We start from the raw sequence: 72,089 nt of genomic DNA on the forward strand, positions 1-72,089 counted from the left end.
CCTCGCGACAGGGCTTCCTTACTAGTAATGGGCTGGTCCGTCGCATTCGCCGGACCTCTGCCTTTCCCTGTCACAGCCCCATAAGGGCCTGCATTGGGTGTCGGTTTTGACACCCCTCCACTACCCGAACTACCCGCACCTACGGGGTTTGAAACCAAACCCCTGCGCTGGTCCGTATGATCAGCACTCTCCGCACCTGTCGCGTCCCTCGCACCATGACGACCTTCGCCGTCACTCCTACCCTCCTTTTTGTTCGTTTTTGTGTCGCCCTTCAACGGTCCCGTGGTTATCTATGCTGCGCAGGGAGGCCACGCTAGGGTTGAGGCATTACCTTATGGGTAATGCGTTCAGAGCCAGACCGGACGCAAAGCGGGAAAATCTTCAACCGCACCTACACCACCAACTTAACGGCGACGGAGCCGGAACGTACCTTGAGGCCCGCCACGGTTTTAACGGGACGTGGGCAGGTGCAGCATTAGCCTACCAGCCATTTCGATAGGGTTTCACCCCGACATACTAAGGTGGCAGAATACTGCACCTACCAGCCCAAAGTCATCAATTCCTATCCATAGTCAAAATCAAGTCCCTAACAATCCAGTTCGTCACCGTTGAGTACCGATCTTGACCCTTAACAGGGTCCTCCCTCCCCTGAGCTCGGCACAATGACTCAGGGGTGCGGGCTTTATCGAGTTGTCCTCTCTAGATCAGCCATTATCAGTAGAAGCAGGGGCACATCGTGCAGGACGTGACAACCAATCACGTGTGACAATTCGTCACTATGGCCGGTCTAAGACTGATACCAGTCCCAGATCCAGAGCCTGGAACCACGTATGATATCCAAGCCAAGTATCTTAACCCCCGCAGGCTTTAACTAAGTAATATTTAAAAATATTTGCACAACTGAAAAATATTTCGCCTACTTAATTTTTCCACAAAAAAAAAAACAACAACGACCCACCCTAATATAAACACAGTACCGGCACATAATTAATTACATATAAATAAGATCCAGCTATTTGCACATTTTCTCATATCGCTGTAAATTCCCGTTCCTGTGTACAAGCATTAGACTGTGTCACAAAATTTATAAGCCGGAAAATAGTTAAGACCAAAATTATATTTCAAACATAGTAGAATTAAAGTGTCCTATCAATTAATATACTACTACCCCACTCAGCACTGTTTTAAATTTAACCAAGCAATACATTTGGAACCCTTCTCATTTGGTATCCCATATTATAATATTATAATTAACACCTGTTTACTCTGAACAAAACCAATATCAGCAAAAAAGCAAAGTCTTGATACTTTCATTTTCGAAAGCAATAGACTAGAGGCCTTTTACTCAAAGTGGTCAGCAACCCTGATAGCTGACCAAACTGAGTCACTTCTTAAGGTAAAAACACAACAGCTCGAAAGATTGTGGGAATCACTCCTAGATTCCTACAGAAATGTATCTCTTTCTCCATCCCATTAGGAGTCCACCGATTCAATAGAGCAAAAATATCAAAAGTGCTCTGAAAGCTATGAAATTTGCATGTCACAAATTATGGACGCCATACAACTATTGCGACCCTCGCCTCAAATATCTCAGCCCTTAAATCCCCCAAATACTTCTAACTCATCACAAGTATACCTCAAAGTACCACCCTGCGATACTGAAATATTCCACGGCGGATACGAATACTGGCCGGCATTCAGGGATATGTTTACGGCAGTCTACGGCAATCATCCCAAACTCACTCAAGCTCAAAAACTATATCACCTACGGCAGAAAACGAGAGGCCAAGCAGGTCAGTTAGTGAAGCAATACCCTCTCACAGACAACAGTTTTCAGTTAGCAGGGGACGCCCTCAAAGCTCGGTACGAAAACCGAAGAATATTGGTTGATAACCAACTGAAGACCCTCTTTAGTCTTCAGCAAATTTTCTCAGAAAATGGCGAGCAAATTCAAAAGCTGCAAACCACCATAAATAATTGTTTGTGTACCCTGGAAGCACAAGGTATCCCAACCTCTAATTGGGACCTCATTCTTGTGTATATTTGCTCCTCAAAGCTGCCCAGTGAAACCCTGTCCCTATGGGAGCAATCTCTTCTCGGAAAGAGTTGCCACTGTGGTCAGATATGGACAAATTTTTGATTTCCAGATACGAAGTAGTAGAGAGACTCCACAATTACCGACCAGGTTAGCCTAAAAATCCTGTACCAAACTTCACACCCAGGTCCACAAACCAAAACTCGATCCACAACTCCACGTTCTCAAATAAAAACAGAACAAATAATTTTCACTCTAATAATCATCACTCAAAACCACAGCAAGTCTCTTGCAAGCTGTGTAACTCAAACCACTCAATGATGTTTTGCGTGAAATTCAAAGAGCTTACGGTAGCAGACCGCTTCAAATTTGTAAAAGAAAACAATTATTGCGGGAATTGTTTGTCATACTCACATCTCAATCGTGATTGTCAGAGCAAGTTTTCATGCGTTTATTGCCAAAGACGGCATCACTCTCTCCTCCATTGTCAAAAACATCAGAACGTATCTCGGGCAACAGGCCTCAGACCCCAAAATACACTAGCCCAAACCACAATCCCATATCAAATAAATGATGAACAAGCATCGACATCAAGGCAAGCAGCGATTGAAGCAGCGGCGCAGAAACACCAGGACTCAACCACCCACACGGTCTCGTCACATTTCTCCAGTAGCTGTGAAACAACACTACTCCCAGCGGCACTAGTCCCCATTCACCACGCCGGGGAGTACCATAAAATTCGAGCACTTATTGACCAAGGCTCTCAGAAAACATTTTTGGCAACCCGAATCTAAAAAATGTTAGGCCTCCCAACAAAAAATGCAAGATATGAAATCTCAGGAATGGGAGGCACAGTGGTGCAAAAAGCAAACAAAATCTGCGAGGTAACTCTTTGCTCCTCAGACTTAAGCAAAGAGATTAGCACCAATGCAATTTTGCTCCCACAACACACTCATTTTCTTCCCAATAAGAAAATCTCAAAAGTCAGCTTAGAGGCATTCCACTCTCTCCAGCTCGCAGATCCTAACTGTCTCCATCCCTCAAAAATAGACATGGTTATAGGAAGCGATATAATTCCCCAAATACTGCTCGATGGTCTGCAACGAAATCCGCAAGAAACCCTTATAGCTCAAAACACAATATTTGGATGGGTTCTCAGCGGACTAGTAAAGGAACTAGTCTCCACCTACTCTACACAAGCCAGTGAATCAACAGAACCGGACTTCAGCACTCTACTCAAACGGTTCTGGGAACACGAAGAGATCCAAACAACTCTATCCAGATCACCGTAGGACCAATTTTGTGAGGCCCTCTACACATCTACAACTACAAGAAAAAAAGATGGACGTTACTTCGTAAAACTTCCCTTTAAACCCAATTTCCCCCACTCATTGGCACTAGGGCACTCCCGCCCAGCAGCGCAGCAACAATACATCAGTGTAGAAAGGAGTCTGGAAAAAAAGCCCGAATTATGTGAAAAGTACTCAGAAGTACTCACAGAGTACCTCCAAATGGAACACATGCAGCCCGCTCCAAACACAGAAGTAATCAGAAATGGTAAATATTTCTCATTTTACCTCCCTCATCACGCTGTTCTCAAACCCGACAGCAAAACCACAAAGGTTCGCGTCGTATTTAATGCACCAAAGACATCGCACTCAGGAAACTCTCTGAACGATGTACTATACACAGGCCCGATTCTCCAAAATGACTTGACGTCAATAATTCTCAATTGGCGCCTCTACAAGTTCGTTTTCAATGGCGACATCGAAAAAATGTATCGCCAAATTTTAGTCAAGGAAGAAGATCAAGACTTTCAAAGAATGCTCTTTAGAAAAGCCCCTCAAAAGCCGATTGAAGATTTTAAATTAAAAACCGTAACTTTCGGTGTTAACTGCGCTCCATACCTCGCAATCCGCACACTCCATCAACTCGCTCAGGATTGCGCAGAAAAATACCCACTCGCCAAAAACAACATACTACGAAAAACCTATGTAGATGATGTCCTCTCTGGCGGGCATGACATACAGTCCACACTTAGCTCTATGACTCAAACCATCGAAGCTCTAAAATCGGCGGGCTTTCCATTGAAAAAAATTACAGCAAACAGAACAGAAATTCTAGAATCAATCCCAAACTCGATGTCTTAGATGCGGAATTTCTCAAATTTCGCGACACGAGTTCCACGAAAACTCTGGAAATAAGATGGAACGCATTAACTGACTCGTTTTCATACTCATACGACCCAATTTCCGATTCTAAATCAAATACAAAACGGCAAATACTCTCAGCCGTAGCGAAACTTTTTGACCCGGCAGGATGGCTATCGCCAATAATGATCTTAGCCAAAATCCTGCTCCAACATCTCTGGTTAGAGGGAACAGGCTGGGATGAAGAAGTCAAACCGGAATCATTTTACAAGTGGAACAGCTTCCGTGAAAGTCTCCCAGCCATAAGCAATATAACCATTCCCCGATGGGTACAATTCTCCCCCGATAAATGCATCCAAATCCACGGTTTCTCTGATGCCTCCGAAAAGCATTTGCCGCATGTGTCTACATTAGAGTGCAGCACGATGAGAACTCAGTCTCAACCCACCTATTTGTGGCAAAACCTAAAGTCGCACCCCTGCAAGCAGTTAGCTTGCCACGACTTGAACTCTGCGGAGCCGTTTTACTATCAAAATTAATAGCTCAAACTCAATCTCAATTGAAGTTGCCACCCCACGAGCTGACACTCTGGTCAGATTCCTCCATCGTGTTGGCCTGGCTAGAAAAACCCCCACATACATGGAAAACCTATGTGGCAAACAGAATCACCCAGATTCTTCAAAACGTCAGCAACGCCACTTGGCGCCACGTACCCAGTGGTGATAATCCCGCAGACTTAGGAACCCGAGGATGCAAGCCGCAAGATTTAGTTGACTGCTCGTTATGGTGGAATGGACGCCAATGGCTCTCTAAACCGTGCTCATTCTGGCCAAAATATGTTTCTTCTACCTCAACCCCTCCGGAGAAGAAACTCGTCGAAGCCTGGTATGCTGTCGATTATGCCGATATACTGGAACGATTCTCATCATATCCGCGCGCGTTAAGAGTTGTGGCCTTCATGTACAGGTATATCCGCCAAACCTAGAAACAACTAATTTCCAGTTCCCTAGTTCTCACGCAAGAAGAACTATATTTCGCAAAAATTAAACTCATCATGTTAACGCAACGCCATCATTTCCCAGCAGAATTCGCGCAATTAGAAGCCTCAAACCACATCAGCAAGAAACGTTCATTGTTGACCCTCAATCCCGTGCTAGATAACGCTGGCATCCTGCGAGTTAAGGGTCATTTAGTTAATGCCGACATCAGCGAGAATGAACGGTACCCGATAATTATCCCAGATAACTCCAAGTTCTGCTCACTGCTATTAGACTTTCTCCACAAAGTATTGCTTCATGCTGAGGTGCAACTGATGATTCGCATGATACAAGCGGAATACTATATTCCCCGCATCAAGCAGAAAGTAAAGAAATTCATATTCCAATGCAAGACGTGCACGATATACAAACAACAAATGCGTTCACAAATAATGGCCCCTCTACCCCCCGAACGTGCCACTTGCTCAGTGCCATTTCACGTAACATGAGTTGATTTCGCTGGCCCATTTATGGTGAAAACGTTCCTCTTACGACGAGCTTCTCACACGAAAGCGTACGTTTGCATATTCGTCTGCTTCTCCACTAAAGCAGTCCACCTCGAATCATGCACAAATTTGACAACTGAAGCCTTCAGAACCTCCTTCACTCGCTTCGTAGGGCGACGCGGATTACCCTACAAAATAATGTCTGACAACGGAAAGACGTTTGTTGGCGCAAAACGAGCGATCCAGAGGGAGATAGCTCTATTCCTCAAAGAAGCAGCTGTTGATATTGCACAAAGGTATGCGGTACAGGGCCTCTCTTGGCAATTCATACCGCGGTATGCCCCACACATGGGCGGCCTATGGGAAGCCGCAGTAAAAAGCTTCAAAACCCATTTCACAAAAGTAGCTGGAAATCAAAGGATTACATTTGAGGAATTTACCACTCTCCTCATTCGAATCGAAGCAGTGCTTAATTCTCGCCCTCTCTCTCCCATGTCACAGGATCCAAGCGACTTATCAGCCCTAACTCCTGGACATTTTCTTCGAGGAGCCCCCTTAACCTCCTTACCCGAACCGAATGCCGAAAACGTATCCCCTACTACGAAATGGCAAAGATTAAAGGTTCTGCATCACCAGTTCAGCTCACGTTGGAAGAGCGAGTACCTACAAACCTTGCATAAAAGATATAAATGGAAACATCCCCAACAAAATATTCGCGAAGGAGATATGGTCGTTATCAAAGACGACCTTCACCCCCCCCCCAATGAATGGCGCTTGGGTCGAGTTATCAAACTCCATGCGGGCGCCGATTAACGGGTTCGTGTGGTAGATGTCCGCACCCAAGCAGCTATAGTCACGCGAAACATTACTAAACTCTGCCTCCTTCCATCTCAGGAACTGCCGCCATAGCAACTCTCTACATCAGCGACCAATCTTCAACAAAGTCGACGGAACCTCAGAGGATCTCGAAGAGCGCCTACAGGCCGGCCGCCATGTTGAAGACATGAATCAATTTCCATCAAGTACCCGGATCAACATATATAATATTAATATACATATACAATACTTACATTAAAATACTTACCTTTTTGAAATACTTACATTGTATAAAGTCTTTACATACTCATACTAATACTTTACATTCACCCTGTATAAATTTATTAAGTTACCGTTTGCATAAAATATGCATATTTAAGAAATGCATACATACTTACCTATTCATATACTTACCGTTTCCTCACTCTTCAAGTTAAGAAGCAAGCGGTACAATGGAATGCAATGTACCGCTTTTAAGTTAGTTAATCGTCATCCGCCTAACTATACACGCCTTTAAATTAAAGAACTTAAAATCGCCTCAAACCAAATATACATACACACTAAATAAATAAAAGTGTTAAATCCACACTTGTGAAAACAAATACTTAAATCATAAACATTAATATTGTTAAAGTTTATATTTATATATACATAGATAAAACGAAAGTTGTCGCGCGTTTTATTTCCTTGGCTGTGAAGTGCTTTGAAGTGAAGAAGCTTTCCCCTTAACTCCCTTGTGCACATACCATACACAGGTGTTAATTAAAATTTTATAATATGGAACCCTTCTCATTTGGTATTCCATATTATAAAATTTTAATTAACACTTGTTTACCCTAAACAAAACCAATATGAGCAAAAAAGCAAATGATACTCTTGACGCAGGTCAACCCGACACAAGTCTGGATACTTTCATTTTCGAAAGCAATAGACTAGAGGCCTTTTACTCAAAGTGGTCAGCAACCCTGATAGCTGACCAAACTGAGTCACTTCTTAAGGTAAAAACACAACAGCTCGAAAGATTGTGGGAATCACTCCTAGATTCCTACAGAAATGTATCTCTTTCTACATCCCATCAGGAGTCCACCGATTCAATAGAGCAAAAATACCAAAAGTGCTTTGAAAGCTATGAAATTTGCATGTCACAAATTATGGACGCCATACAACTACTGCGACCCTCGCCTCAAATATCTCAGCCCTTAAATCCCCCAAATACTTCTAACTCATCACAAGTATACCTCAAAGTACCACCCTGCGATACTGAAATATTCCACGGCGGATACGAAGACTGGCCGGCATTCAGGGATATGTTTACGGCAGTCTACGGCAATCATCCCAAACTCACTCAAGCTCAAAAACTATATCACCTACGGCAGAAAACGAGAGGCCAAGGAGGTCAGTTAGTGAAGCAATACCCTCTCACAGACAACAGTTTTCAGTTAGCAGGGGACGCCCTCAAAGCTCGGTACGAAAACCGAAGAATATTGGTTGATAACCAACTGAAGACCCTCTTTAGTCTTCAGCAAATTTTCTCAGAAAATGGCGAGCAAATTCAAAAGCTGCAAACCACCATAAATAATTGTTTGTGTACCCTGGAAGCACAAGGTATCCCAACCTCTAATTGGGACCTCATTCTTGTGTATATTTGCTCCTCAAAGCTGCCCAGTGAAACCCTGTCCCTATGGGAGCAATCTCTTACTTCTCGGAAAGAGTTTCCACTGTGGTCAGATATGGACAAATTTTTGACTTCCAGATACGAAGTAGTAGAGAGACTCCACAATTACCGACCAGGTAAGCCTAAAGATCCTGTACCAAACTTCACACCCAGGTCCACAAACCAAAACTCAATCCACAACTCCACGTTCTCAAAGAAAAACAGAACAAATAATTTTCACTCTAATAATCATCACTCAAAACCACAGCAAGTCTCTTGCAAGCTGTGTAACTCAAACCACTCAATGATGTTTTGCGTGAAATTCAAAGAGCTTACGGTAGCAGACCGCTCCAAATTTGTAAAAGAAAACAATTATTGCGAGAATTGTTTGTCATACTCACATCTCTAGCGTGATTGTCAGAGCAAGTTTTCATGCGTTTATTGCCAAAAACGACATCACTCTCTCCTCCATTGTCAACAACATCAGAACGTATCTCGGGCAACAGGCATCAGACCCCAAAATACACTAGCCCAAACCACAATCCCATATCAAATAAATGATGAACAAGCATCGACATCAAGGCAAGCAGCGATTGAAGCAGCGGCGCAGAAACACCAGGACTCAACCACCCACAAGGTCTCGTCACATTTCTCCAGTAGCTGTGAAACAACACTACTCCCAACGGCACTAGTCCCCATTCACCACGCCGGGGAGTACCATAAAATTCGCGCACTTATTGACCAAGGCTCTCAGAAAACATTTTTGGCAACCCGAATCCTGGACATTTTCTTCGAGGAGCCCCCTTAACCTCCTTACCCGAACCGAATGCCGAAAACGTATCCCCTACTACGAAATGGCAAAGATTAAAGGTTCTGCATCACCAGTTCAGCTCACGTTGGAAGAGCGAGTACCTACAAACCTTGCATAAAAGATATAAATGGAAACATCCCCAACAAAATATTCGCGAAGGAGATATGGTCGTCATCAAAAACGACCTTCACCCCCCCAATGAATGGCGCTTGGGCCGAGTTATCAAACTCCATGCGGGCGCCGATCAACGGGTTCGTGTGGTAGGTGTCCGCACCCAAGCAGGTATAGTCACGCGAAATATTACTAAACTCTGCCTCCTCCCATCTCAGGAACTGCCGCCATAGCAACTCTCTACATCAGCGAATAATCTTCAACAAAGTCGACGGAACTTCAGAGGATCTCGAAGAGCGTCTACATCCCTCAGCTCCGCAGACCGGTCGCCATGTTGAAGACATGAGTCAAATATACATATGCATACACGTACAATATTAATATATATAATCCTTACATCTTAATACTTACCTTAAATTTGTAATATATACCTACCCTTTTTAATTATGTATAGACATTTCAGATATACTTACCCTTACTTGAAATACTTACCATTCAGAAATATTTACATTGTATAAAATCACATACTCATACTCATATTTTACATTCACCCTGTATCGATTTAGTAAGCTACCGTTTGCCTAAAATATGCAGATTTAAGAAATGCATACATATTTTCCTATTTACCTATTTATATACTTACCGTTTTTCTCTCTCCTTAAGTTAAAAAGTAAGCGGTCCAACTGAATGCATTGGACCGCTTTTAAGTGAGTTAATCGTCATACGCCTAACTATTCGCGCCGCTAATATAATTGATTGAACGTGTCAACCCGTAAACCAAATAATTAAAAGTAATAAAGTTTATATTTGGATATTAAAACGAAAGTTGTCGCGTTCTTGATTTATTTTGCAGTGAAGTGCTTTCCCCCTAAATCTCTCAGTGCACCATTACCTCATACAGTGCATTTTTTATACAAGAACTAAGACCCACTCCCTTTTAAAACCCTCATTACCACCTTTCATTTGATACCCATATCGTACAAACACATTCTAGAGCCACCCCTGGTCCACCTTTATGGCGATATCTTGAAAAGGCGTCCACCTATAGAACTAAGACCCACTCCCTTTTAAAATACTCATTAGCACCTTTCGTTTGATACCCATATTGTACAAACGCATTCTAGAGTCACCCCTGGTCCACGTTTATGGCGATATCTCGAAAAGGCGTCCACCTATAGAACAAAGCCCCACGCCCTATTGAAATACTCATTAACACCTTTCATTTGATACCCATATCGTACAAACACATTCTAGAGTCACCCCTGGTCCACCTTTATGGCGATATCTCGAAAAGGCGTCCACCTATAGAACTAAGGTCCACTCCCTTTTAAAATGTTCATTAACCGCTTTCATTTCATACCCATATCGTACAAACAAATTCTAGGGTCACCCCTGGTCCACCTTTATGGCGATATCCCTAAATGGCGTCCACCTATAGAACTATGGCCCACTCCCTCATAAAATACTCTTTAATACCTTTCATTTGATACACATGTCATACAAACACATTCCAGGGTTGCCTTCGGTTCATTTTCCTACATGTTTATTTTCCCTTATGTTGTCACCATAGCTCTCAACTGAGTATGTAATGTTCGGTTACACCCGAACTTAACCTTCCTTACTTGTTTAAAATACAAGTGCAATAAATTTAATTAACCCGTATTAAATTAGCATTAAATATTGTGCAATTTAGTACGGTCTCGTTTTTTGATTGGGCTGAAAAGGTTTGGCTAGCTTAAGAGACATCCTGTGACCCTCCGGATACAATCATGGCGTAGAAAGTTCTTCTAATAAAGGTTATATCCAGATTTATATATTTTTAATTCGAAATTCTTGTCTCTTAAATCGGTGTAAGTTCTTTTAAGAATCACAAATATGAGCCCTAAAAAGGACGCAAAAAAGATTAAAAAATTATTCCAAAATAGCTCCAAAATTAATGTAGAAACAGCTACAAAACGTTCAAATTGAAATCGGAGTAATTATGGACTCTTATGACATTTTTGGTCCCGTGAAATTTGACTATGTTGGCTTGGTCACCACTGATTTAGACATCGCCATTCCTGCCGGGGCATGCACACAAGTGCCCACAGTCTACGTTACATGTATACCACTTGCGTGTATATCATATAAACATTTTTTATTAATTGAATTTATCATCAACCTTACCAATTAATTTGTACCCAACACAATTATTATTCAGTTAAATTTTGTTTTATTTTTAGAAATACATGTACTACTTATACATACATGACGTTCATTCCTATCTATTTAAGGATTCGATGAACTGCTGTTGATTGATTATGTAAGTTTATATGTATGTATGTCATGTTTTTTACAGTTAATATATACCACTATCTATTTTTTGAATTAACTGAATTGATTTGATAATTGAAAAATGGTTTAAAATTTATTATAGTATGACCATTATTTGGTATTGATTCGGATTATTTAATGATAGGGGTTGTAATAGGCAAATGTTCAAAATTATAATTGTGGGTTTGAACCTAATTTTAATTGCCAATTTTAAGTTTTAAGCATGTTATTATACCGAGCTGTACAGGGACTAGAACTTCGTCCACATAGCAGAAGATTTTCACGGTGAAAAGGATTTAAGAAAGCCATAGAGCTCCACATATACAAATTCTGAGGAAGAATAGAGAAATCGATTGAGTAACCTTAGTTCAACTATCCTACAATCCATTTTATCACATGATATCATGATTATTGAGATATTTAAGTAACGGGAGACCTCCATTGAACTGATAGAGAACTCGGTCTCCATTGGTGCTCCCAATTGGTGTCAGTTTTCGCGATAGATGGCTGGCTTGCTTCGAAACGGAAAAAATCGCGTAGGTGGTTAAGCGCTAATTAATGATGATGAGGTATAAAATGAAAATAAAATAGATAAGGTCAAACAGCGTAATACCAGTACGGATAAGGCTAAAGCTCTTTAGATTACAGCTGTGAGTGGGATTCGAACCTGCAATCTTGTGATGATCGATCAGCTGATATATATAGTTTAACTGCTTCCTCGACATCTGGCAACTCTGCCGTGCTCAACCGTTCTTCCTGCAGCGCGCACCTCCTAAATCTGCTGTTTCTGACTAGGCCTAACTTATAAGCATTTGAGGCCAGCATTGTCCAATTGATATCGCGAGTCTTAAGTCTTGTCTCTTTGGAGATATGAGCAAATTTGTGAGTTCAACGTCGTAGAATTTGCACATGATCTTAGAAATTTTGCAGCCCTGCGCTTCTATTCACGCCCTTCCTATTTGGTACATCATATGCAACTCCTGTCTACTTTTGATTTCTCCCCAAACAAGTTGCCATCCTTTGCCAACTCATCGGCCTTTTTTTTACCTTCTATCACTTTATGACTGGGAACCTTGTATATGGTCCGGCCTGAGCGAAGTGTGTCTTCTTTGCATTCCAGGCAACTTCCTGAGTACGTACTGTTTGAATGCCAGCTACTTTATTCATACGGAAATTTATTGAAATGATTTAACACTTTTTTGTTGAAAGTTAAGGAAAGTGAAGAAAGGCACGTTTTATGGGGCTCTAACGTCAAGGTATAAATGTTTTTAACATCGCGCTAGCTTAATATTAAATCATTTATCGATAAAGATAAATTTTCAACTCCTTTTGAGATTCATAAAACTCACAAACGCCACAAGGAGTGATTGCCCTAAATGCAACAACGTGTTGTCAGACACGTTCCAACCCCTAACTCACTGACTATAAGTCCAATTTACCGTTAAAACCTGAATAGGTTACTAAGTCTGAATACGTTACGAACCTGAATACGTTATGAAGTCTGTTCCTATCAGTGAACCCGACTCAGTTGACGTATTTTTAATATCCTTGTTGGGTCGAGCGTAATGCAAAAATACGGCGGCGATTGAAGCTTAACTTGTGACGAAATGTGAGGAGTTCTGAAGGATAAACATTCCACGTTTGCATCACCAATCCCCCAACTGCTGGTAGTGCATGAACCCAATAGATTACTGGTTGATATGCCTCGCTTTATTTACCTTAATAAGTGTAGAGAGCGATGAAAATAGTCATTTAGAATACCACTACAAATATCAGAATGCCTAAGTTAGACGAAAGTCTCAAGAAACTTTTGTATATAATGCACGGTTGACGTACAGATGCGGACTGTGTTGGAAGAAGCGATGGATCTTGGAGTATTCGAGAGAAAGTTTCTTGTGAAGATTTATGGTCATATCTATAAAAACTTACGTAGGCTGCCGGAAGTCTACATTTGTGATTTATGATGTTTGAGAAAATATAATATCCATCTTTTCTGCATGCATGCCTGAAGCCCAATAACAGGTGTATACAGCAATATCTTTGTCGGTGTCGGCCCTAGATCTACCCAGTAGACTCCTTGTCCACCTTGCAGAGTAGTCTTGCCATGTAGCTCTTGAAATTGCACAGCCCGTGGTACTCTTCCACTTTTGCCAGTCTTTGTTCATGCGAAAATTCCGGATTTTCCCCTTTGGGTATGCTTGCAAGAAGCGTATTGGAATGATTTTCCGCAATCTCTTGTCAAATTTGGTTTGTAAGCCACTACTAGCTTTGAGCTAGTGTAAAGTGCAGGTAGCGCCTTTACTGCTGCTTGTCTGTATGAAAAGATAGATATGTACATTGCCAGTTATGTTCCGAAACTCGAGTGATTTGCAGGCCTGCCAAATCGCTAGGACTTCTGCTTGAAACATACTACATTATGACGGTAGTTTGAATGATGTAACAAGCCCCAGGGAATGCGAATAGATACCAGCCCGCACACCTGTGCCCATTTTGGAACAGATTAGTACCAGAATAGCACCAAATTATTCAAAGAATAGATACGGCCTAAAATCTCTTCGGAGGTTATCGCGCCTTACATTTATTTATTTATTTTTTTTTTTAGATACGGTTCCATCTCATTTAAAATTTGATCGTAGTCCGTCAATCCGTTACGAATGATCCCATTAGCTCCATATCAGTCCAGATGCGCACGCATGTATATGTCAAAGCACACAGCTGGGTATACATTGCTCGGTTTTAATACAATTTGGACTTTTTAACAGGATTCTCCCTTAGTTTAGGTTAGATTTGGTGGTAGCTACTCTGATAGGGGAAGCTCACTTGGACAACATGAAGGTCCGTTGTGATACCACATACAATAAAATAAAATAAAGTAACCGTGATGTAGATAAACCTACTTAGAGAATCGCTGGGTAGCAACGATAAAGTTACGAATGATACCGATCTCAACCTTGGATAAATTCTCGGGAGATCCAAATGAGTCGCGACTAAATTACCTTCGCCTTGTTCTTGAAAAAGCTGGGCAATTAAGCATAAAGTGATGTGATGATTCCACCTCATCATCCTCCATACAGCTGCAGCATGATGGAATTTGCAGTATATTTAGACGTATCGCATGGATACCCATGAGACAGTGCCCTGTCAGAACCCCAATCGCCATTAATAGGTGAGCCTTAGTGAACCCAATTATTTAAGCAGTCCTCCTGCCATCCACTTTCGGCCAGAGAGATCTTGCTACTCTGCAATATGTGGTGTCCGCCCAACGCTTGCTGAGCTGACGCGGAGGCCCAGCTATAGAGAAGCAATCCACAGGTGGCAAGCGGAATCCCGAAATCCCTACAGCCATCTTCATCCGCATCAATTGTACCGATGCGGGCTAAGAGATCCGCTTGACAGTTACCCGGGATATCACTATGGCCCGGGACCCAGATAATCTTAATTTTAAAATAATTCGATGCAATCGCAAGCGAGGTCAGGCACTCCCAGACCACCCTCGATCGCAATGTAGTTGAGCTAAAGGCATTGATAACCGCTTGGCTATCAGAGTAGATATTAGATTCCCTAACCGTAGTAGCACTGGATAGCATTTCATCCACCGCATCCTTAATCGCAGCAACTTCCGCTTGGAATACACTGCAGTGATCAGCCAAATTAAACTTGCGGCTTACATTTAGCTCTTGACAAAAGACCCCCGTCCAACTTCGACCCATCCGTGAACAAGTTAACCGGTCCCATGCCCCAGATAATTTCTCTTTCCCACTCCTCTCTCGGTGGAATAACTGTGGTGAAGGTTGTATAGGGATTATCCCTTAGTTGTTTTCTTTTTTTGTGCATTCAATTATATTTGTATGTGCTATGAATTTATGTAGAGTACATGTTTAAATGCAAATAGTACAAACATGAAATATGTATTACTAACTATTGTACGTTAAATGTAGCGCTAAATATATACTTATGTGTAATACTGATTTAATGCGCTCCTAATTAATAGTATCTAAATAGTTTTTAATACAAATCCTACAATGACACTAAACTTTCACGATTATTTTGCTCTTTTGTATTATTGTGCTTTTCCTAAGAACTTTCGCTCTATTTTTACTTATCAAATTCAAATCCATTGATTTCTGGTCTACTTACTATTCTACATAAGTCTTATCTTATTCGTGCAATATCGCATTTAATCTTTCTTCTACAGCAACTTTTCGCGATTTCCACACAAATTCACATACAGCAATTACACACGCCACACCCATACCACCCATCAACACTACAAATACACCACCCACATTCGCCAAGCCCAATTCATTAGCGGCTGATGATGATTTGGATGTTTCAACACGACAACTGCCACCGCCACGTTTCTCCTTCCACCATTTCGTTTTCAAAATATATAATTTTCCTTCCTCTTGTAATTTAAGTATAACTCCATTTATGGCTGTGCGATAAGGTGAATCTGTAATGTAATACAATAATTAATTGGTTGCAAGTACAAATATTTATATGTGCATACGTATATGTGCATACATATGTATGTAAATATATTGAATTACTAAAAAGTTTGCACTTACTTGGTGGTGCCGCTATTCCATATCCTTTGGTATCCAACATACCGCCGACTTGTGTTAGCTCACAATTACGTTCCGTTACATACTCAATTGATGTTGATTCCATTAGAAATGCATAAGTACCTGTAATAATGTTGATATTTGAAAAAAGTTATATTTATACTCTTATACTTAGGTGCTGTGATGGAATCACTGTGCTTTTAGCTATACTCACCTTTACCCTTTGCAACGCGTTCCACCCCCTCGGCATTGGTTGAAGTAAATACAGATGGTCGTGCAGACTCCATGAACGACCACATACGTTGATAAGTAGAAATTTTTGATTCCTAATAAAATACATCAAATTCGGTCAAATGTTATACTGGCAGTTATCTTTTGAGCTCAAGTTGGAAATAAAAACAATTCTTGTAAACCGATTTCTTAAAATATTTTCTAAATTCATCTAGAAATTCTAGACGTGGAAGCTCAACGTAAAGGAGACCTTAAACAGGAACTCGACGGCATTTTATGCACGTACAAGTGTTTAAGTGACTTAAACTATGAACATTTTTCGTTCGCTTGTTCCATTAGCCAATGAGTGTGCTAGTAATTCTCAACTGGTTAATGAAATATTCTAAAGACATAGTTTAAATTTTTTATCTCAAAGCGGTGGTTTTTCAAAGCAAAATAAGGTGGCTGAACCCGCAGCCAATACGTTAGAGCCCCCAGTGCTCGCCCCCAATAAATACATAAAAGGTGTAACGGGTACATAGCGACCTCTCTCTAAAAATAATAAAATAATATACACTGAAAGAAAGAGACTGCTAAAATTAACCGAAATACGGGTCAATTCAACCAAAATTTCTGTCAATTTTTATCCATCGCAACAAGATGTTGAATCAACGGCGCACAAATCGTTGATTCGTAATTGACCGTTTTAGTAGTCAAATGAACAAAAAGTTGTTGTGACGGCCTTGTACGAAAGTACCTATGTTGCCATATAAATAAATAAATGTAAGGCGCGATAACCTCCGAAGAGATTTTAGGCCGAGCTTCTCTTCCAATTTGCGTCGTGCTCCTTTTTAATTTTTTCTACAACCGAAATTTCTGTAAATTTTTATCCATCGCAACAAGATGTTGAATCCACTGCGCACAAATCGTTGATTCGTAATTGACCGTTTTAGTAGTCAAATGAACAAAAAAGTTGTTGCGACAGCTTTGTACGAAAGTACCTACATATGTTGCCATATAAATAAATAAATGTAAGGCGCGATAATCTCCGAAGAGATTTTAGACCGAGCTTCTCTTCCAATTTGCGTAGTGCTACTTTTTAATTTTTCCTATAAATTGGCCGGACGGGACCTACTTGTTTTATGTCGACTCCGAATGGCATCTGCGAGGCAGATGAGTTTTCACTGAGAGCTTTTCATGGCATAAATACACTCGGAGTGCTTGCCAAACACTGCCGAGGGCGACCCCGCTTAGAAAAATGTTCTTCTAATTGAAAAACCTTATTTCTAAAATTTTGATATCGCTTTGCCCGGGCCCAGAGCATTCGGTGTGGTAGGCGGAGCACGCTACCATCACACTATGGCGGCCGCCAATATACATACGTAAATATGTGAATAAATAAATACGCATGCTTGCTCAACGGCAGTACAATTAGAATATCGATTGAGAGAAAGGTTTAAACTATATTTCACATTGGGTCCTGAGGTAAATATGGCATTAGCGGCAGCTGTATTGACACCAAATATGAAAACGAAATGGTTGCGAGTTATCCAAAAAACTTTGCCTGACTGTACTGAGGAGCAGATCAGTAAAAGAGTGATTAAAGTAATAAGCACTTTCTTCCAAAATTATTCCACATGTTTTGAAACGGCCGTGCCTCAGTTGGACTATGAAAGCTCTTTTTATGATTTCAATGATGAAGGTAGTTTCATCTATATTATATGATTTTTCAAACTAAATATTATTTTGGTTCCAGAACATGATGAGAAGGCGTTAGTTCCCAGGATACCAATTTCACCAAACGAGTCAAACGGTTTCAAAGAAGTGGTTAGGAATCAGCTATATGCGTATTTGAATGACCCGGCACCAGGTCTTTAAATTTGGAATAAATATGGTGCACTGAAGGAAGCGTGTCTAGCGTTCAATACCCCGCTTATGTCATCAGCGCCCGTCGAAAGCTGTTTTCATTTGTTGGAATAGTCAATACCCCAAGACGGAATTCATTGTATAAATTTTCTTTTGAAAAGTTGGTTGTAATGATGTCGAATATAAACTTTTTGTGATACATATGTAATATAAATCAGCATACATTTAAAGCGTCGAGAATCTCATGTGTTTTTTTTCAGAACGTGCCTTTAATTTTTATACTACAACTAGTATGAGAAAAAGTGGATAGACCCACCAATAAGTGTACGGAAATGACCAGGGCTATGATCCGAAAACAATCCCGTTCTTACTTGTTTAATAAGATTTATGTTTTGAATAAAAGTTCTTCAAAGTTTGTTACTTTATGAATTAAACGAAAAAAATAACAAAAATATTTCAGAATAGTTGATCTAATCAAAATTAATCGAGAAATCTAATCGAATTTTTTTTGATTAGTTTTGATTGGATATGCTAATCGTCGCTAATCGCCATTCGATTTTTGATTATTTCCTATCTAATCAATTAGTAATCTAAAATATTAAAGAATCAAAAAAACCAATGATGAAATTATTTTATTTTGTAATCGTAATGATTTCTATTTCTAATCGAAGTTCCCCAGCTCTGATATACATACATATGTGCGCACTTGGTTCGGTTAGAACTTCAATTGTGCGCACATCAAGTATGCTGGCACATATCAAACATTATACAATGTATTATTTTGTTTTATTAAACGCACTTTCACCAAATTTTATATTTTATAATTTATTATACTCAGTTGAGCAGAGCTCACAGAGTATATTAAGTTTGATTGGATAACGGTTGGTTGTACATATATAAAGGAATCGAGATAGATATAGACTTCCATATATCAAAATAATCAGGATCGAAAAAAAATTTGATTGAGCCATGTCCGTCCGTCCGTCCGTTAACACGATAACTTGAGTAAATTTTGAGGTATCTTGATGAAATTTGGTATGTAGGTTCCTAAGCACTCATCTCAGATCGCTATTTAAAATGAACGATATCGGACTATAACCACGCCCACTTTTTCGATATCGAAAATTTCGAAAAACCGAAAAAGTGTGATAATTCATTACAAAAGACAGCTAAAGCGACGAAACTTGGTAGGTGAGTTGAACTTATGACGCAGAATAGAAAATTAGTAAAATTTTGGACAATGGGCGTGGCACCGCCCACTTTTAAAAGAAGGTAATTTAAAACTTTTGCAAGCTGTAATTTGGCAATCGTTGAAGATATCATGATGAAATTTGGCAGAAACGTTACTCCTGTTACTATATGTACGCTTAATAAAAATTAGCAAAATCGGAGAAGGACCTCGCCCACTTTAAAAAAAAAAATTTTAAAGTAAAATTTTAACAAAAAATTTAATATCTTTACAGTATATAAGTAAATTATGTCAAGATTCAACTCCAGTAATGATATGGTGCAACAAAATACAAAAATAACAGAAAATTTCAAAATGGGCGGTGCTCCGCCCTTTTTCATTTAATTTGTCTAGGATACTTTTAACGCCATAAGTCGAACAAAAATTAACCAATCCTTTTGAAATTTGGTAGAGGCATAGATTTTATGACGTTAACTGTTTTCTGTGAAAATGGGCGAAATCGGTTAATGCCACGCCCAGTTTTTATACACAGTCGTCCGTCTGTCCTTCCGCATGGCCTTTAACACGATAACTTGAGCAAAAATCGACATATTTTTACTGAACTTAGTTCACGTGCTTACTTGAACTCACTTTATCTTGGTAAGAAAAATGAACGAAATCTGACTATGACCACGCCCACTTTTTCGATATCGAAAATTACGAAAAATGAAAAAATGCCATAATTCTATACCAAATACGAAAAAAAGGATGAAACATGGTAAGGATTGTTTTATTGACGCGAAATATAACTTTAGAAAAAACTTTATAAAATGGTTGTGACACGTACCATATTAAGTAGAAGAAAATGAAAAAGCTCTGCAGGCCAAATAAAAAACCCTTAAAATCTTGGCAGGTATTACATATATAAATAAAGTAGCGGTATCCAACAGATGATGTTCTGGGTCACCCTGGCCCACATTTTGGTCGATATCTGGAAAACGCCTTCACACCACTCCCTTTTAAAACTCTCATTAATACCTTTAATTTGATACCCATATCGTTCAAACACATTCTAGAGTCACCCCTGGTCCACCTTTATTGCGATACCTCGAAAAGGCGTTCACCTATAGAACTAAGGCCCCCTCCCCTTTAAAATACTCACTAACACCTTTCTTTTGATACCCATATTGCACAAACGAATTGTAGAGTCACCCCTGGTCCACCTTTATGGCGGTATCTCGAAACGGCGTCCACCTATGGAACTAAGGATTACTCCCTTTTAAAATACTCATTAACACGTTTATTTTGATACCCATATTGTACAAACAAATTCTAGGGTCACCCCTGGTCCACCTTTATGGCGATATCTCGAAAATGCGACCACCTATAAAACTACCACCACTCCCTTTTAAAACCCTAATTAATACCTTTAATTTGATACCCATATCATACAAACACATTCTAGAGTCACCCCTGGTCCACCTTTATGGCGATATTTCGAAACGGCGTTCACCTATAGAACTAAGGCCCACTCACTTTTAAAATACTCATTAACACCATTCGTTTGATGCCCATATTGCACAAGCAAATTCTAGGGTCACCCCTGGTCCACCTTTGTGGCGATATCTCGAAACGGCGACCACCTATACAACAACCACCACTCCCTTTTAAAACCCTCATTAATACCTTTAATTTGATACCCATATCGTACAAACACATTCTAGAGTCAACCCTGTTCCACCTTTATGGCGATATTTCGAAACGGCATCCACCTATAGAACTAAGGCCCACTCCCTTTTAAAATACTCATTAACACCATTCGTTTGATGCCCATATTGCACAAGCAAATTCTAGGGTCACCCCTGGTCCACCTTTGTGGCGATATCTCGAAACGGCGTCCACCTGTGGAACTAAGGATTACTCCCTATTAAAATACTCATTAACACCTTTCTTTTGATACCCATATTGTACAAACAAATTCCAGGGTCACCCCTGGTCCACCTTTATGGCGATATCTCGAAACGGCGTCCACCTATGGAACTAAGAATTACTCCCTTTTAAAATACTCATTAACACCTTTCATTTGATACTCATATCGTACAAACGCATTCTAGAGTCACCCGTGGTCCACCTTTATGGCGATATCTCAAAAAGGCGACCACCTATACAACTACCACCACTCCCTTTTAAAACCCTCATTAATACCTTTAATTTGATACCCATATCGTACAAACAAATTCTAGGGTCACACCTGGTCCACCTTTATGGCGATATCTCGAAACGGCGTCCACCTGTGGCACTAATCATCACTTCCTTTTAAAATACTCATTAACACCTTTCTTTTGATACCCATATTGTACAAACAAATTCTAGAGTCACCCCTGGTCCACCTTTATGGCGATATCTCGAAAAGGCGACCACCTATACAACAACCACCACTCCCTTTTAAAACCCTCATTAATACCTTTAATTTGATACCCATATCGTACAAACACATTCTAGAGTCAACCCTGTTCCACCTTTATGGCGATATTTCGAAACGGCATCCACCTATAGAACTAAGGCCCACTCCCTTTTAAAATACTCATTAACACCATTCGTTTGATGCCCATATTGCACAAGCAAATTCTAGGGTCACCCCTGGTCCACCTTTGTGGTGATATTTCGAAACGGCGTCCACCTATGGAACTAAGGATTACTCCCTATTAAAATACTCATTAACACCTTTCTTTTTATACCCATATTGTACAAACAAATTCTAGGGTCACCCCTGGTCCACCTTTATGGCGATATCTCGAAACGGCGTCCACCTATGGAACTAAGAATTACTCCCTTTTAAAATACTCATTAACACCTTTCATTTGATACTCATATCGTACAAACGCATTCTAGAGTCACCCGTGGTCCACCTTTATGGCGATATCTCAAAAAGGCGACCACCTATACAACTACCACCACTCCCTTTTAAAACCCTCATTAATACCTTTAATTTGATACCCATATCGTACAAACAAATTCTAGGGTCACACCTGGTCCACCTTTATGGCGATATCTCGAAACGGCGTCCACCTGTGGCACTAATCATCACTTCCTTTTAAAATACTCATTAACACCTTTCTTTTGATACCCATATTGTACAAACAAATTCTAGGGTCACCCCTGGTCCACCTTTATGGCGATATTTCGAAACGGCGTCCACCTATGGAACTAAGGATTACTCCCTTTTAAAATACTCATTAACACCTTTCATTTTTTCATTTGATACCCATATCGTACAAACGCATTCTAGAGTCAACCCTGATCCACCTTTATGGCTATATCCCTAAATGGCGTCCTCCTATAGAACTATGACCCACTCCCTCATAAAATACTCTTTAATACCTTTCATTTGATACACATGTCATACAAACACATTCCAGGGTTTCCCTCGGTTCATTTTCCCACATGGTTATTTTCCCGTTTGTTGTCACCATAGCTCTCAACTGAGTATGTAATGTTCGGTTACACCCGAACTTAACCTTCCTTACTTGTTTAATTTATAGTTTTGAATTTCGCTTTTCAAATAGAAATGAAAATAATAGTCACAAAACTGATTCTCAATTCTTGCAGTTGCAGCTCAGCTCATTCTCAATATCTTTTCTCGCATGTAGGTGCCACACTTGATTGTTTCGAACATTTGTAGTATAAATATTTGACATAACATTTTAAGTAAAGAACTTGTAAGTTTTAGAAAAGTAAGGATTCAAATCGCAGGAAGGTAATTCACCACTGGAGTAACTTTACATGTAATTCGGCAAGTTTAATTTTCGTAACACTTTAATTTGAAACGATTCCAAAACAACGCAAACCTTTATGTTGTCGGAAACATCAACATTAAAAAAGGATGTTTTTTATTATGTTATTAGATTCGTTCGCGTGAGTGAAAATTCGTAAAAACTTGAACAAAATGTTACTAACTTTGGGAAAATCCTGTTCGTTCAAACAAAACTTTTGCAACAAGAGGGCGCAATTTTGCATTTCGCTTGGAAAGGAAGTTGCAAAATTGTACCCGATAAATAGATGTCCCGGTATCTCATAATTTTTTGCACAGTAAATTCAAAAAAGGATTTTTTCGTTTTGTATTGATAACTGAAAAACTAGTTTTTTGTTGTTTTCCCACTTTGTGTGTTTTTTCGGTTTGGTGGTTTTCTTATTTTGATTTTTGTTTTTAACAAGTGGCACCATCGTCATAAGTACAAATTAGGGAGCGCAGTGAGCGTAAAATTCTCTTTGAAATTTGCTCGAGACGCAATCCCTTGGCGAGCTTGAGTGCAGACCATAAGGCCATAATAGCATCATCAAATATTGGACGAATGAACTACCTATTCCTCTATCTGCGTTTCAATGGGGAGTCTCTAAAAACCACAATAGAGTTGGAAGTGTTTTGAGTGTAAGCAATCACTAGAAGGAATCGGGATAGGGAAAAGTTGATCCCTATGGGTATAGATGGAAATAAAAAAGCGGGCGAGCTAGTTAAAAACAGCGCATTCCTTGAAGCTTGTACCGTTTGCGTTTCAATCAAATTGGGTGGGATAAAAAAAGAAGACGAGAGTTGCACCTGATCGACCAAGCAGGGAAGGCGTGGAACAAAAGCGAGAAAGCAATGTGGCGAAATTATGATCAGGTCTTACGACCTTAGAATATTAAAGTAATTTTTATAAGTCCTTAAAGAGACGTGTAGGCTCATGATGGGTATTCTGACTGACAAATCCTTTTGGTCTCGCATGTTATTAAAGTAGTCGTAGTCAGTCATAGTAGGTTTAGCAAGAGTGCGCTCGATAACAAGTCTCGATACTGGCACAGCTATTAGATCTAGAAGCAGCAAGGTACATAGGTCCTAGAAATCTTCTAGTTTTTGTCAAGAGAATGTAGTTTTTCGATAACATAGGTTATGGTTTCTGATAGTTTTCAGTTTGCTCTTTGAATAAAGTTCCGGCAACATTATGGACTTATTCAGTTTATGTGAGGTTCTCACGGACCGGCCAACCTCCGGTTCAACCTAATCTAACTTTTTAAGTCTTTCATTGCACCAAATCCGAGTACACTAAGTATTTTTTTTTAAATGTCTTGAAATAGTTACTGTCTGGAACAGTTCATCAACTAGATTGGGGAAAGTGTGCATTTCAGAAAATATTTTCTGTCTTCTTTTCAACTGTGAGCTATACATATTTTCAAGACACTGTAACGTAGCGTTACAGTAGCACGACCCATCCTGTTACTTCAGCTGCGCCTAAAACTACACTACAACATATACAGTAGCACAACAATCATAACCAGCTGAAATAAGCGTCAGCTGCGGACCAACAGCCAACGGCAATGAACTGCTAAATAAACACCCGCTTCTCAATCGCGTCATGATGAAGGGCATATAAAAATCGCAACTTAGTTTTCAGGTTACCAGATCACAACAGCATTTTGCAAGTAGGATGTAACAGCCATTGAGGATGCGCTGGATATCAGCTATTTAACCATGCTACGTTATCAGAACTTTATGTAATCTCGAATATTCAAACTGTAATAAAAGGTCTAAACTCGAACGGGGAGGTGCATTCGAAAGTTGTCTGTGAATGCCCGGTAAAGCTCTACATTGCCTCGAAAAATTTGCAGTCTTAAATCTGCTGTGCCCTAGATTATCATGAAATCCTAGGTAACTCGGCGCTTTTAGCATAAATTTAAAAATGTGAAACGGGCGCGGCAACAATTGCTGTCCACTTGCAGTCTGTTCTTGAGCAGACACGCCTCTGGTAAGCTAATATACTACTACGCGTATGCTTAGAAGAGAAGTACACCCATGTGTGTACCTTACTCAGATATGAATCTGGCCTGCTCCGGCACTCATGGCAGGGACAGTTTTTCACGTTTACCTCCCGTGAGTCGTCCTACTTTTTGCAGTGCTCTCCCAATTATGTTTAGAGTAGCACCTAACAGAAGGAAAACTACAGGCAAAAAGAGTCATATATGTAGAGCAGCCATAGGGTTGCACATCATTTCGTATTCTGTCGCAGCCGATGCCTCCCCTTGCAAGATAGCAAGATTATTCTAGGTTCAATACATGAACATGTAGCGTTACGATTGGAGTTTTGTACTGTTAAGTGACAGCGGTGTCACACCTAAAGCTAAAGTGTACCACGAAAATAAGTAATGAAGCTTGACCTTAATCATCTTGGAGAAATGTCGCGCCGTGTATTGAAACATTTTTTTTTAATTCAGTTGATCCACATAAATCCCCTCTAAATTGTGTCGCAGATAGGAGAATGGATACATAAAATACTGTCTGTTAGTCCAGGAAAGTGTTGGGGAATGTTATCGATGTCATTGGCAGCATTTAAGTAGACCTGATATGTTGCGAAAATAGCAATTGAGGTTATAGCTCGACTACCTCGAGAACTATTTGATAAGACGTTGAATTTCCTGGGCCATTCCATCTGTCACTTTCTCCTTCCGTTAGGAGCCATATGTAGACAAATTGGTTGACACTTGACAGGACGTACATACCTCAACTATGGACAAAAATTTCGGCTACGTACCCTAAAAAATGCAGCCGTGCTGCCACCTTTCAAGGCCCCATATTTAATACGAGTCTGTTTTGCTAAATCCTCAGCGCTATCGATAGGTGAGTCCATGCGTTCGACTGTTAAGAAAGCAGCTAAATTAGCAGTGTATGAAGAGATCATGATCAAAGTGAAGAACCACCAAATACCAGCGACCATACGTGTAGACAACGCCCTAAAAAGTTAAAACAGAAGAAAAGTACATTTCTTCTGGAAGCTTAATTAAAAGAGTTTAACTTACTTGGGTAAAAAGTCACATCCCTGCTGCATTAACGAACCAATTGCAAACCACATACAATTCATGAGCGTAAATTGATTTTCGACTTTCTCACCATGACCGTCGTCATATGCAGGCCATTCATAAGGAGTGAAACTAGATGAGTAAAAAAAAAAGAAGCGACATAATAAACTTAGTACTGAACAGCTGTGCGATATTAACAAACCGCGCTAAAATGAAGAGCAACACAGAAACGCCCAAATACGCTGTGGCCATATAAATCCAGACGTCAAGCGACAGCGGCGACAGAAATGAGAATAAATTTGGTGGCTGTTTAACTGGTTTGCGATAGAGTACCGATACGCCTAAGTTCATAAAAGGCATCGTAAAATCGACCGCCTGCTCACGCTCAAAGGTTATAGTGAGATCAGCAACGGCAAGATCGGCACGTTGTTCCAATAGTTCACGTATCATGCCATTCCATTCACTAAACAGATTATATAATTTAAGATTAAACAAGTAAAAGTTTGATATAGTTCTAATATTAACCCGGTTTGTTTGTTGAGACTGCCATAATTGCCATCAGGAACTAATTGTATTCTGTAGCTGAAACCCAATGCCTTTGAAATTTCATGTATGAGATCAACAACATAACCTTCGAACTGATCGTTACCCGTGAGCGGCATAGTCGATTCCTTACGCATACAATATGGATTGCTCTGTGAGAAGAAATGCGAAATTAATAAATATCTCTAAGCACATAACAAAACTTTTTTTTTTTTTTTCAAAACTTACCAAAATAGTTGTGATCGTCAACGTTTTGTTCTTCAAGTTCGCTTCAATTTCGCGCTGTTTTTGGCTGTAGGTACGCGTAAAGTTGATACCTTCTGGCAGCGTTGAATTCCATGTGCCAATTTTGCGTATACCCGACGGCCCTAATTCTACAATATCCAACACGAAATCGGTGCGAAAGCCTTGATGATCAAATTTGATCACATTCGTCAATCCTTTCATTTCAACAATTTTCATGTAATTAATCAAACTAAAACCATGTTGCCACGTATTTTGTCCATCACAACTAATCGGGTGTATGTCGATTTGTTGTGATGTATCTAAGTCATGTAACGCTTTTGCGAATAAATGCACCGCATCGTACATGAGCGCCGTTTCGGCGCGTACCGTTGTCAAGTTGGCCGAACGCTGTACGCCTTTCTCTTCAACACTCCAATGACGTACCACATCCGTAACAACTTTTTCGTTAATTAGACGGAAAGCTGTAATATTTGTGCCACCATAACGAAATTCATCCAAGTTGATAGTGTGCAAGTCGAGTGATGTGATTAAATAGCTGTGATAGTCGCTCATCATACCAATTTGTTGTGCTTGTTTGAGTACTTCGTAGATTTTATCCGATGAACAATCGAGCACGATGTGCGCTTCGGCTGAGTTTTTGATTTGTTTGAGTAATGGTCTAACAAGAAAAAAATTAACGCATTTATTTGGCATTTGAATAAAAGAAGATACATTTTTGATTATATTGGAACCATATATGTAATACTTCTATAACGCTACCATTGTGAATGATAACTAAGTGTGATATCTTCTGTACAGAGTACTCGTCTACAAGAATTGATTTGCTATTCAGTAACAATGATAAAGTTAAAGCAGTGAATATAGGTGAACATCGCATTTCTGACCATGAGACAATCCACTTCGAAGTGCCAACAACAAAGCTTTGTAAAATGAGAAGGTATGCTACTGTTACATGTTGGAAATACTATAGCGCTGAAAATCTTTTAACTTCGCTACGAACATGCGATTTCAGTTTTATGTCAATTTCCGGAGTAGAAACTATGCAAGCACTGACTTATATAAAGAGGACCCAAATACAGATAAGAAATAAGTGGTACGACCGAGAATTAACAAACCTGCATAAAAGAAAAATATAATCTTATAAAACTGCTCGAAATACTGGATTTTGGGACGAATATAACGTCATTAAGAAAATATATAAAAGAACCATAATTTATAAAAAAAATAAATACATGGAAGATAGAGTAAATAATAACAATGGCGATATGAAACGTATGTGGAAGTGTCTAAAAGACCTCGTCGAGCTTAATGATGTTAAAAAACATATCACTAAAATTGTAATTAACGGTGAATGCCTGGAAAATGAATATGATGTAGCTAATGCCCTAAATAACTTTTTTATACAAAGTATTGTTGAAATTAATGATAGTATCGAAGAAATTGTAAATGGGGATGAAATAAGCGCAAATCATAGTAATCCATTTGAAACATTTAAATTTACTGACATTGTAGTGGACGATATTATTATTATCACAAAATCACTTAAAAACAAATATGGCGGCGACAAGCTTTTATCGGAGGGTGTCGTTAAAGATGCCATGACATATACTGCTAATTTCTACAAAGATATAATTAGCGAATACTTAAACAGCGGTATTGTACCTAGTTACTAGAAAATTTCAACAATAATACCTGTGGAAAAAGTAAAAAATATAATGAAACCTGAGGAACTACGTCCAATTAACACGTTACCTACAGATGAAAAAATTATGGAGACAGTGGTGAAGGATCAACTTGTGGCATACTTAGATAAGCACAATGTGATTATCCCAGAACAATTGGGATTCAGGAAGAGCCATTCTTGTGAAACAGCGCTGAATATGGTAATTGCAGATTGGAAAGAAGACATGGCGGACAAAAAATTTACGGTGTCTGTCTTCTTGGATTTAAAACGGGCTTTTGAAACTGTCGATAGATCTGAGCTATTGGACGTTATGTTTAAAATTGGTATAAGAGGAAAGGTGTTGGAATGGTTCCACAGTTATTTGGGTGACAGAAAACAGAGAACGATAATTGGAAAGGAGGTTTCATCAGTGGTGGATATTAACATTGGTTTACCACAAGGCTCGGTCTTGGCGCCAATATTGTTTACATTGTATATCAATGATATCAAAAGATGTTTAAAATATTGTAAAATACGTCTATTTGCGGATGATGCATTGCTTATCATAAGTGAAAAATATGCAAAATGTGCCATGCTGAAAGTACAAGAAGACCTGGACTCGCTATACAAATGGTTATGCCTTAGAAAACTGAAATTAAATGTCGAAAAAACTAAGTTCATGATATTTTGTAAAAACACTAATATCTTAGGTAACAATATTTTAAAAAATATTACGCTGAAGGTAAAAAATATGGAAATCCAAAGAGTAGACAACATTAAGTATTTAGGAGTTTTGATTGATGATAATCTAAATTTTGGAGAGCATGTAACTTATCTGGAAAGGAAAATTGCACAGAAAATAGGCTTCATGTATAGAACATGTAAACATATCAGTCAAAGTCATAAAATATTGGTATATCGTTGAATTATTGAATCACAATTTATTTATTGTCCTACTATTCTGCTTTTAAGTAATGATATATATATTAAGAAACTTCAAATACAGCAAAACAAGGCAATGCGATTTATTTTAAAATGTCCTCCAAGAACGCCAAAAATTGTAGTGCTCAATAGATTAAACTGGCTTAGTATTAAACAGTCAGTTAGTTATTTCACATTGAAATTTATACACCAACTTAGGTTAGGAATGTTACCGAATTACCTGAGTAGTAAAATACATTATAATCATGAAATCCACAATTATGGAACTAGAAATTGCAATAATATAGAACTGCCTAGAATAAGAACTGAGTTCGCCAAAAGGTCTCTTGAATATTTAGGGTATAAAATGTACAATGAGTTACCTTCTGATTTGAAAGACTGTGAAAATATTAGTAAGTTCAAAGAGAAATTGTTTTTATATTGTACGTCACTAAATGTGACATGAGTATTTATGTTAATCTCTTATTTTAACCTAAACTAGGTCTTAAAGACCGTAATAATAAATAAATAAAAATAAATAAATATACGTCAAAATTTCAAATTGATTGGATCACCTGATTTGTATTTGACTATCGCTGTCTCATTCTGTATCTCTTTCTATCACCCGCTGAAGATGGGCGCCGCCATATTGAACACCCTGTCAAAACGCTAAAAAGTAGCCATATTGAACATCCTGTCAGGCAGTTTAGAGAAAAGATATCACACTTAGTCATCATTCACAATGATCCCTACTACTGAACTGTCCAGCCTGTAAAACATTACAGTACAGATATACAACGAGAGAAGGAGACAAAATCTCAAGGCTGTCGTTTAATTTTTTGTAAAAAAGGGGCTTAAATATATGTATATTTCAACAAGCCGTATTGCTTCTTTAAATATTGTACTTTAGGCTATTTTGTTCTCCAAATGAAAAAGTAAGCTTTTGTTTTCCATTAGTATTATACATTTTTTATTGTTTTAAGAACTCCGCAGAATAGCATTACAGATTTGTGCTGAGTGTGCAGATATACGTATGTAAGCCTAGTATGTTTTTTGAAACGAAAAAGAGTATGTTAGAAAAAAATTTACAAAATTAATATTATTTCAACACCAATAGCAGCCAGCCGAGTACCTAGTCTTATCTTGTTTACTTCATCAAAAATTTACTTCATTAGAAAACTCAAAATAAGTAAAATTTTGAAAATGTTTATATATCGTTTCTTCAAGCTAATTCACCTTAAATTATTTTTAAGAACGTTCAAAGAAATGCTTGGTTGGATGCATGTAAATTTTTATACATGTATATTTGAATTTTTTTCATTTCAAAAATATGAATTCTTCGCCTAGTTTTTTTATTTACTATTTATGTAAATAATGTACTTTGCATGGCTACAGCCCATGTTCAAATAATAAATACATCAAGCCTTGTATTGTAGTTGTTGACATTTTCATTGTTTAATCGATTAAACTGAGATTTTATAACAATTAGTATGCAGAAGTTGGGTAAAGGGGATAGTGACCCGGTGAACCCCTTTAATCCTTTTTTTACACACGCTACTACAATTCACTAACACTAACAAAGTCTGCGCATGCGAAAAACATACATTTGCACAGTTTCAGCAAACAATGATTGACAGAAAATTTGCACATTAAGAAGATAGGAAGGTATTGATATAGAAATGTTATATATATGATTGGAACAGATCTCGCTGAAGAAGGCTCGGAGGCTTCGAAAGGCGTAGGAGGATAGAAAAAAATGTTAATATTATGCCTTATAGGCATCGGCTGAAAAGCTTCAAGCTCGAGTGAAGGCTAAACTTTTTAGTTGGCTGATGCTATAGAGAGTACCAGCTAGATATATTTTGCTTTTCAGAAATCATAATTACCTTAAAGTAATTAGAATTGAATAAATGCGATATCGTATGGCGGTGTCGAGCCTCGATGGTATTCATATATAACATCTCAAAGCCTCCATTGGCTGGCTATACGGACACAGAATTATTGTAGGAAACGAATTTGCTGATGCGATATACGGGACATTGTCCGAAATGGATCTAATTGTATGCGGCCGGGACGCGATGGGGTTATATCTAGGGAATAAATAGGGGAACACTGGTGGGGTAAATGAACTTGCAGCAGACTAACCAAGTTGACTGTGGGGTCTAACGGTTCTTATGTCGGTTGGTAGATATTTTCATGCGGTTAAGGTTTCCGCGCTGACTTTGAGGCTTACGATGCTTCCTTTTCTAAAAAAAAAAAAAATAGGCTGAACACGAGGGGAACGTGGATCATTCGCTTCCACTTAAGTTCATGTGTAAAAGCAAGTCATTTGTTAAATACTAATTAGGAAGTATTTGTTGCACGAATAGGTATTCCCAACGAACAAGAAGCCGTCTCCGAGTGCAAGTCTGGGAAGCTCACATGTAGAGCTTCTCAACCCAACCGTACCAAACCTACGTGCTCGCTTAACATACCGAAGTTTCTAGGGAAAACCAAGGTTTTTTCGACAGTGGTTTTGCTTTCCCTCCGAGTGTTTTTCTGCCACGAAAAGCATCTCAGGAAACAATTCTATCGGTTGATATCGACGTGTAGATCCCGCCAATGTGTAAGAAAACATTAAAAGTGGCACTCAAAAAATAGTACGAAAAGCTGGAAGCTGTTATTGTAATTCCAATCCCCATCCCATTTTCAAATTTTGCGCATATGTCGACTAAAGTGCAACCCCAAGCGAACTAACGCTGCCCGAAACAGCTCTACTTTTTTGAAAGTTTATTTGTTGACTCTATTAAGTCGGTGGTCCCCTCATACGCCTGCCTCGCGAATCTTAAAGTTTCAATGACTCTTTCTTATTTGATGGTATATTTGTAGATCTCGTTAAATGGTTCGGCTGTTTGTTTAACTTCAGCACATCTTTTGCCTTTCTATCTACTTTATTCTCTTGCCCCGCTAATTTCAGGTTTTTGTGGTCTTTTCCCACTCCCTTGCTGTTGGCTCGTTATTGTCCTTGGACTTACACTCCTGAGTCTCAGATAAATAATGCCCATTCCCCAGTAGATAATATTCTCCGGTGCCCGGGATATGCGAATCATCTTCCAATCCAGTGTGTCTACACTCAGCACAGTTCATCAACTTCACCACAGTCGTCACCCTGTCCGTGGCGTTCGGTATCGTGGGGATGAGCTCTCTCCCATACCTGCTACTGTTGTTGTTTTACCCGCATCGCGTAAAAAGATGGCAACGGGCAGTTCTCGCCGTCTCGCATCATCCTCATCATGTCATTGAGCATCTTCATCTACTAGCTTTCCAATGGCTCCACATTATTTTCTTTTTTTGGGTTTGGTGTATTTTCATATTACCCTTCTCTCTCTAATTTGCAGCTCCCGGTATGCAGAGTTAACGTACTACCTGAACTGTCACACTACTTGTTTGACTCGTGTCACCAGAATTAGGTCTTCTCCCATTACTTTTTCCGCTTCTTGAATTCAGGCCTCTTACTCTCTCTGGCCGCTGCCTCTTTTTTAATGGGGTGTTATCGATGCTGATGGTCCTTTGCCGGATATAAATCTGGTACGTTCCGGTAACAGGTACCATTAAGGTACAAGCCCGACAATCTCGGGAACGATTTAATATGGCCACATTGAACTCTCTAGGCCATCCCGCGCCCAAGTGGAGTCGTCAGAGAATCGTCTGCGGAGGTTGATAATTGGGTGTGAGAAGCTATAAATTGCACTGACAAGCTCTTGAAAAGGTTGCGTTATACAACTCCATAAATAATTTGGTTAGTTTAGTCCCCTCTTACGACAGGCATAGCTGCCGTGGGCATATTCTTAACAACTTAACCCGCAGGGGGTTTCACTCAAATATTACGTTCCGTTTTTCGATCGCTCTCCTATTCGGGCAAGGCAAACACATCATGTTTTGAATATCTTTGAGGCAATTCATCTTGATCGTACTATCACCCGACTGATGACATCTTCATCTACCAGTCTCCCTTCACGTCATGCTACCAAACACGGGTACCGATAACTTCTGGGTCGAAGCGTCTCGTCCATTTACATAACATGTCTGCGCCAGATTAACCTTTGAGCTTTTGTTGCTGAACTAAGTTCATTCTTGCCTAAGGGATTATCATTAACCTTCTCTCAATGTGTCCCGTTTGCAATACCCGAAGGGACATACACTTTCTGGAGAACTTCTCTCTCGAATATCCCTAAGGCCATCCCATGTTCTCTTTAAGCCGTCCATAACGAGCCGTACAGCAGGACGGGTATAGTGAAAAATTTATAGCGCCTGATTTGTGTTCATCGGGAGAAGACTCTAGTTTCCGATTGCTTTCTCAATTGGAAAAAATTTGATCTGCTGTCGGAACAATATCCATTTAGCGCAGCAGCGCATTTGTTTCAAAAAGGACACTGGTTTTTATTTTTATAGTTTATCTTTTTGTGCTTGTGGGAATACGAATATTTCGAAATCGAAAAATTACACTGAAGATGGCACAACGGCGGAATCGGTTTGTCATATACTAAAACTTCACAAGGGACGACAAAGAAACTTCCAATAAAAACACCTCAATATTTCTAAAAACGTTTTCCTTGAAATTTTAGTTTTGTTGATTCTAAGAAAATCCAAGGTTTGTTTGAAATGTGGGTTAGACTACTTCAGTTTCGACTAAGTACTTAGATAAACCAAAGTTGAAACGATGTCAAAATAAGATCTCTTACCTGTAATCCCCTGTATAGCTCAATTGTCGTACTATAATCGGATACGGCGTTCGTTCATGTGACTTAATTAATTCTTGTAATCGTACAATGCCATCGTTATTCTCGTAGATGATTGTAAAGGATTTCCAACGCCAAGATTTAACGATATCCACATAAGCCTAGGCATAAGCAAGCAGAAAAAATTTCAATCCGATTAATGTAAAAATAAAACTAAGTTAAGCACTTATTATGGTTTGTAAGTAGCTACGGATTGTCAAAAGTAGCTTTTCATCAACTAAATAATTGTCATCTAAGTATTTGTGGATATGTAAAAATGTGTGCGTATTTAGACCAACCTTAGCTAACGTATTTGGATGCGGATATAAGTTCACTAGACAACTTTCACGTCGCACGCGATAATCCCACCGATTTTCCAAGTGAGGTATCTATGGAATGCAAAAAAGGATATAAGCTAATAATAGTAAAAACAATAACAGTAAAGCTGTCGTATTTGCATGTGAGTGTAAGAGTGACTGTTGATCTATATATGTAAATGTATGTATGTATGCGCAATATTTACTATATTAGTTAATCCTTACAAACCTCCATATTGTCGCAGATACTCTGTACATGGCTGGCAGTGAGTGTGGATTGTGGCCCGAATATGGCCGCCACCCCAATGTTCAACAAGCCGCAAACTACAAAGAGTGATAAAGCACAAACAAACAAAAATGAAAGGATAAAGTAACTAAATAAGTAAATGCATACAGAGTTTGCAACAACAATCTAAAGTAGCTACAGGAAACCGAAATACTATTTTGCGCTAGATAACGCGGTTGAGCAAGGCCTCGCCACGAAGTGAAACTTAAACGACCGTTAGTGGATATTTGTCTCTTAGTAAAACACGTTAACAGTCTCTTCTAAGCAATAAATGACGAGAGTTAGAAAAACTAAGGGAGGCCAAGTAACTCTCGAGTTCTTCTTTCCGTTTCTGACGTGGTTTTCACTATGAAACGTTGACTTTCAAAAAGATGAAGTCCTTCACATTTCCGAGTTTATACCTGTTCACAGAGAAGTGACCGCCGAAGGGAATTTGCGCTGATTTCTTGTTTCCTTATACCCTGCAAGAAGGACTAGGTGATGCCTTGGGGGCATAATCTCAAGCAGGCGTAGAAAAACCCAACACAGATAGGCATCTTATCTAAAGCCTCATTTGGCAACGAATCGATTGCCTAGTTTAAGTTATAGTGGCTGACCCAAAGTAAAGCAAATGGACCCCGTTGATCAGCTGAAGTACTATTGTGAGCATTCAAATATGTAAAAAGTTGAACCGTCTAATGTAGCTCAAAATGTTTTAGCTCCTTTATGAGCACTCAGTGCATTCCTTGGACAAAGCGGAGTATTTGGAGAGGAAGTGCTTAGCCCATTCAGTTTCACATTCGCCCTCAGAGCTCCGACTGAAATCATTGGTTTTAGGTCCTATACGGTGTAATCCCGTAATTGAGTGCCATGTAAATATTCTGGTCAATGTGCTTAAGGAGAAGACGAAAAAGATTAATTAAGAACCTAGTTCGGTCCTCCTTTAGTCGAAGCCAAGGTTGTATGTACAACTCAAATGTGGGTTCCAGTTTTATACGGACCAAGCTTTTGTAGTGAAAGTACACATGAGCCACTAATTGAACTCAGCTAGCATAGAAATGTGACCTGCGTCTAATATAATTGCTATGAATTAGTTCGTTTAGCGATTGTCTGCAATCTATTGCTACCTTCGATTAAGGGTTTCAACCCATGAGTACCCAACACTACTTGACTCATAGTAAATTAAAACGGATAAGCATACCTAGCCAATGGATAACCTCCTTTATGGCCTACACTTAGGAGAGTAAACGATTTTTTGAGCAGACTCAACTGCCCAAATTGCATTAAGTTTGGAGCCCTTCGCGAAGCTGCGCACACGCATAATCTAGATGAAGAGGTCTGGGCAGTACTGCTTTGTTGTTGTTGTTGTTGTTGTTGTAGCGATAAGGATACTCGGAGTGTTATCGATATGGTCTTTGCTGGATGCAGATCCGGTACGTTCCGGTAACAAGCACCATTAAGGTACTAGCCCGACCATCTCGGGAATGATTTGGTATGACCACATGAAACTTTATTGCCCAAAACACCCTCCCAGCCCCTTGATCAATAAGGAATTTGGGGTCGCCAGATCCTCGACTTTTAATGGAACGGGATTCGCTACGGGTAGGTCGGGTTGACAATTTGGTTGGAGAAGCAATATATTGTGCTAGCAACCCCTTGAAAAGGGTGCGCTACACAACCCCTTGAATCAAATTGGTATTTTAGTCGCCTCTTGCGACAGGCATACCTGCCGCGGGTATATTCTAAGCCCCCTAACCCGCTGGGGTTCTGAACTGCCTCCAGTTTAGTTGTTATACAACTGGCTTGGAGCTTTACCATACACTTATATTGGAAGGGAGGTGTCCCTGTTTTAGGGAATGCAGTTAACCAGTGCCGTTTGGTATAAGGGAACAGTTGCGAGTGCAGAGTGAAGAAATCATTAAATATTTATATATTTATTTGAGCATCCGCTTCTTGTGGATGGCAGAAGACTTTGTTGTGAGTCGCTATTTGGAATTCATAGAGTGTGAAAGCCCAAAACACCAAAGTCCCGTCGATAAGGAAGGTCTATTTGTGGAAAATAGACACCGATAAATAATAAGCTGGAACACCTCGATCTGGTGATGATCAATGCTAGCGATTCGTCTATGGGCTTAAATGTTAATGATTGGTGGTGCAGGCGCTTTTCCACCACAAATCCAACATCCAAGCTCTTCTTTTCACTGTACTATTGTATAACAATAAGGTCCTACTAACCTCAGCCGTGACCCGTCCATCATATATCCTTTAGGGCAGTAATCTCAGCGTGTGTCGTCATGTGGGCATCAACCAACCAGTATACTCAGTTTTTTTGCGGCGGATGCCACGCTTTTCATCCAATATACGATGTGGGATGGCGCGATATTCCTTCGACGCATTTAAGGCCACGCTTTCTCTAAACTTTTTTCTAACGCAACCAAATGTATAACACTGGGGTTTTCAATGCTACGTCAGATTTTCAGGCCAAGTACATCCTGTAATTTGTTAACGGGACAATTTGAATAGTTTTTGTACTGCTTTTTTTGGTTTCAATACGTTGTGGCTGAAGAGTCGACCCTACAAACTTATGCATCTGAACCAAGCACTTCATCAGCTTCGTTGGCTTAATCTTACTTCATATATAATATTAAAATAATTATTAGTCATTCACATTTATGATGGCCCTTGCGTCTCTTGATAACCCTACCATACTATTTGTCTTTCTCCCATTTTGCTTTTTGTTGTATTTTGGGATTCACTTTTATTGCCAAAATGAGATTCGTAAATATGAATATATTTTCATATGGCTTTGTGAACTCAATTTCAGCGACAAACAAAATTTAGCTAGTCTCAGGCTGTCTCTACAATATGAGTCTGGTCATTGATACATCATATGGGCTCAAATAGTACACACTGATGGGACTCCTGGATACATATAGGATGTGCTTTGAATAATGTTCTTCCACAAGCTATCACTACCCCCCTAAGGTCGACCCGTGCCTAGCGGAGGTCATTCCTTATCTGCTATCTCAACAAAGGTTATAATAATTATAGAGTTAGGCGAAACACGGTCCGAGGACAATTATATTATAACCCATAACCCAGAAGCAAATGCTTTAACAATTCCTCCGCCTTATGGAAATAGCGAACCGTGAAGTTTTTACCGGAAAATTTCGCCCAAACTCTCTTTTAGGTGTATAAGTGGCCTTATCCACAATAAGCTATATATTCAGGCCTCGAGGATACTTTAGGAAAACCCAACTAAAAATTTGTGATATGGATGCAATTCTGGACAGGAAGCATCAGTGGAATGACAGTATAAACTATCGGTATATAGAAACAAGTAAGGAAGGCTAAGTTCGGGTTTAATCGAACATTACATACTCACTTAAAAACTATGGAGAAAAAATAAGGGAAAATCACCATGTAGGAAAATGAACCTAGGATAACCCTGGAATGTGTTTGTATGACATGTGTATCAAATGGAAGGTATTAGAGAGTATTTTAAAAAGGAGTGGACCTGGGTTCTATAAAGGAATAAAGTGTTTTAAAAGGGAGTGGTGGTAGTTGTATATGTGAAGGCGTTTTCCAGATATCGACCAAAATGTGGACCAGGGTGACCCAGAACATTATCTGTTGGATACCACTAATTTATTTATATATATAATACCACGAACAATATTCTTGCCAAGATTTCAAAGGCTTTTTATTTCGCCCTGCAGAACTTTTTCATTTCATTCTACTTAATATGGTAGGTGTCACCCCCATTTTACAAAGTTTTTTTCTAAAGTTATATTTACGTCAATAAACTAATCCACGTACCATGTTTCATCCCTTTTTTCGTATTTGGTATAGAATTATGGTATTTTTGTCGTTTTTCGGAATTTTCGATATCGAAAGAGTGGGCGTGGTCATAGTCGGATTTCGGCCATTTTATAGACCAATATAAAGTGAGTTCAGATATGTACGTGAACTGAGTTTAGTAAAGATATATCCATTTTTGCTCAAGTTATCGTGTTAACGGCCGAGTGGAAGGACAGACGGCCGACAGTGTATAAAAACTGGGCGTGGCTTCAACCGATTTCGCCCTTTTTCACAGAAATAAGTTATCGTCCCAGAATCTAAACCCCTACCAAATTTCACGAGGATTGGTAAATTTTTGTTCGACTTATGGCATTAAAAGTATCCTAGACAAATTAAATGAAAAAGAGCGGAGCCACGCCCATTTTCAAATTTTCTTTTATTTTTGCATTTTGTTGCACCATATCATTACTGGAGTTGAATGTTGACATAATTTACTTATATACTATAAAAATATTAAATTTTTTGTGAAAATTAGACTTAAAAAATTTTTTTTTTAAAAGTGGGCGTGGTCGTTCTCCGATTTTGCTAATTTTTATTAAGCATACATACGTTCCTGCAAATTTCATCATGATATCTTCAAAGACTGCCAAATTACAGCTTGGAAAACTTTTAAATTACCTTCTTTTAAAAGTGGGCGGTGCCACGCCCATTGTCCAAAATTTTACTAATTTTCTATTCTGCGTCATAAGTTCAACTCACCTACCTAGTTTCATCGCTTTATTCGTCTTTGGTAATGAATTATCGCACTTTTTCGGTTTTTCGAAATTTTCGATATCGAAAAAGTGGGCGTGGTTATAGTCCGATATTGTTCGTTTTAAACAGCGATCTGAGATGAGTGCTCAGGAACCTACATACCGAATTTCATCAAGATACCTCAAAATTTACTCCAGTTATCGTGCTAACGGACGGACGGACGGACGGACATGGCTCAATCAAATTTTTTTTCGATCCTGGTGATTTTGGTATATGGAAGTCTATATCTATCTCGATTCCTTTACACCTGTACAACCAACCGTTGTCCAGGAAGGAGTGGAGGCAAGAGAAGAGCAGGATATGAAGAAAAATGGATGGAGACGAGAGAAAGTAGGAGAAGAAGAAAGTAGGAGTAGAAGGGAGAAAAATCGAGAAAGTGATTGGGGGAAGATACTGAAGAGAGACAGAGATCAAACTGGGGAAGAGGAGGGAACAAAATTTTTTGCAGAGGCTACAATATAATAAATGTCTCTGATTACTGGCAGATTAGATACATCGTCAAGGGGTTGGTAAACGCAATACAAAGCTTTGTAGCTTCAGAACTTCCGCAACCCAATTGTCAACCTCACCTAGGCGAGTGGAATCCTGTTACAAATATGAATGAATCATACACATATTTAGCACGCGAGGCCAAGATCCTCATGGAAATAGGGGATGGGGTCGGGATGGCTTAGAAGATTAAATGTGGTCAACTTAATCGTTCCCGCGATGGTCGGGCTAGTATCATAATGGTGCTTTGTTGCCGGTACGTACCGGAGCTATATCCGGCAAAAGACGATCAACAGTCGATAACAATCTCTAAAACTTTCGGGATAATGAAATAAGTCGTTGGGAGTGAAGGAGAGGGTTCTAGTGGGATTGGGAGCGAGATTGGAAATGGGTTTGAAAGAAGGAGGGAGATAAATGAAATAAGAGGTGGAAAAGAATAAGAAGAAAAAATCGAAGATAATATAGAAAAGAATAGGGCAGAGGGTGAAAAGGGGAGGCGAGACTCAAATTTTTAATGTAGATAAACCAATTTTTGGGCAAAAGCAAGTCTGCCCGATACTTTAGTTTGTATTTATAATAATAATTCCAAGTCTGCATTTACTTCAAAACGTCCTACAACAATTCTGGAAAAGATAATTAGGCTAGGAGAGGTAAGACATGTATCCAGAATATTCCTAAGTGCGTAAACATCCATGTCTCTGTTACACTTTTTGTCTTCACGAACAGTACAAAAAAGGCAAATATGTGCTCGTCAGGTGTTTTCACGCTACCATAAAATAAGTACAAATATAAATTTTCCTATTGAGGTTCAAACTTGGGCACTATTTAAATAGAGGACACGTTGTTATGTTGGGAGTCGGCTCTGTCGCTAACCGTAGCTACAGCTATATTAAGAAGAACAAGAGTACAAAGCATTTCTTATGTCAATGTCGGATGCTAAGTGAAAGACTATTGACAAAATCTACTGTTTCTTGATGGAAGGTTTCTTAACCTTTTTAGCATTTCTAACATCAGTATACTGTTAGTAAATAAGCGCAACAACAGTAAAGGGCCCATTACTGATACTTAGCATAGACTTGACTTGACTTTAGAACTGTCACTTACAGTTCTGTTAAATGAACATTGCATGTTACTGATTACTCAAAACTTAGCAACACTTAACTTGACTTAGAAGTGTTGAATTTTGATTTTCTATGTATGTTCTAAGTGACGTTTATATTTTGAGATGCCATTTGTTTGTTTCCCTTTCATTTTGACATTTTGTCATACAAATTGACATTTATTGATTATGATACCAGATTGTATGCGCTAAGTGGAGTATAATCGTGGCTAAGTTGCCAAGTTTACGCCAAGTCAAGTCAAGTCTATGCTAAGTATCAGTAATGGGCCCTTAAGCCATTTACACATACATACATAGAAGGCGACGAAGAATATTTTACACACATAACCAGCAGCTTGAAGCAAAGAGATTATTTCATATACACATATGTGGTCATCAGCTAAGAGCGGTAGTTGTTACTCACACACACATGCATATAGCTAGAAGAAAAGCATAAACAACAGATATACCTGCTAAATAACCAAGTATGGGATACAACTGTTCCAGAAGGCATGTTCATGAAAAGTATAGACCTTAGGATAAATAGCTGAACGAGGCTAACTGAGAGTATAAAAGCAGCGCGGTGCCAGTTTCAGTTTATTTAAACACGCTATCAGTGAAGTACGGGATAATTGAAATTTTGAAGTACTACTCCCAAAGCAGTCTAAATAAAAACGTTTTGTTATACTGAATATTTGAGTTATTTATTCGACAGTTAGAGATTCGAACATTAACATAAGCTGCATAATAATCAAAAATTCCCAAACTTCGTTACAATATCTTTTAACCTGTTTTTGCGATATTGGCTACAACTGCTTTCTTGTTTTCTTTCATCGCTTAAGTAATTTTTATTCGATGAGTGAATGAATTTTTTTATTTCCGCAAACCCACCTTTGCAGACATTAGTTTTGAACTACTCCGTTGCTAGTCACTTGATATTGCTTATTGCTTGGTTGATAACAGATCCTATACACATACATATTTAGGAATGCTTGTATCACCATCGTTGCTTGAATACATCTTTGCTTATATTTTAGCTGGATTACAAACTATTGTGATGTTATCCATATTTTCAATTATTCGCGAACTGTTGCTGACGGAAGCTATTCGAATGTGTGTTTATTTAAAACTGTTTATTATAAGAGCTTTGTCGTAATTAACCCAACTGATATAATGACAGTAGTGTAACGAAATTTGGGAAATTTGAATTCTTCTGCTAACGTTCGAATCGCTAAACTGTTGAATAAATCACTCCAATATTCAATATTGTAAACTGGTCTTTATTTAGATTACTTTGGGTGTAGTGATTCAATATCACGTACTTTACAACAGCGTGTTTAAAGCAAAACTGAATACTGACTCCTCAGCTTGTGCTGCTTTTATACCAGGGCTATTCAAAACTGAAAGTGCACCTGTATTAGTGAGAGCGCAATCGTCGCGATTATCGTGCGGGTGAATTGAGTTTTCATTTAGTCGCTTACTAGCAAGCAACGAGCTAACAGTAAGCATATTTATCGCGCATAATTTTTCATACATTATACCGGTTTGCCGATACCCACAACTGATGTTGCTACGCCAAGTGCCAAGCGACGACTAACTCAATTAACGACGGCAGAGCGAATCATATGCGTGTGAATTGAGAGGGCACAATTGTGCTATGAAATGAATAGCCCTGTTTTATGCTATTCGTTGCTTTATTCGCATATTTCTACTTAAGTCTAGACGTTTCGCGTTTTAGAACTGCTGTATCTCTTGCTTGGTAATTTAGCTACGTACATGCGTGTGTATAGTAATTACTACGGGTGATGAGATGAGGTATCTCACTTCTCATCGCCTTCCATGTATGTATGTGTGTAAGAAGTGTTCATGTACACAAGTGTGGTTTTTGTTGTTGTGTGATTACTTACTAACAGCCTAGTGATGTCAACATTAGCCACAATAGTTTTCAAAGCAATTATTCGCGCGCAAATATGACAGTTTTCGTGATAATATACCAATTGAAATAAGAATACTTAAAATCTTGTAAGATTTGTTTATTTTATTGTGAATCAAAGCAAAAAAACTTTGACAACCTGCTGCGAAATCATAAGATAATGACATATGATAGACCAGCAACTTCATCTACAATGCTCTACTTGTTTAAGGTGATAAACGGAAGATACTCTGTTGAGAACCAACCGACTGATTGTCCCTTGCGAAGACTGTGACTGCGACTGAACTGTGATAGAAGAGCAAAGTTATCTAAGCCGCAGCCCACAATCATGATAGCCAATAATCGTAGCGACAAAGCCCAATATGAATTAAAGAATCCATAATTTGTGTTACTATTTATCTCATTAAAATTTAAGTGAAGGCCTTTGAATAGCCAAGTACGGAGGAGCATATGGGTGTGAATGGGTCAATAATTGTCATTGCGAGATTGCGAATGAGTCGCATGAAACGTCTATGTGATTTAATGTAATATTTCAGTCGCTGTGACAGAATCAAATGTACATACAACCCTAGCCCCAAGCCCTAGTGAAACTCCCTCGTTGTTCGCTATTGTTGTGGATAAGGTGGCTTTGAACTAAGTCTGTAAAACATTCCGGTGTGAGAAGTGCCGAATCGAAAGAAATTTTGCAGCTTACGAGTTTCTGCCACCCCTATGGAACAGTTTTCATCAATCTTACTTATTATTACTTTTGCAACTGATGGTGATACACGATTGGACATTAACTTGTGGCATCGGCACCGCTTGCTTAATCCTTCCTGTATATGTTGTCATGCACCAACGACCTCTCAGGTACTTCGCGCTATAGGTCGGAGTTAGATTTTAGAAGGCCTTGATTATATCGACAAGGACTATTTTCTTGTTCGGTTTTTTTCATTAACTTTATATTTATTAGCATTATTTTTGGTTTCTTCTCCTATCTTAATTTTTAAATAACTTTCATGTGAGATATAGACCTGTAACTCGGAACGTAGTTAGAAACCCGATTAAAAAAACTCTATACAAGGCGCGATAACCTCTGAAGAGATTTGAGGCCGAGCTTCTCTTCCATTTTGCGTCGTACTCATAATTTTTCTTGCAAATTTGCGGGACGGCACCTACATGTTTTACGCCGACTGCGAATGGCATCTGTTTTCACTGAGAAGCTTTTCATGGCAGAAATACACTTGGAGTGTATTCGGTGTATTCGATTACAGTGTTATATATAGAGAAAAAAATACCAGGTGGGGAAGGAATTGTTGTTGTTGCAGCGATAAAGTTACTCCGCGAAGGATTTTGGGAGTGTTATTGTTGCTGGCAGGAATCGCCACTGGTAGGTGAGATTGACAATTGGTTGAAGAAGCTAAAAATCGAAAGTGTTGCGCCATACAGCCCCTTAGATCATTTGGTTATTTTCGTCGATTTTTGCGACAGGCAATGGTATATAGGCAGGCATGGGTATATTATAAGGCTCCTAGCCCGATAGGGAGGTGGACTCAGGATATTTCGTGTGGGATTAGGAAATCTTGTCATAGCTTTTTAGTGAATTAAATTTTAAACGCAGTTCTACACCCTGTAACAAAGTAATATATAGATGACGCTGATTTGCGGACCGAGATACTCCTGCCGAATTGGAGAATTCTGCTTTCCATTTCAATGTAAATTCTCGGCGAGCTAAGGACCTGCAACTTGGAAAGTACCTCAACACCCCCCCCCCCCCCCCCCCCCTATAATTCTTCTACACCTAAGGAAAAAATTAGGAGAAGTAGCGTTTTGATCGTTTCATTGAAAAAATTTGTGGAAAAGAAGTAGCAGTACGGTCTCTAGGGTCTGGAGCTATGGGCAGAGTTTCTCTTAAAAAACCGGGGTTTCTCAGATTGTATGCCTATACAGAACGAAGTCGCTGACGCAGCTCTTTTTATGGCAGAAATTGGTTCTGTTGACCAACGCCAAAGGAGAGATACATTTAGGATTTTCATAAAGCAACAAAGTTAATTTTATCTTGACCTAAGCCCGGGAACTTCGGTAAAGCAGGTAGTTGTCATATACACTAAATCACGGCTGCCTTCTTGAAATGCCGACTAAATAAGCTCGAGTATCACCCCGTGTAGAACGTTCGATGCGGCCGGAAGGCAATAAAAGGGCTCTCTGCGATCGCTGCTACTGCTACCAATTACACCCGAAAAGACGAGTACAGCAACAAAAAAAAAACCCACTGAGTACCCAGAATGATTGATGTATAGACAGTTGTGATTGTGACTATAACCGTAGCCGGATCCTCAACCACAACCTCATGGCTTAAACGTAAACTGAAACCGCACCGCAACCGTAGCAAAGGCTGTGCTGAATCGGTTACTATAATCTTTAAAGTTACCGTTATAATACCCAAAGCTTGAGCAGTAACCGTAAAAGAAAATATCGCTGTTACGCTGCACATGGCCATAACGTAGTCGTAAGCATAAACTGCAGCTTTGAGAGTAGGCGTAAGAATCAACCTTAGTAACTGAAGGGATAACTGAATCTATAATTGTAAAACAATCGGTAACTTTTAATGTAAGCGCAATGCTGACTACAGCTGTATGAACCCGCGCTTACCGCAGACGTAATCATAACTGGCTCCGTAACTTTACCAGTAACTCTGACTGCAAATGTAAAGAGAATTAACACGAGTCCCATCCTTTATCTTTGACTTCGTCTCCCAAGTTATAATTAATAATCTTAATAACGATCAAAAATCGGTGCAGTTAAATAACTCCCCAATGCAATAACTCCCAACAAAAAAATGAAATAACTCCCAAATATTTTCCATACAAATTGGGACTTATTTCATTATGAAATAGCTCCCAATTGATTGGGACTTATTTCATAATTTTTGCTGGTAATTATTTCATAATGAAATAACTCCCAAATGCAATAATCCCCAGAGTTATTTCATAATTTTTTGAGATTGGGAGTTATTTCATTTTTACTGGGACTTATTTCATTGTCATTCAAATAATCTGAAAGTAATAGTAATGGCGACTCCCCCTTTCTAAAAACACCACCCCCACCTGGGGAGGCTTATAGTTTGATTCCAATTTAATATTAAAGTTACCAAAAAAATGCAAGAAAACACAGTGAATTGAACAAAAATGGTGCTACCAGACTTCAAAATATGTATTAATATAAAACGACTCAATCTATTTTAATCACGCATTTTTTTATTCCAGATTTTCTATTTTTTGTTTTTATGAAGTAAACGTAATTTATTTTAAAAAACCGCATTTTTTATTAAATTAACATAATTTATTAAAAGTAAAAAATAAAAGGAACAAGTCGGCGTAGAACACCTTTCTGCATAGGCGGCCTTCGGCCGCGCTTATAACAATAACCCTGGGCTACGCCATGCCAAGTCCGGGCGTGTGGTATAACCGTGGCTACCGCCACGGTGATGTCCTTCTACGCATAAGGGTGTGTACGCCTATGCAGAAAGGTGTTCTACGCAGAATTACTGTGCATCGCGCGATTTTTTAAACTCAGTTGAGCAGAGCTCACAGAGTATATTAACTTTGATTGCATAACGGTTGGTTGTACAGGTATAAAGGAATCGAGATAGATATAGACTTCCATATATCAAAATCATCAGTACCGAAAAAAAATTCGATTGAGCCATGTCCGTCCGTCTGTCCGTTAACACGATAACTTGAGCAAATTTTGAGGTATCTTGATGAAATTTAGTATGTTGGTTCCTGGGCACTCATCTCAGATCGCTATTTAAAATGAACGATATCGGACAATAACCACGCCCACTTTTTCGATATCGAAAATTTCGAAAAATCGAAAAAGTGCGATAATTCATTACCAAATACGCATTAAGCAATGAAACTTGGTAGGTGAGTTGAGCTTATGACGCAGAATAGAAAACTATTAAAATTTTGGAAAATGGGCGTGGCACCGCCCACTTTTAAATGAAGGTAATTTAGAAGTTTTGCAGGCTGTAATTTGGCAGTCGTTGAAGATATCATGATGAAATTTGGCAGGAACGTTACCCTTATTACTTTATGTCTGCTTAATAAAAATTAGCAAAATCGGAGAACGGCCACGCCCACTTTTTAAAAATTTTTTTTTTTAAATTCAAATTTTAAAAGAAAAGTTAATATCTTTACAGCATATAAGTAAATTATGCCAACATTCATCTCCAGTAATGATATGGTGCAACAAAATACAAAAATAAAAGAAAATTTCAAAATGGGCGTGGCTCCGCCCTTTTTCATTTAATTTGTCTAGGATGCTTTTAATGCCATAAGTCGAACAAAAATTAACCCATCCTTGTGAAATTTGGTAGAGGCTTAGCTCCTAGAACGATAACTGTTTTCTGTGAAAAAGGGCGAAATCGGTTGAAGCCACGCCCTGTTTTTATACACAGTCGACCGTCTGTCCTTCCGCTCTGCCGTTAACACGATAACTTGAGCAAAAATCGATATATCTTTACTAAACTCAGTTCACGTACTTATCTGAAGTCACTTTATCTTGGTATACAATATGGCCGAAATCCGACTATGACCACGCCCAATTTTTCGATATCGAAAATTAAGAAAAATGAAAAAAATGCCATAATTACATATATACCAAATACGAAAAAAGGAATGAAACATGGTAATTGTATTGGTCTGTTGACGCAAAATATAACTTTAGAAAAAAACTTGGTAAAATGGGTGTGACACTTACCATATTAAGTAGAAGAAAATGAAAAAGTTTTGCAGGGCGAAATCAAAAGCCCTTGGAATCTTGGAAGGAATACTGTACGTGGTATTAAATATATAAATAAATTAGCGGTACTCGACAGATGATGTTCTGGATCACCCTGGTCCACATTTTGGTAGATATCTCGAAAACGCTTTCACATATACAACTAAGGGTCACTCCCTTTTAAAACCCTCATTAATACCTTTAATTTGATACCCATATCCTACAAAAACATTCTAGAGTCACCCCTGGCCCACGTTTATGGCGGTATCTCGAAAAGGCGTCCACATATAGAACAAAGGCCCACTCTTTTTAAAATACTCATTAACACCTTTCATTTGATACCCATATCGTACAAACAAATTCTAGAGTCACCCCTGGTCCACCTTCATGTCGATATCTAGAAAAGGCGTCCACCTATAGAACTAAGGCCCACTCCTTTTTCAAATACTCATTAACACCTTTCATTTGATACCCATATCGTACAAAAAATTTCTAGAGTCACCCCTGGTCCACCTTTATGTCGATATCTCGAAAAGGCGTCCACCTATAGAACTAGCGCCCACGCCCTTTTAAAATACTTATTAACACCTTTCATTTGATACCCATATCGTACAAACAAATTCTAGAGTCACCCCTAATCCACCTTTATGGCGATATCTCGAAAAGGCGTCCAGCTATAGAACTAAGGCCCACTCCCTTTTAAAATACTCATTAACACCTTTCATTTGATACCCATATCGTACAAACAAATTCTAGAGTCACCCCTGGTCTACCTTTATGGAGATATCTCGAAAAGGCGTCCACCTATAGAACTAAGGCCCACTCCCTTTTAAAATACTCATTAACACCTTTCATTTGATACCCATATCGTACAAACAAATTCTATTGTCACCCCTGGTCCACCTTTATGGCGATATCTCGAAAAGGCGTCCACCTATAGAACTAAGGCCCACACCCTTTTAAAATACTCATTAGCACCTTTCATTTGATACCCATATTGTACAAACAAATTCTAGAGTCACCCCTGGTCTACCTTTATGGAGATATCTCGAAAAGGCGTCCACCTATAGAACTAAGGCCCACTCCTTTTTCAAATACTCATTAACACCTTTCATTTGATACCCATATCGTACAAAAAATTTCTAGAGTCACCCCTGGTCCACCTTTATGTCGATATCTCGAAAAGGCGTCCACCTATAGAACTAGCGCCCACGCCCTTTTAAAATACTTATTAACACCTTTCATTTGATACCCATATCGTACAAACAAATTCTAGAGTCACCCCTGATCCACCTTTATGGCGATATCTCTAAAAGGCGTCCACCTATAGAACTAAGGCCCACTCCCTTTTAAAATACTCATTAACACCTTTCATTTGATACCCATATCGTACAAAAAAATTCTAGAGTCACCCCTGGTCTACCTTTATGGAGATATCTCGAAAAGGCGTCCACCTATAGAACTAAGGCCCACTCCCTTTTAAAATACTCATTAACACCTTTCATTTGATACCCATATCGTACAAACAAATTCTATTGTCACCCCTGGTCCACCTTTATGGCGATATCTCGAAAAGGCGTCCACCTATAGAACTAAGGCCCACACCCTTTTAAAATACTCATTAACACCTTTCATTTGATACCCATATCGTACAAACAAATTCTAGAGTCACCCCTAGTCTACCTTTATGGAGATATCTCGAAGAGGCGTCCACCTATAGAACTAAGGCCCACTCCCTTTTAAAATACTCATTAACACCTTTCATTTGATACCCATATCGTACAAACAAATTCTATTGTCACCCCTGGTCCACGTTTATGGCGATATCCCGAAAAGGCGTCCACCCATAAAACAAAGGCCCACTCCCTTTTAAAATACTCATTAACACCTTTCATTTGATACCCATATAGTACAAACAAATTCTAGAGTCACCCCTGGTCCACGTTTATGGCGATATCTCGAAAAGGCGTCCACATATAGAACTAAGGCCCACGCCCTCTTAAAATACTCATTAACACCTTTCATTTGATACTCATATCGTACAAACAAATTCTAGAGTCACCCCTGGTCCACCTTTATGGCGATATCTCGAAAAGACGTCCACCTATAGAACTTAGGCCCACTCCCTTTTAAAATTATCATTAACACATTTCATTTGATACCCATATCGTACAAACAAATGCTCGAGTCAGGCCTGGTCCACCTTTATGTCGATATCCCTAAATGGCGTCCATCTATAGATCTATGGCCCACTTCCTCTTAAAATACTCTTTAATACCTTCCATTTGATACACATGTTATACAAACACATTCCAGGGTTACCCTAGGTTCCTTTTACAACATAGTGATTTCCCTTACTTTGTCTCCACAGCTCTCAACTGAGTATGTAATGTTCGGTTACACCCGAACTTAGCCTTCCTTACTTGTTATTCTAAATTTTCTGTTTTTCAAATATCATTGTAACTGACTACATAGTATAAAGATACCATTTCAAATTTTGATTTGGGAGTTATTTCATTTTTTTTGGGACTTGCGGTTTCATTATTAAATAACTGGCAAATACTGGGGCTATTTAATTTCTTACTCTTGGAGTTATTTCATTTATTAAAGTTGGGAGTTATTTCATTTTTTTTGGGACTTATTTCATTGGGACTTATTTCATGGGAGTTATTTCACTGCACCTCAAAAATCGTCATTGTTCTACCTTCTGTCACTTAGGTCTGTATATTCCTTCTGTTGTTCTCCTTCCCTTACTACAAGCTCCGATGCTTCATTCTGTTTTCGATATCCATTTTCTCTCGTATTCCTCTATCTTCCTAAATTTTCTGATTCTTTTCCTAGCCGTTCCTTTTTTGTTCTGCTAGGAATTATGTCCAGTTCGTGTGTTTTTCGCGGGGCATCGAATCTATTTACGCTTAACTTGTAATAAGCAACTCGCTAAATTCGTCAGTGGTCATTCCGACACTCTCGGATTAGGAACTCCTCAAAGATGTCGCAGCATCCTTTAAAAGGATAATGCGGTTGCAGGCTGGTGTCTGTTCCAAAGTTATCGCCTTCTTAATCCCGACTTGGAAGCTGACACACTAGCCCTTTTCTAGTATTCAATCAAGTTTCCAGTTACCATATTAAGAAAAGTAAGTAAATTCACATATTTAGCCTTTAAGTACCCACATACTGAAATAGAACGCAAGTATTAAAATAAATTGCATGCCATAAACCATAAATAGCTTGCTTGCAAGTACCCCATACACACTTGAAATGTATATTTATAAATAAAATCGCATGCAATTAAGAGCGCTTACCCCTTTTGCCCGCATGAAAACTATCGTAGGGTGAAATACGTTCGATTTGTGCCACTAGCTTGGAACGTGGTAAAATTAGACGGTCCGAATTGATATGATCGACGGCTTGGCGAAACGCCAGCTCCTGTGTATCATCAGTGGGATGAAAAAGGCCGCCTATAAAATAAAAACATACAGCTATGTATGTATAATATATAAAACATACAAACAAACAAAGCAAGTATAGGTCAGGTGGAACCGTATATTATATACCCGACTGCGAGATTAAGCATAAGTCCATACATTGGAGACATTTAATAAAGGAAAGGAAAGGAATAAAGAAAAGTAGGGGAGATGCAAACAAATTTAGAGAAGTCGAAACCGAAGTCACTCCGGAGCCGGAACCGAAACCGCACGGCGTGTTTTAAATTTGTTAGCGAAATATGAGCAATTTGTTTTCGATGAATTATCGGTTTTTCCTGACATGTTATATGCGCTTTATCCATTTCTTATTGACAAGGTTCGTTATGGATGTGTCATTTTCGAGGTACAGACGCGTTATCGATTTGTTAACGAAATGTTATAAATTTGCTATCAAAAACAAATGCTAACAATGAGCTAACCGATTATCGACTATTCGTCGAAAACTTATCGACATTTTATCAAAAAGTTTTAGATTTGTTATCGAAAAGTTAGCGATTTTTTATCAATAAGTAATCGATATGTGCCCAAAAACTTATCGATATGACTTCGAAAAATTATCGATTTATTAAGGAAAAATTATAAAATACTTATCAACAAGTTATCGATTTATTATTAGAAAGTTATCGATTTTGTAAAGTTTTTGCTTTATCATAGAAAGGCTATCGCTTTTTTATTGAGAATTTGTCGATATTTATCGAAATGTTAGTTGTAAAATTTATATCAATATGTAATAAGTTTTTAAATATTTATTAAAGTCTTATCGACTTCCTATCAGAAGGATATCGAATTTTTATCGAAAAGTTATCGCTTAACATGGAAAAACTAGCGCTTTTATATCAAAAAGATTTCGTTTTGCTGTCGATAATTTATCGATTATTTATCAAAGATTTATCGATTCTTTATTTAAAAGTTTTCGATTTGTTATAGAAAATTATCGATTTTTGTTTTATGTATTTGCTATCAAAAAGTTATTCATTTGCACAGAAAAGCTTTCGATTTCTTATTATCAACTTGTTTGAAGAAGAAAGTACTTCAGTCGACACCGCAGTTTGGAACTAGTAGAAAGGAGAGGTCTCCACAGAGTTGCGTGAGACAGGTGGAGGAAGACTTGACTTCCCATGGGGCTACCAATCGCCGTCAATTACTTCGAAACACGGAAAGCTTGCGTGATTTGTTACGAAACGTTCAAAATCGCTATACGTTACTTGCGGGAGTGCGGACGCTGCGTTGATTGTGTTAGTGGTGAAATCATCGCTGTCATACTCAATGAAGATCAATGGTTGTGACCCTAAGAATATAGCTGGATGGTCTTGTAACTGACTTCCTATCAGCGTAAGAAAGAGAAGAGAGGAAAGGGCCTTTTCCTTCGTTATCTCCTCCACGTGAGCAAAATTTATTTAAATGAGTTAAGAAGTCCAATGCTTCCATAACAGATAGTGGGCCTTGTTGTTGTTGTTGTAGCAGTGCTTCGCCCCACCTAACAGCTGCGACCGATCACAAATTGACATCAATATCCTGTAACGGGAGTCCAAGGAAACTTACTGTTTCAACAGGGATGGACCATAATGAAAGGGGTGTTAGAGGCGTTGGTTCCACATTACAATTAAAGAGATGGTTGGTGCCACGTGGGGACACATTTCAAGCGGAGCATACATTTTGTATGCCGGGGTTGATTCTAGATAGGTAAGAGTTTAACCTATTACAGTATCCAGAACGAAGTTGAGCTAGAGTGACTCGCGTTTCCCTGGAGAGTATGCGTTCCTCTTCCGCAAGTTTTGGGTACTGTTCTTTGAGTACTGGATTCACCGGGCAATTCCTGTCATAAAGGTCCGTCGCCTGTTTGTGGAGTTCACCAAGGAACTGCTTGTGTTTTTTTGCTTCATACGGCTGAGTTCTCAGGTACCGTATTTCCTCAAAATGCTTACGGAGATGAATCCTTAAGCCCCTAGGCGTTGTTGGCTCATCAATCAGATGTCTGTTGGGATGCCTAGGTTTCTGGGTATTCAACAGGAACTGTTTGGTTAGCATCTCATTCCTCTCCCTGATGGGGAGTATTCTCGCCTCATTATGTAGATGGTGTTCTGGCGACATAAGAAGACAGCCCGTGGCGATTCTGAGAGCAGTATTTTGCAGGCCTGTAGCTTCTTCCAGTGGGTAGTTTTTAGGCTTGGCGACCATAAAGGGGCTCGTAGCACGCAATCGGCTGGTCAATTGCTTTGTATGAGGTAATGAGCGTTTCTTTGTCTTTTCCCCAAGTACTGCTAGCAAGGAATTTGAGGATTTTATTACGGTTCTGTATTTTCGGAACAATTGCGGCTGCGTGCTCACCAAAATGTAGATCCTGATCAAACGTGTGATTTTAGGGTGTAGGACAGTCGGTAGCGTAGTGCCATCGACGTGGATGTTCAAAATGGTCGACATTTGGGACGTCCATGTTGTAAATAAGGTCGCGGTGGATTTAGTCGGTGATAATGACAAGTTTCGCGAGGCGAAAAAACTGGAGAGATCAGGGAGGTAGTGGGCCTTCATATCCATGTATAAAATTATTAACGACAACAGTTACTATCTTACATACAATTATTTCCATTGGATGAAAGAAAAAAACCTGACAAATTTTCTGAACTTGTATTGTAATTTTCTTTACTTGAATCGTAATTTTCTGAACTTAAATTGGAAAAGGTGTAGTCCGCTTAAGAACCATCTATTCTGTTCGTTTCAATAGTTTTGTGACCTCCAATAAAGCTTCAGTCCCTTTTTGTAAATTGACGGCAGTTGGAAGCACCATTGGTCAAGGTCAAGTGAAGTGTTCACCATTGGCGTCTCTAAATGATGTATGGGACGTTTTACACCGAACACGTGTTTGTTTGTTGTACCTTCGTATTTGCTTTTTTAAAGTAGACCTGTTTTAAAGGTTCAAATATTTCGTCGTCAGAGTTATTTCAAATTTGTTTCTTTGTATACTTCCATGTTTTCAAGTAGATTTTTAATAACATAAATATAAATAAAGGATAAACCGGAAATGTGTTAAAATTCAATTTTTACTAGTGCAACTGGGTATACAAAACTTGTATACAAATTAAAACGGTAGCTTTTTCTTGAAATTATGAGGAAATCGAAAAGTTGTGAAGGGTGATAATATGGGTGGGATTGATAAGCTGAACAAATAAGGAAAACGGTAAAGTGGAATACGAGAAAATATGAAATGTAAACAAAAGTCCGTTGTGTATTCTCAATTTCCCCGTTTTAATTGATGTGAGTGAGTGAGTGTTGAAGGAAAATTGTAATATCCGTAAGCACACACATACACAGAAAGCATCCTCGCGGTGCTCCGTTCACACACACACACAAACTATTTAAGTTATAAATTTAATACAATCAGAAAATCAATATGTTTGTTAGTATGTAAGTGGACTTGGCTATGAAAAAAAAATTTAAATGGACTTTTGCGTGCATTTGTCCATCTTCGCGTTGGCTTGGATTGGACTAATGTTTGACAAGTAAATGCTTGGCTATTTACCAATTTTGATGACATCGGGCAGCGCAAAAATGTGACGCTGTTGCAGGCTTAACACGACAAAATAAAGCACCAGATGGAGGCAGCTCCAACGCCGTGGCACAGAGATAAACGAGCACATACTGATACAATGCCTTTAGCGGCCGCTGAGCCTAATACTAATTTTTCGCTAACTTATAACACACTTTGTTGCGGTTATTTGTAGCAAAATTTACAAAATTTTTGTTAAGTATTTTTCAACTATAGCCAAATTTTTGACTATTTTTAAGATTTTTTTTTACATCACCACACACACACATATACTGATTGCTTATACCATAAACAGGTGCGTTTAGTTTTTCATCCGTAAATGTTTTGTATACATTGACAGCTGGAATGGAACTGATTGCATTGTGACACTTGGAAAAATATGCTTGCTTCAGTTGAATGGATGCTGCATGGCCGAGTGTGGAACGGAGTTATGATGTGCAATTGGTGTTGCCACTTGTATGGAAAAGCAACTCTCAACTATACGGCACGACTGATTTCTCAAATGACATGTGCAGCTTCTGCGCAGTGGATGCTGTACCGTTGGTGCAGAACATAAATTTGAGTAAGATTATCAAAGCTTTCGCATTGTAAGCTTTTCATTTTAACAGTTATTGAAAGTTGAGTGAGAATGCGGAAATAAAATTTGTATATCGACATTTTAATAGTCCTGTAAAATAAAAGTAGCTAAGTCGAAAACCCAGGCTCTTAATTTTTCGTTTGTTATTCAAAAGTTCGACACTGTTCCTATTTAGTTACTTTGACTTTTTTCTTGTAAAAAACAAGTCAGTTAAGGTTAGGTTAGGTTGAACCAGCCGGTCAATAAAGACCTCGCATAGATTGTATGTATCCATATTGTTGCTAGAAGTTGTTTTACGGCCAAACGGAAGATCCCAATTAGGAAGCAGGACTTATGTTATGGAACAACTCCGTCCTCTTGACAAATACTAGAAGTTTTCTAGAATATAGCTTAATTGCTGCCTCGAGATCTACCAACTCTGCCGCCAATAATAAGTAGAGCCTTGGCCTGGCGTGCGCAGGACATGAAAACAGGACATGTTTAACTGTTTCTTCATGAAGCTAACAATTCCTATACTTGCTGTTACTGACGAGGCCTAACTTCTAAGCATGTGAAACCAGAAGGCAGTGCCCAGTTAGTATACCCATCGTAAGCCTTAAGTCTTCCCAGGCCACCCCGTCTCAAACCTTCATTAGTTTCGAACGGCTTGGAGAAGTCCTTCCCAATTCTAACTGCGCAGATTAGGTCATATAAGTTTTGCGGGTAAACTAAACTCAGACGTAGCGGCATATAGGCAGCTCCTTTTTCGCAGATTTTTTTTTTCAAGTTTTGGCGCATTGTGAAAATCTGGTCGATTTCCAATCGTCATGCATGCGCCTTACCAAATACTCTCCGCCGTATTTGAGTAGCTTCGCAGGCAATTTATCAGCGCCCGCAGCCTTGTTGTTTTTGTAATCTAGTAAATGCTATTCTGATTTCAGCATAATCGGGTTGTTGGACACTAACTCCACCATCATCGACTGCGGGATTGGGTTCATCATTCCTGGGCGGTGCATCGCTGTCTCTGCTTTCACCTATAAAGGCATCTTGCCTCCCTTTTTAACTCGCGGTAGCCTAACTTGTTGCGCTTGCTAGGAAGCGTCTTTAATATTGACATAACAAAAGAGGTATTTTAGAAGCCTTTCATTGCAGAAATACACTTCGAAGGCATGGGAAACCAAAATAGCTTTTGTTAGTTTTACCGTGACCTGAAACTGGTACTTTGTTATGGTGGACCAGCATACAAACTTTCAGCTTTAATACTGCATACGAGTATATGGCACCAGCAAAGAAGTCGGCTGGATCTCCGATTATAAAGATGATGCTCAAGGAAATGTAATTAGTTCAATTAAATAATCATCTATGTATTTGTGTCTTGAAATATGGGATATACAATTTGCTTGATGACAGGTCATTATTATTTGTCTTCATTGCATTACTCGTTGCTCTCATTTGTCATTCTTAATAAGCGGGTCAGGAAAATACCACAAATGTAATGGCACCTTGGCGTAAATTTTTGAAATTTCTATCAGCAAAAGTTGCGTGTGAAATTCTCCATCATTTTCATCGTTGTCCCTTTTACGTAGATAATTCGTTTTTGCTTTGTTTTTGTTTTTGAAAGCCGAGGTCGTCGGCTATCAGAAACTAAATAACGGTGGGATAAACATTTTTCGCAGGCAACTTCAAAAAGATGCAAGGGAATATACACAAAGATACTAAATGCAATAACAAGTACCAACCCAGCAGTAAATACAAGCAGTTTTAAACAACTAAAAGAATCGAAAGGAACTTTGCGGTAGTCTTTGTTGTTTTGTTCAGAGTAGGAAGAGTATGTACACTTTCGATATCCTAGTCAACTCTGCGGTTATGATAGGAGTCAGCATATGTCTGTGCCATGTCACCGCATCAGACAATGTTGGGTTAATAATCCAGACCTTAATTTAATGCCTGACACTTCAAGTGCATTACAATAGCCTTTGCGACATTTAGCTACATATGTTCACATCGGTTTTGGATTGAATTGGAAGTGGATAACTGCCTCGTTGAAGCATTGTATGAGATGGAAGATGCTAAGAATTAAGAGGCAACTTTCGGCTGAAGGCGAGAAGCCTACAGGAGGGGAGTCTTAAGCTGTAGGACAGATGGACCTTATCGCGATGTAGCAAATACTTCGAAAGCTGCAAGTCAGAGAGAGAGAGGGCATGAAAAGTTGTGTGTTGCCAACAACGGATCTGGAAGAAAGTCAATGGGAGGTACGAGGAGCGAAAGGTAGGTAACATTAAGACTCCGGCTGTTCTCTAGACGAAGAGTAATGTGGTGACGTAGTCTTTGACTGTACTGTCTACTGAAAGGTAGAGATCTGTAGAAATGGAGCTTATTAGCTTAATGCCCAAGATAATGCGGGAAGAACCAAGTAAGGCGCCCCACCTTTGATTCGGCGGGGTGGGTGTGGTATAGCGGTGTAAAGATGATAGCGTGCGACAATATCGCAAACTTGAGCTAGGGGAAGTTATCCAATACCTCTAAAAGCACGAGCGTGCTCATGGAGGTGGTGGATAGAGCGCAGGTCACCACGATACCAAAAGTTAAAGTATGGGTATCATGCGCTATGAAGGCCGTGAATACTTGGAACGTATTTAAGGAATCTCGACCAACGGAGGAGGACATCTTCCAACTAAGGAAGCAAGCGGGGCATATGTTGTAGACGCAACTTGGGAAAATTGGCGCAAATGCACGCGACAATGCTGGGCGATAAAAATGATGGAGACGCGTCTTTGTGGAAGAATCGTCAGCAGATGTTGTTGTTTAAAACCCAAATTCGTGATTTGGTTAGATGTGGCCGTCGTTAGTCCCATATTAATATATGGAGCTATAGCATGATGATCGGTCATGGACAAACAATACAACATTTAAAATATGAATATAGTGTAGCGCACGGTTCTCAAAGGCATAGGTTAGGTTAGGTTAGGTGGTAGCTGCCCTGATAAAGATAGCTCACTTGGACAACATGAAGGTCCGTTGTGATACCACATACACCAAAAATATGGATGACTTAAATCTAGCTACTTAGAGAATCGTTGAGTAGCAACGATAAAGCTCCAAATGATACCGATCTCAACTTTGGATAAATCCTCGGGAGATCCAAGTGAGTCGCGACCGAAGTACTTTCGCCTAGTGCTGGCAAAAGCTGGGCAATCAAGCGTAAAGTGATTTGGTGATTCCACCTCATCGTCCTCCATACAGCTGCAGCAGGATGGAGTTTCCAGTATATTGAGACGTACCGCATGGATACCCATCGGACAGTGCCCTGTCAAACCCCCAATGACCATTAATAGGTAAACCTTAGTGAACCCAATTATTTCAGCAGACCTCCTGCCATCCACTTTCGGCCAGAAAGATCTTGCTACCCTTCAAGACGTGGTGTCCACCCAACGTTTGCTGAGCTGACTCGAGGCCCAGCTATGGAGGAGCAATCCACAGGTGGCCAGCGGAATACCGAAGTCCCTACAGCCATCTTCATTCTGTTCAGTTGTACCGATGCGGGCTAAGAGATCCGCTTGACAGTTACCCGGGATATCACTATGGCCCGGGACCCAGATAATCTCAATTGTAAAATAATTCGATGCAATCGCAAGCGAGGTCAGGCACTCCCAGACCACCCTCCATCGCACTGTAGTTGAGTTTAAGGCCTTGATAGCCGCTTGGCAATTAGAGTAAACGTTAAATTCCCTAACCGTAGTTGCACTGGATAGCATTCCATCCACCGCATCCTTAATCGCAGCAACTTCCGCTTGGAATACACTACAGTGATCAGCCAACTTAAACTTGCGGCTTACATTTAGCTTTTGACAAAAGACCCCCTCGCCAACCTTTCCGTCCAACTTCGACCCATCCGTGAAAGGCATAACAGGTGCATTAAGGTCGTGTCCAACCAGCGCACTAAATGTGTTTCTAAACCAGTTACCTCCTCACACACATGTACGTGAAACTGCAAATTGGTCTGCAGGAAGACTTCATGCGTATCCTCAGAAATCTTCTCGATGTGGCGCCGTCATCAGATTATCACACGTCCTCAGGTGAAAAACGGCTAAAGTCCCCTCAAGATAAGACTGGCGGTGCTATGGGGTGCATGGAAAGCACATGATTTCGTACTACACGGACGTTTGAAAAATGACTGCGGTGATGGAGCGGGTGTCTTCTGTGAACATCTTAAGTGTCGCTGTCAGTCCGACTATGAAGAGGGCGTATACGCTTCTGTCCCGGACTACCCGGTGAAGGGATGCGAGGTGTGCATTTACTCAGATAATCAAGCAGGTGCTCATGGCATTTATCTCCCCCATCACTTCTTCTAAGGCCATGAGCAGCTGAAAGAGGTCGCTTCAAGGCGCAAATAACTTCGCAAACAGAACTCTTATATGGCTACCTGGCCACAGAACTATCGAGGGCAACGAGAAAGTAGACTAACTTGCAAGGGCAGGGGAGATTCATCATCCATTTACATCAATCAAAAGAAACATCCATGGCAGATTAAAGGGGTTAGCAGTCTTCAAATGGTACTCCTCGGACACCTGCAAAATAACTAAGCAACCCTGGTAGGAGAACAGAGGATCTGATAAATATATCGAGGAGAGAAATCTTAAAGATCACTGCCACAATCACGGGACACTGACCGCTTGACCTGCATGCGAGGGAATGGGGACTGTTTTTAAGAGCATTTTCAGCCTAGCTTAATTGGTGCCTCCAGATCTGGCAACTTTGCAGTCTCCAGTACCTGGAGCCTTGACCTGGCGAACATAGGAGACGAACACAGAACGTACTCAATCGTTTTTTTCCTGCAACTCGCACTTCTTACATCTTTTCCGGCTTGATTGACCATATGCAGCTCCTGTCTCCTTTTGATCTTTCACAAACCGATTGGGAACCCGGCATAGATATATGGTCTGGCCTGAGTGAGGTCAAAGACTAGTTTGAGAAAGAAACTGCTTTTAAATAATAATTTTCTCACTAAACATTTCGAAATTAACTACTGGGTGGTTTGCTTTGGCATCCTAGCCCAAGTCATGAAAATTTAATTTCATAGTTGTACGTTAAATATTCTTCTGTGGTCTTCAAAGTGCTTGGAAATATTTGTTACAACATGAAGAAAGAAATCGCAAAATGTAAGTTTGAAGCAAAATGTTAGAAAATTCGATTTTATTTACTTTATCCACTAAACAGCAACATCTACACTCCCTTTCTCCTGTCCATACCAACAAGTGACCAGCGGCTAAATGTGCACAAAACAACTGCAATGAAAGTCTGTTTTACTTACTATATACTTGTACATATAGATCAGTGGTGCACGCGAGAGATTCACAGAGCTTCGGAAAACTATTCGGCGTCCACATACATGTCGTGTGAGCGTAGCTATAGTGATTCAGTAAAACAAGCAGTCAATCCGTTTAAGTTTGTACTGCCAGGCATAGATGAATGGATTTGCTTTTTGTTTCGACAGAGCGCTGTCGAAATGCAAATTTTTTATAACATTTGTCAATAAAGCCATTCCGAACAAAAATTAATAGAACTGAATATGAGGATTTTTGACATAGTTGCGATTTTATAGTTTCAATCATTTAATAAAATTATTGTAGAAAAATATACATTTTTTTAAACTTCTTTTACAATAATACGACTAGTTCCAGTTACCTTAAACTTAAGAAGTACAAGAAAAATTTACATTTTAATTAAATTAATTAGTCAAATTTATGTTTGTTTGTTTTAATGGTGTGTTCAATTTATGCTTATTATCGCATATTGCGATGGTGTCATTTCGAAAACCACCAACGAATTCATCATCATTCGAAATGGTACCATCGCAATATGCCAGTAAATATTTCTTTCTTTCTTTTCAGTTTCTCTCAGAAAAACATAATAATTGCACATTCAATTATTATAAGCCAGTGTTAAGCTCCTGAATTCCTAATATTAATTAGTCAAATATTGTAACGCATTTAACTCTCAGTGAAAAACGTTTTTTTTTTTTTTCAATCTGAGGAAATAGAACCAAGAGTATAGTAGTTAACATAATTTAGTAGATAGGGCTTATCTTTCATGTCTGACGTTCCAGGTTCTGTGATTAAAATCGACTGGTTGCATTGAAACTTCATATTTATTTATCTATTTATTTATTTAAAATTATAGTTGACTCAAAAACAGAGCGGTCGACTGCTAAAAATATTAAAGTATAATATATATATATATAGAATATATAAGATTAATATAAGTGTCCCCAGTGGCGGGTCGTCGTCAGGAGCCCAGAAGGGAGCTTACGCGAGGTGCTCAGAAAGGAGCTTGGTGCCCATAAGGGGGCTGACGCGCCGTGCTCATAAAGGAGCCCGATGCCCAGTAGGGGGAACGCGCGAATCGGTTGAAGTACCGATGTATCCAATCCACCCTTATACGATCGTGCCTGTTTTCTACGGAAGAAATAATAATTCCAGCTTTTTTAAAAAATAAATTAGCTTGTATCTCTTAGTTTAGATAGGCGAGTATTGCATTACATATAGTGGCAAAAGTACATTCAAGACTGATACAGTTATACAAGTCATTGTAGTGCGAGCACCAGATAAGAAGAGGATTATTTTTAGCAAAGTTTCGACGACAAAGGAGTAAATAAAAAGGAACGTAATGTCCGGAAACCCTAGGAGGAACTGCAAAAAACAATCGGCTGAGAAGGTCAGCAGAATCAATTTCTCCAATAATGAGCTTATGGAAGAACAATACACCCAGTAATATTCTCCGGTTTTCCGGAGCTAATAAGAAGAAGTCTATTTCTGTATGGTGGAAGGTGGAGATTATAGTCCCAGTTAAAGCCACGTAATGCGAATATCAAAAATTGCTTTGGAACTGACTCGACGCTTTATATGATTTTGAGAAACAGGGGACCAAACGCATAAGCAATACTCGAGTATTGGGCGGACCACCGATGTGTAAAAAATCTTAGTGAGGTACGGATCATCGAACTCTTTAGCCCATCTTTAACGAACCCAAGTACTCCCCATGATTTGTTGGCAATAGATGAAATATGCATGTTGAAACTCAGTTTCGGATCAAAAAGAACACATAGATCATTTACACTAGATATACGCTCCAAAGGGTTACCATCTATTACATACGGTTTCAAAACTGGTTTCACTCGGTGAAATGTCATATGCTTATATTTAGAGCAATTTAAAGATAATAAACTTGTTGTGCACCAACAATGGAACGAGTCTAAGTCGGCTTGAAGATAATCCAAGGAACTCAAATCGGTACAAAAACTTTTTTAGTGATAACTTTTAAATGGGAAATAATATTTTCCCTACGCCTTCGAAAAAAATATATTTACACTAAAACACGTATTCTATATCTTTTTCCCATAATTTTTCCGCATTTCTGCAGCTCTTACAGATATTTTTTTTTTTTTATATGCATGTATATTTGTAGTTTATGCTTTTCTTCTAGCCATTTGCGTGTGTATGTGTGAGTAACTACTTCTCTTAGCTGATGAATACATATGTGTATGTGCGATATTCTTCGTCGCCTTCTATGTACGTAAGAGTGGCTGCTTGGTGTTTTCGTTGTTGTGATTATTTACCAACAGCATAGTGATGCTAATATTCGCCACAGTATTAAGTTATCTTTGCTTCAAAGTGTAAACATCTTGTGAATTCTATGCTCAAAAAGTTGCGTTTGTATTCGAAGCTCTATTGGCGTTGTACACCACTGCTGCATATTTAGATTAATGTATATGCATTTATAACTAGCAGTAGCAGATACTCGTATATTTTTTTATGTTTTATATCACCGACTTTTATTCTGTGAAAGCTTCTAAAGAAGCGTCTAGAGGATACAATAATAAGTGATATAATGTAAACATCATAAACAACGAGTTTAAATTAGGTCAACGGCAGCAGATGCAGGCAGCAGAGCAGCAGTTTTACTGTCTTTTTCAATGATTGTCTTAGCGCATGATTGGAGCGCGTGCGATATAAAATGAGTACAGATTTGCTGTTGTTATAGCAGCGGAAAAATGTAAAAGAATGAAAAAGCAATATTATTATACTGTTAGTAAGAAAATAATAACAATTTAACTGTAGGGAATTTGGTTGCAGCTTTTTTTATAATGTTTATTTACTGAGAGGTTAATCCGAGTTTGGGGCACTCTACCCTCAGCGCCTTCATCATCTCTGCGTGCGTTTCTTTTGTTTGAAAACTAATATTTTCAAAGATCTAACAATGTGATCCTCCCCTGCTTTCTACTTTCTGAACGACTGATACATATACCTAATGAAATTATGAATAAAAACAATAAATAGTTTAGAAACTCTCGCCAGAACGGAAGCGCTCAACCATACATTTTTACATAAAACCAAAAATTTCAAAGGCAGTTAACAATAACGACCTGCAAAGGTTGATGAAACACAATATTCAATTTGTCCCACAAAAACAAAAAAAAAAAAAAAATAATAATAATTATGAAATTAACGAGAGGCATGGTGAACAGCCCAGGTTTGCTTAATCACTTTTCTTAAGCACATGACGATAAAGTTTTGAACTGCATGAACTATTTCGCTGTTTAAATCGGCATTTCAACAAACATAGAACTTATTTTCATACTTCTGAATCTTACTTAATTGGCGCTTAACCGTTTAAATGGATATGGCCGTCGAACAAGCTGCGCAAGTCACTTCTTCGCTCGGTCAACTGTGACCAATTGGTTACACCAAGGGTATCTAAAACGTTTTCCACCTCTTCCTTTCAACGTTGTGGCGGCCGCCCTCACTATCACTTATTCTGATTTCACTATATCTGTCCACTTTTCCAACAATTTTCGGTTTGACGCTTTGCTCAGGGCTAGCCACCATAAGACTACCCCATTCAGCAATATGGACCGAAAAATCCCAATACACATCTATCTGCATATTCTTGTAGTCAGCCTTCCTTTTTGCTCTTTTACACTTGTATTCTGCAATGTACGCTTGTTTCTTCGTTTTCCTTACAGTTGAGCTTTTTGACCAGAACTACGCCTAGGGATCTGGCTTTTATCCGCCGTATTTCGTACCGTCCCGTGTATAAGGTAAGCTCAACCTTATTATGGAATAGGCGCTGAGTGCCCAACGGGAGGTGAAAAGGAAACCTCCTTTAACCCTACCTAGCTATTGTTTACAGAGCCATCCTTGCTTGAGTTTTACGAATCTATCCAGTCAATACAGTATTCCGAAAAAAATTCGGCATCTGAAAAACAGATCCGTAGTTTTACTTAAAGCTTCAATGTGGTTTATTTCGTATACTTATCATCAGGGCTATTCAACATTTTTTATATTGAAGTACAAATCGCAATACATACACAAAATTATATGTATACTGAAACTCCAAAAAAAAAATCTATTTTAAATGGTTAAAGAATTTTTATGGCCCCCTTAATGAAAAAATTTTGAATTAAAATTTTTCTCAGTGCTACAATATTTATGAAAAATTTTTGGTTGTCAATTTGTTAGTGTAAATTTGAATATCATACCGAAGTGGCTTAGATCCATATGGAACTGCTTTTTCTTTGCACTTTTTTATGAAATTCAGTCGCTTTCATATGATTAGAATTTTTATGTGAGGGCATATGGGAGTGCTCTGAAATTTTTTTTTTATATTCAAAGTATGAATTTCTATCCTAGCATATACGTCAGGGCAAAACAAAAACAAAAGTGCTATAATTGTATAGGGGCTGAGCAGCTCTGCCCATGATAATGCTCACGACTAACACCGTATGTATGTATGTTTTTTATACTCAGCTGAGCAGAGCTCACAGAGTATATTAACTTTGTTCGCATAACGATAATACGTAACGGCATAAACTAATCGAGATAGATGTAGACTTCTATATATCAAAATGATCTGGGCGAAAAAAGAAATTCATTTAGTCATATCCGTCCGCCCGTAAACACGATAACTTGAGTAAATTTTGAGGTATCTTGATGAAATTTGGTATGTGGGTTCCTGGGCGCTCATCTCAAATCGCTATTTAAAATGAACGAAATCGTACTGCAACCACGCCCACTTATTCGATATCGAAAATTTCGAAAAACAGAAAAAGGGTTGACCTTATGACGCAGAATAGAAAATTAGTAAAATTTTGGGCAATGGGCGTGGCACCGCCTACTTTTATAATAAGGTAATTTAAAGATTTTGCAAGCTGTAATTTGGCAGTCGTTGAAGATATCATGATGAAATTTGGCAGAAACGTTACTAATATTACTATTTGTGTGCTAAATAATAATTAGCAAAATCGGATGGCGAACACGACCACTTTTAAAAAAAAATTTTTTTCATCAAATTGTAACAAAAAATTTGATATATTTACAGTATATGAGTAACTTATGCGAACAGTCAATTTCAGTAATGATATGGTGCAACAAAATACAAAAATAAAAGAAAATTTCAAAATGGGCTTGGCTCCGCCCTTTTTCATTTAATTCGTCTAGAATACTTTTAATGCCATAAGTTGAACAAAAATTTACCAATCCTTGTGAAATTTGGTAGGGGCATAGAATCTATGACGATAATTGTTTTTGAAGCCACGCCCAGTTTTTTATACATAGTCTACCGCCTGTCCTTCCGCTTGGCCGTTAACATGATAACTTGAGCAAAAATCGATATGTTTTTACTAAACTGAGTTCGTACAAAAATGGCCGATGTCCGAATATGACCGCGCCCACTTTTTCGATATCGAAAATTACGAAAAATGAAAAAAAAAATGCCATAATTCTATATCAGATATGAAAAAAGGGATGAAACATGGTAATTGGATTGGTTTATTGACGCAAAATATAACTTTAGAAATTACTTTGTAAAATGGATGTGAGCCCTACCATATTAAGTAGACGATAATGAAAAAGTTATGCAGGGCGAAATCAAAAATCCTTCGTGGTATTACATATATAAATAAATTAGCGGTACCCAACAGATGATGTTCTGGGTCACTCTGGTCCCCATTTTGGTCGATATCTCGAAAACACCTTCACATATACAACTAAGGGCCAGTCCCTTTTAGAACCCTCATTAATACCTTTAATTTGATACCCATAACGGACAAACACATTCTAGAGTCACCTCTGGTCCACCTTTATGGCGATATCCCGAAATGGCATCCACCTATAGAACTATGGCCCACTCCCTTTTAAATACCTTCCTTTTGATACCCATGTCATACAAACACATTCCAGGGTTACCCTAGGTTCATTTTCCTGAATGGTGATTTTCCCTTATTTTGTCTCCAAAGCTCTCAGCTGAGTATGTAATGTTCGGTTACACCCGAACTTAGCCTTCCTTACTTGTTAAAAACTCGAAATTTCCCAAAATGTTTTAAGTGTGGCTTAGCATAAGATATTTTGGATAGAGGTAATTAATCAATTTGTAGCTTTTAGTCATTTCCATGTAAGCACGAAATCAAAATGGCAAATGGCATTTCCTAAAGGTCACCGTATGAGCTAAATGAAACTTTAACCAGCTCGGCTTTCGCGGAATCGCATACTCGAAACCACGAACTCAACTTGGAAACTAGAGAGAGGGGCGCTGGTGCAAAGAAATTTAATTAAATTTTCCAACAAAGTAGCAATTTCTTGTCGCATGCCAATCAAAATGTAACATAACATTATGGTACCGACATGGGAAAGCGAAATAGGTGTTTAGATCCGTATATGGGCATTGCATTGCAAATACAAGGGTGGTTCCAAAGTTCATCACACAAAGTGCTCTGAAATTGCTCTGGTTAAAATGACTCTCAAAAACTATCATAAGATGATATACATAAGTATAAAAATGGTGAAACTTCCTTACAGGGAATCGCATTAGTTCCGAACTAGGGTAGAACTATCTCTTGAAGAGGCGGTACTTGTTTAATTCTGTTCCCTCGCAGTGCTTTGAACTGACACTTCTAACATTGTGATGTCCTACCAAATGGCAACGTAAGTAAGTTAGTGCTACGAAATAGCTGCGTTTTGGAAACCTTTTCAACACGTTCTTCACTGGTTGAGTCGTGTGTGGTTCTGAAGTTATCGCTGTCTTTGAGCTAAGACTTGGCGCTGTCGGTATAAAAGTGGCTACCTCCCCACCTAGACCTCCCTGTCGTTGTTGTTGTTGTAGCGATAAGGTCACCCACACACACAAGGGGCTGATAAGCGCAATTCATAGCTTCCGCAACCCAATTGTCAACCACACATAAGCGAGCCGAATCCTGTTATAAGTATGCATATATCGTACACATATCTAGCAGGCGAGACTATGCCGACCCCAAGTTCCTTATGGAATCAAGGGGTGGGGGGACAGGATGGCCTAGAGGGTTAGGTGTGGTCATATCAAATCGTTGCAGAGATGGTCGGGCTAGTACCTTAATGATGCATGTTACCGGAACGTACAGTTTCTGTATACGGCAAGGGACCATCAACATAGATGGCACTCCCCAGAGCCTTTGGGGAGAGTCTTTATCGCTACAATAACAACAACAACAAAAACACTAAAGGTACAAGCCCGACTATCTCGGGAACGATTTAATATGACCACTATGTACCTTCTAGGCCATACCAACGTTTTTGGAGAAACTACGGGAGGGTGTTTGCTCTGCAATCCTTAGATGATACGTGGAAGCTCTTATCTGCCTTAAGAATGACTGTAATTTTGATTATATTCCAAGAGTTCGGAATGACCCAGGTAAGTAAGCTTTCTTTTAAGAGGTGACATACGATTGATTATCCAAGAGAAGCTTCAGAGACTCCTCGCTTTTCATAATCCAGCCAAGATTCACATCCCTCACGAACCCATAGGCATCAAAATCTTTAGAAAAAGAAACTCGATCTGAATCAGAGGTATATCGCGCCTTATATATATTTTTTTTTTAGGTACACAAGGTTGCAGGACTCCTTTGATGTAATTTTTCTAAACCTCACGGATGTATTTTAGACTTCCACTTTTTCTCAATAGCTCCTCCACGAACCTTACAGCTCCCATCCCGTTTGTAACTTATTTCACTAACAGTAAAGTCGTTGAGTGATTGCGACCATCAAATAGGCTTGCCTTCCCCCTCTAAGTAAGCTGAACTGTTTGCAAGCCCATGTGAAGCTTATACCAGAGTGTCTGTTGCTATTTCGCATAGGTACAAACTCATGACATGCATCGGTAGAGAAAGCTTTTGTTGCTTGCTACTTCACCAATCCCAATTGGTGCTTTAAGGGTTACCAGAGAATTTTAAGAACCCACTAACCAGAGTGAAGTCTAAGACCACCTATCTTACATTTAACAAAAGTCGAGTCATTTCCCCTGTTACATATAAAGAACCTTGCTTAGGCGGTGATTTTACCAAAGAAAGCAGTTGATGGACACGTTTCTTCTCCATGGGCCGTATGTTGGGAAACCATGCACAGACTGCCGTCGCCTCAATCGAGACCGACTGTCGTCACATCATTGTTGCTGAAATTACAGAGGAGAAAGACTTCTTCAAGCACACAGGATCTTGGTCTAGATACTTCCCTGGGCAACAATAAATTATTTAGCTACTCCTAAATACAGAAATCTTCCCGGAGTTTCAGGCAGTCATGGCTGCTTCGTAAGGACATTGCTCAATGCAGAAGAACAAATAAGCGGGGACCGCCCTAGAGTGCCAACTTAGCATTTGGTTGAAGAACGCCTTGTATCAGAATTGTTTTCAAAAAAGCCCAACTTTAGCTCAAAGTGTACTAAACTTGGTCTGAGATAGAGCACTTTTAAGTAAAATTCTGACTTTTAAAAGCTTTGGAATAAATTCTGAGACAAGGCATTTTTCAAAAGTTTACTGAGATCTATAGCTTTCGCAACGCCAGCTCAGATGGAGTGATAATACACTCAGAAGTTGAAACGAGGATAAATGGTACTAGTGATATCTATTCGAAGGGGCAGCCTTCATGTTCCCCACGCAGTACGTTTATAAGCATTTACGACAGAAATGACGCCCCACACACTCTAAATAAACCGACATTAGCTAAGCCCAGTGCAAGACTCGCCTTTTCGTACGTCGCAAGAAATCACATAACATACATCCTAACAAACTTCAATAGGATAGACTTAATTTTTTGTAGTTGCTGCAAATCATATAAACTTAACCCTCAAACCAGCAAACTTTAAATAATGATCGGAAACGGTTGGGAATTTTTTCTAGCTTAATTAGCACATAACAAACTTAATTCCGTCAACAAAAAGTCAATATGTCGTTTCGTTTGTCTGCCAGGTGAGAAATAAGAAACAGTGCCTCCAGGCACTCTTGTCGGTTAGAGCAAACAAATTAACACTTACAATTTTTAGTAAGGAACAATGTTTTTTATTGAAATAAGTTTTAATAAACAATGAATAAGAACACAAATAGATTAAAATCTTTTCTCCTTCGTCAGAAATATTACTGGAGTCATTTATCTTCTCTATATTTATTCGCTTATGAAGAAGGAAAGCGTTCGTTGCAGCCATATCAATAAAATGATAAAAATGGCGCGTCATTACATCACGTGTCTTGGCTCTCACGTGATATCGTCCCATCAAACCATCCATTAAGTCGACGCCTTCCATATGGCTGTTGTATTCCCTAATTATTTGAGGGCAATCGACTTCAATGTTTTGCTTCTTCTTCCTGTCATATCGTTTGCTCATTCGGATTACTTCGATCGAATGGCTCAACTCCTACATAAGTCGAAGCCAGCCTAACCGCTTTATTGTCCTTCCACAGAACAGTACTAATATCGATTCCATATGCCGAGCCCACGTACTCTGTTGAAAACCCACGCTCTTTCTTTGCTATAGCACTGTCCGGTGGCAATTTGCAATTTGGGATGCGATTCACTCGAATTGTGCCAAGACCAAATATGCCACGAGCTCGCAAATAAACCAACAGAGGTAACGACGTATAGAAATTGTCGAAGTAAATTATATGGTACATGAAGTCATTCACAGTTTGGCATAACCGAACTACAACAAATGCTGAGCTGCCTAGATCGGGACAATTTGGTAGAATAATATTGTCTCCTGCGCTATTGTAGATTTCAAACCTATATGCGTAACCATACGAATCGCATAATACGAACAATTTGACACCCCACTTGTGGGGCTTGTTTGGAATATATTGTCTTAGATGGTGTTTCATTTTCGTTGAGCACATTTGTTCATCGACATTAATCAAGAAAAGAAATAAAACCTGATAATTTCTGCGAGTTGAAAATAGCAGAAGCTTACCAAAGGCGACCATGTTTTGGGATTGAGTCGAAGCGTTCGTTGAGAAGATCCGAAAAATTACGTATCCGAAATAACGGGTCATAACTTGGTTGCCCTTTCTTACCCTTTCTTCCTCATCTCGGAATGATAAGAATCTTTTTATAGCTTCAAATCATTTCAATGGCATTTTTTTGCGAATGGGTTCGAAAGGGTTCTTTCCCCAATAGCTTTCTAAATTCGGGTATCGATATATTGACATATATAAATGAATTCCGATGTATTGACATATTTCATCGGCATTCACATTGAATTTTGAGTTCATGTCCCCACTAAGAGCACACTGGTTAGTCTCCTGACCAATCATATCAATTATTTCTTTAGAAAAAAATAGAGAAATAATTGGCAGGGAGTTGAAAGCTCTATTATGTTGTCAAGTAAACGTGTGCATCCACGGAATGCGACCTCATTTACATGAAGTTTAAGAGCTGTATTGCGCCACATCAACTTGCTAAACTCAGCGGAATCTTTGGAAATTGATTTAATGTCTGATAAAATAAATATAAAGCAAGATCGCCATGAGCAAAGATGGGGGAGATATACTTACTTCCAACAAAACCACCATTGGTTGGCACTACGGCTGGACCGATGCCTTCGGGTCTTGGTAACGGCTCTCTTTCTTTGAATTGGAGTTGACGTCAATGCCGTGTAGGTTGCTGTAATCGCATCTGTTGATGGAATGTCACCTTCATCGCCAGTAGCAGTATCTCTGACTGTAGATGTTGTGAGTAATCGGCTGCCTCGTTGAAAAATTTTGCACTCGTATCCTTACCTCGAAGGCATTGGATATCAAGTGTTCGTCCTCTGGACTTATTTCCTCTGGTTCGTGGTTCAGAGAACCAGAGTCTATTCCACTGTTTGAATCTTCTTCATCACTTGTCACTACCGATTCCATGATTTCATGGATTTCTTCGTCCGATAACTTCAAAAATTTCACACACGACATCGTACAGCGGTATAAAAACAGTATATTTGTATTCACTTTATGAAAACAAGTTATGAAATAAAAGTAAAACCGACTATATAGAGCACTTTTTAATAAAATCAATGTGTAGAAAAGTTCGCGCTGAACGACAACAGTGCCCTGAGGCACCCTTTAGTTTTTGCACTGCCGGGCAGAAAATTCCACTTATTTTAAAACTTTAGATATTAAATCAGCAAGTTAGTGAGCACAGCTTAACGAAAAAAAATTATCAAGCTCCGCGCACTTCTCAAAAATAAAAAGTTTTGATATTGAAAATAATAAATTTCTTTATCCAAAAAAAACGACCGTTTTCTCCACCTTTTCGCACAAAACTGAGTATAGAAGACAAACCGTCCACCCGATTTTATTTTAATTTGAGAAAGAAAGTTCACTAGAAATATGGACGAGAGAGTTAAATTCATTTTCTTAAGAAAAATTTTTTTTTTCACACGGAAATCTTGATATTTGTGATGCATGCCCTGAGGCACTCTTACTGGTTAGAGGGTTAACAATTTCACCCCGTGCAATACTTAGGCGTAAGCAAAGTTTTCGATATGCGCACACACACATCCATCGGCTCATAAGTTTGAAGGCTTCCTACAATGCCCAATGCTGAAAT

General features: G+C 39.0%; 1 protein-coding gene across 1 annotated transcript; it reads right to left on the minus strand.

Annotated features, from left to right (window-relative positions):
* Positions 1-11,318: 11,318 nt before the first annotated feature.
* Positions 11,319-54,973, minus strand: KaiR1D (Kainate-type ionotropic glutamate receptor subunit 1D). Its single transcript, XM_067761774.1, has 13 exons — positions 54,627-54,973; positions 50,927-51,082; positions 34,690-34,784; positions 34,443-34,532; positions 34,108-34,265; positions 26,785-27,460; positions 26,539-26,708; positions 26,216-26,476; positions 26,014-26,145; positions 25,749-25,947; positions 16,153-16,264; positions 15,942-16,061; positions 11,319-15,826 (listed from the first exon to the last, which is right to left on the minus strand). Exons 1-13 carry the CDS (start codon positions 54,742-54,744, stop codon positions 15,531-15,533), a joined length of 2,583 nt encoding a protein of 860 aa, XP_067617875.1. The 5' UTR covers positions 54,745-54,973; the 3' UTR covers positions 11,319-15,530.
* Between the last annotated feature and the right edge of the window lie 17,116 nt (positions 54,974-72,089).

Source organism: Eurosta solidaginis, chromosome 1 (assembly GCF_040869045.1).
Source record: "Eurosta solidaginis isolate ZX-2024a chromosome 1, ASM4086904v1, whole genome shotgun sequence".
NCBI lineage: Eukaryota > Metazoa > Arthropoda > Insecta > Diptera > Tephritidae > Eurosta > Eurosta solidaginis.

What these genes read in the sequence shown, in the direction of transcription:
- KaiR1D (XM_067761774.1), bottom strand. Translation starts at nt 54,744, where the DNA reads ATGTGCTCGTTTATCTCTGTGCCACGGCGTTGGAGCTGCCTCCATCTG. An exon ending in GTATCTGCGACAATATGGAG is followed by an intron (nt 34,533 to 34,689) that starts GTTTGTAAGGAT and finishes TGCATTCCATAG; the next exon opens with ATACCTCACTTGGAAAATCG. An exon ending in TGGAATAGCGGCACCACCAA is followed by an intron (nt 15,827 to 15,941) that starts GTAAGTGCAAAC and finishes ATTACATTACAG; the next exon opens with ATTCACCTTATCGCACAGCC.